Source organism: Cherax quadricarinatus, chromosome 26 (assembly GCF_038502225.1).
Source record: "Cherax quadricarinatus isolate ZL_2023a chromosome 26, ASM3850222v1, whole genome shotgun sequence".
Classification (NCBI taxonomy): domain Eukaryota; kingdom Metazoa; phylum Arthropoda; class Malacostraca; order Decapoda; family Parastacidae; genus Cherax; species Cherax quadricarinatus.
Window position 1 is genome coordinate 2,103,214 of NC_091317.1, and position 72,089 is coordinate 2,175,302.

General features: G+C 43.1%; 2 protein-coding genes across 3 annotated transcripts in view; one reads left to right on the forward strand and one right to left on the reverse strand.

Annotated features, from left to right (window-relative positions):
* Positions 1-13,863: 13,863 nt before the first annotated feature.
* On the reverse strand, positions 13,864-33,949 carry LOC138853221 (U-scoloptoxin(01)-Er1a-like). Of its 2 annotated transcripts, none has more exons than XM_070088734.1 (5): positions 33,897-33,931; positions 25,294-25,375; positions 16,259-16,384; positions 16,091-16,170; positions 13,864-14,734 (listed from the first exon to the last, which is right to left on the reverse strand). In XM_070088734.1, exons 2-5 carry the CDS (start codon positions 25,372-25,374, stop codon positions 14,557-14,559), a joined length of 465 nt encoding a protein of 154 aa, XP_069944835.1. In that variant the 5' UTR covers position 25,375; positions 33,897-33,931; the 3' UTR covers positions 13,864-14,556. The 2 variants fall into 2 exon arrangements, with proteins under 2 accessions (XP_069944835.1, XP_069944834.1); XM_070088733.1 differs by having other exon boundaries at positions 13,865-14,734; positions 25,294-25,491; positions 33,897-33,949.
* A 37,030-nt stretch (positions 33,950-70,979) lies between these two features.
* Positions 70,980-72,089, forward strand: part of LOC128691568 (ATP-dependent RNA helicase DDX42) — a 56,866-nt gene continuing 55,756 nt past the window's right edge. Inside the window, exon 1 of the mRNA XM_070088738.1 lies at positions 70,980-71,121. The gene's annotated coding sequence lies outside the window, so the exon portion shown is untranslated. The remainder of the gene's footprint in view (positions 71,122-72,089) is intronic.

Here is a 72,089-nt window from a genome sequence, read left to right on the forward strand (position 1 = left end):
CAGCTTCTCATTCTATACCCCAAACCTCGGGCAGGCATTCTCAGAAATGCGTGCCTTGGTGGTCTGCTGCTTGTGCTTGTGCAGTACGTTCAAACACGCTGCATGGGGCAGGTACCAGTATAATAGAACCTCTGAGAGACTTCTTGATTTTAAGCAGAAGCGTGCGATCCCTCGCCGTGTCATCCATGATGCTAAACACACTTGCTGGCGAGGTTGTCTCCACCATCACCTCTGCTTCCTCTATGAATGCAGTCTGGAAAAAAGTACGGAAACTGAGTGGTAAATATTCTCCTGACCTGGCTCCTGTTCTGCAGGTTGTCAGTGTTGATATAGCAAACCCTCTAGATGTTGCCATTGAAATTGGCAATCATCTGGTCCATATTTCTCTGGGGCTCCATCTATGCCCTTCGTTTCTTTCCTCAAAGTCTGCCAGAGAGTTAGCACCCTTGGACTTTTCTTCTCTCAGAGAAGAACAGTATAATGTGCCTTTTACACTGCAGGAACTGGAGGCAACATTCTCAGCTTGCCGATCATTGACAGCTGGGCCCAGCGACATTCATATTAGTATGTTACAACATTTACATCAGTCAGCCCTTGCAGTCCTCTTACGCCTTTTCAGTCTTATTTGGTCACAAGGAGTTCTTCCCCAGCTGTGGAAATCTGCCATTGTTCTCCCTTTCCGCAAGCCGGGTACTACGGGACATAATGCCTCCCACTATCGTCCCATCGCTCTTATTAGTGCAGTTTGCAAAGTGATGGAATGTCTGGTAAATCGACGTTTAATGTGGTATTTAGAGACACACGACAGTCTCTCCACTAGTCAATATGGCTTTCATAAGGGCCGATCTACCATAGACCCCTTACTACGCTTGGATACGTATGTTCGTAATGCCTTTGCGAATAACCACTCGGTTATTGCCATATTTTTTGACCTCGAGAAGGCATATGACACAACTTGGAGGTATAATATTTTGGCCCAAGCCCACTCCTTAGGCCTCCGAGGCAATCTACCATCCTTCCTTAAGAACTTTTTAACTGACAGACATTTCTGTGTTCGAGTCAATAATGTGCTCTCCCCTGACTTTGTCCAAGCTGAAGGTGTCCCTCAGGGATGTGTTCTGAGCACAACACTTTTTCTCCTTGCTATAAATGATTTGGCCTCTAGTCTTCCATCCAATATTTGGTCATCACTTTATGTTGATGACTTTGCTATTGCATGTGCAGGCGCTGACTGTCACCTCATTACAGTTTCTCTCCAACATGTGGTCTACCATGTTTCCAATTGGGCCACCACGCATAGGTTTAAATTTTCCAGTACCAAAACTCACCAAATTACTTTCACTAGACGCTCTGTCATCTCCGATCATCCTTTGTACCTCTATGGCTCCTGTATCCCTGAACATGATACAGTCAGGTTATTAAGCCTTCTCTTTGACTGTAGGTTATCCTGGAAACCTCACATTACCTCTCTGAAGGCAACTTGTCACAGCCAGCTGAACCTTCTTGAAACCCTTGCTCATCTTTCATGGGGAGCTGATCGTCGAACTCTCCTTCACCTACATTCAGCTCTCATCTTATCGAAACTCAGTTATGGTGACCAGATCAATTCAGTGGCCTCTCCTGCTGCTCTAGCCTTAATCCCATCCATCACCAAGGATTACGTTTATGCCTTGGTGCTTTCGCTCTTCCCCTGTTGAGAGCCTCTATGCAGAAGCGAATGTTCCATCCTTGTCTGATCACCGTGATGCCCATTGCCTTCGCTACTATGTATGCTCTCACAATCTCCGCGATCCTTCCATTTATAGAATGGTCACCGATATTAGTAAACATTTTTTATTTGTTTGCCGCCCCTGTTTGCTCTGTCCCTTTTCTCTTCACCTACATTCGCTCTTGTCTTTCCTTCAGTTACCACCTTTATATATTCATGTAGCATCTCACTTTTCCCTGCCCCCCTGGGAAGTTCCAGCTGTTCGGGTCTGTTCTTTCTCACTCCCTTGCTCAAAAGCCCAATTGCTTATGGTGGCTTCCCGCTCTCTTTTCCTTGACCACTTCCACTCATTCTCATGCCATCACAGTGTACACAGATGGCTCTAAGTTTTCTGATGGCGTCGGATTCGCAGCAGTGTTTCTGGACAGCGTCGTGCGAGGGCATTTACTATCTTTGGCTAGCATTTTTACTGCTGAATTGTATGCCATTCTTGCAGCACTTATTCGTATTGCATCTATGCCTGTGTCATCATTTGTGGTTGTCTCAGACTCCCTTAGTGCTCTACAGGCTATACGGAAATTTGATACACCTCACCCCCTAGTTCTCCATATCCAACTTTGGCTATGCTGTACCTCTACCAAGCATAAAGATATTGTTTTTTGTTGGATCCCTGGTCATGTTGACGTACAGGGCAGTGAACAGGCAGACACTGCTGTGTGGTCAGCAGTACATGACCTACCAATTTTATATAGAGGTGTTCCATTTCTGGACTATTTTGCTGTAATAGCTACCCACCTTCGCACCCATTGGCAACAATGTTGGTCAACTCTACTCAGTAACACTTCTTTCTATTAAACCGAGCAAAGGTTGCTGGCCGTCTTCTTGTCATCAGTGCCGAGGTTGGGAGACTACTCTCTCCCACCTTCACATTGGCCACACTCGTCTTACTCATGGGTATCTCATGGAGAGGCACCCTGTTCCTCTCTGTGAGCAGTGTCAAGTTCCAGTATTGATTAGCCACATTCTGTTAGACTGCCCTCTCTATCAATGATCACGCAGAATTTACCTCCAACGTCGTCTCCGCTCTACTACTCTCTTTACCTTCCCTTCTTGCTGATGAACCCTCCTTTAATCCTGACTCATTGACTTCTTGACAACGACTGATTTACTCCACAAACTCTGATGATGATACCTTTCATACTCCCCTCAGCCCTTTCTACCTCAGTCTCTTGCTGCCCTCTACCCTTTTGCTATCCACTGCCCTGCTGTTCTCCGTAACCTATTACTCATCCATTTCCCTTTTGCCTCCTGATACCCTTGCTTCCTTCCTGCCCTGCAGCGCTGTATAGCCCTTGTGGTTTAGTGCTTCTTTTTGATTATAATAATAATCAGACAATACTGCTGGAACTCAGTACTGGCATTCTACTTATCCCATTTGACACCTCTGATCTTGCCTTATCTTGACCATGGAACTGTCTTCCCAACAATGACAATTCACGTATTGTATGCGTGCCATTGGACAATGGTTCGAGGCCATCTGCTAAGAGACAATGACAAACAAATGACAATGTTGACATAATACGCAAACCTTGGTCAAACACCAAAATCACACCACTTGGAAACCTCTTCCACTGACAGAAATATTCCAAATACGATATTGAAAAGAATTTTTTCACTGCAAGCAGCGGCCTCCCTGCAGGTTGTGATTGACCCTCTTTCCCATTGGGCCACTTCTCATGGATTTAAATTTCCTAGTGCGAAACCCCTTTCATTACCTTCACTGGACATCCTCTTGTCCCAGATATTCCATTGTATTCGCATGACTCGCATATCACGGAAGGCGATACGATCAAGTTTCTTGGCCTATTCGATCGTCGGTTTGTCATGGAAACCTCACATTTCCTCTTTGAAGGCAGCTTGCCATGGTCGGCTGAACCTCCTTAAAATTCTTGCGCATTGTTCATGGGGAGAAGATCGTCATACTCTACTCCGTTTGCATTCTACCCTAGTCTTGTCAAAGCTGGATCATGATGACCAAGTCTATTCTGCAGCTTCTCCTGCAACTCTTTCTTAGTTTGATCCCCTTCATCATCAGGGTCTACATTTATGCTTCGTTGGTGCCTTTCGTTCATTCCCTGTTGAAAGCCTCTATACACAAATAACCCGCACATAAAAGAGAGAAGCTTACGACGACGTTTCGGTCCGACTTGGACCATTGACAAAGTCACACTAACCAGAGGTGGAGCAGGACGGCTATATATAGGCAGGAAGAGGTGGTGGTAGTAGTAGTAGTAGTAGTACAAGAGTTGTATATAATACCGACAAGATGAAATTAAGACACATGCACAACACCCGGGCATCCCCATCATAGACGTTTCGCCATCCAGCCAGCCACTGGATGGCGAAACGTCCACAACAAAGACAACCAGACGCCGCACATGTGTCTTAATTTCATCAGTAGTTGTAGTAGTAGTTTTCTAAGAATCACCACCTTCCACGCCGTTACCAACTTGCCCTTTCTTCTCTTAAATCCAACACTAACATTGTCATACTATCTTCTGACAAAGGTAATTCGGTAGTTATCCTTGATCGCGAGGATTACCTCCATAAAGCTGATGTCTTGCTCTCTGACTCACGCACCTACACTCCTCTCGTTTCCAACCCTCTTGATCGCATCAAGAGAACTTTCAACAAAAAATTAAGGACTCTCTCCGACCTCTGTCCTCCTGACTTTGACCTTGTTCAACGGTTTCGTGTCATCTGTCCCTCTCTTCCCTATTTCTATGGCCTTCACAAAACTCATAAACCTGATATTCCTCTTCGTCCTATCATATCCTCTAGAGGTTCTGTCTCTTATTCTCTTGCTTCTTGGCTGGCCAAAACCCTCACTCCCTTTCTTGGTACTTTTTCTCCTGCCCACCTCCGTCACTCTCAAGACTTCATTGAACGGGTTTGCTCTCTCTCAACCTGTAAGATGCTTAGTCTTGACGTTGAGTCCCTCTTCACCAATGTCCCTCTTGATGATGTCCTTGATTTCCTTAGAGAGAAGGCCCATGAAGGGTTACTTCATCTCCCTATCCCCACTGATGTCTTTCTTGATCTGATCCGCCTCTGTGTGGACTCTAACTCCTTTTCCTTCCAAGGGAAATATTATTCTCAAACCTTCGGTGTCACTATGGGCTCTCCTCTCTCTCCTGTCCTTGCTAATCTTTACATGGAATACTTCGAGACTGTTCTTCTTCCTACCCTCGATGTACAACCTTCACTCTGGCTCCGCTGTGTGGATGACATCTTTGCTCTGTGGCCTCATGACTCCAGTCTCTTCCAACCTTTTCTTGAAGCTCTTAATAATCTTGCCCCTTCCATTAAGTTTAAAGCTGAATGGGAATCTAATTCCTTGCTTCCTTTCCTTGATGTCCATGTCCACCGCTCAGATACAGGTTTTTCCTTTTCTGTTTACCGTAAACCTATGCACAGTGGCATGTACATTCACTACTTTTCCTATCATGCTTCCCCTGTCAAGAAAAGTGTTCTTATCTCCCTCTTTCTCCGTGCCCTCCGCATCTGTGATCCTCAGTTCCTTCCAGCAGAAATTTCCACTCTTCATAATTCGTTCTCCCATCTTGGCTACCCTTCCCATTTCATAGACTCTGCCCTCTCACGTGCTAAACGCAATTTCTTCTCTCCCAAACTCTCTACTCATGAGAACTCTTCTATCCTCTGCCTTCCCTACATTTCCGGTCTTTCTAATCTCAACAATTCTCTCCGTCCCTTAGACATCAAGCTTACCTTCCGCCAGACTAACACTCTTCGCACTAACAGAGCCACTGAGAGGTCATGTCCCTCTCAGATCCAACACTTCTCACTTGAAAAGCTTGTCCAAGGTGTTTTCTGTACCAAGATGCCATGTGTTGCAGTGTCTGACAAGATGAACATCAAAATGGTATACAATACCGACAGGTTGTTAGGTAAGACACATATGCAACAGTTAGACAACTTTATTCCGAAACGTTTCTCCAGGCCGAGGGACTGACAACCTCAAATTCTACGACTACAAGGGTGATGGACTGATTACTCTTCGCACTAATCTCGTTCATACCTCTCCTCCCTCTACAGATGTTCCTGGTGTCTACTCTATTTCTTGCTCCTCCTGTCCTCTTCAATACTTCGGAGAAACTGGTCGATCTCTTTCTGACAGACTTAGGGAGCACAAAAATAGTGTTAGGCTTGCCGACACTAACAATGCTCTTTTCTGTCACGTCAGAGATCATAGCCATCCTATTGACTGGTCTTCTGCTAAAACTGTCTTCCCTACTTCCAACTCGAACAGTCGCCGTCTAGTTGAATCCTCTCTAATACACAACTTTCCTTGTATGAACCTTAGCCCTGGCTTCTTCTCTGTAGATGCCTTCCTCTCCCACTACATTGTAAAATGCTCCAAACTTCAGAACACCCGTGACTTAACCTGAATCCTCATTTTTTCTTTTTCTTTTTCTTCTTCTTCCTCTTCCCCTTTCCTCTTTCCTTTTCTTCTCTGGGTTGTCTTTCTCTCTCCTGTCTCGTGTTTCTGTTCCTTCTTCATTTATTTCACCACTTCCCTTTCACGCACCTCTGTGCGCTTGCTCTCCCTCTGTGGGCATCTAGCTCTCTTGCAGTGCTCCCCTTCCTTTGTATTTGACTGGCTCGTCCTTTTTATTTCCCACTTCTACCACTACCACTACTACTACCTCTTCTTTTTCTACTACTACTACAACTACTGATGAAATTAAGACACATGTGCGGCGTCTGGTTGTCTTTGTTGTGGACGTTTCGCCATCCAGTGGCTGGCTGGATGGCGAAACGTCTATGATGGGGATGCCCGGGTGTTGTGCATGTGTCTTAATTTCATCTTGTCGGTATTATATACAACTCTTGTACTACTACTACTACTACCACCACCACCTCTTCCTGCCTATATATAGCCGTCCTGCTCCACCTCTGGTTAGTGTGACTTTGTCAATGGTCCAAGTCGGACCGAAACGTCGTCTTAAGTTTCTCTCTTTTATGTGCGGGTTGTGTATCGTTCCAGTCACGGTATTGTGCCTTTTTTGTTATTTATTGAAAGCCTCTATGCTGAGGTGAATGTTCCTTCCTTAGCCAATTGTCGTGATGCTCACTGCCTTCATTACTTCGTCCACTCTCATGACCATCAGGTTCCTTCTACGTACAGGTTGGTCTCAGACGTTAGTAGAAGCCTGCTATTGAATCGGCTCCCCTGCTTCGACCGTTTTCCCTGTCTTCACTCGCTCTGTCTACCTTTTCCCTTCCCCCTTGGGAGGTTCCGATGGTTCGGGTCTGTTCTCCTCTACTGCTGTACACCAAAGCTCTCCTACCTACGGCTGCTTCTGTCTCTTTTCTTGATCACTTCCAGCCATGTGCTCGTACTGTCGCTCTTTATACAGATGGTTCTAAATATTCTGACGGTGTTGAGTTCGTGACAGTGTTCCCTGACGATGTTGTCTGGGGTCATTTGTTAGACTCGACTACTATTTTTACCGCCAAGTTGTATGCCATCCTAATAGTGCTTTTCCGTATTACATGTATGTCTCCTTCGGCGTTTGTGATCATTTCAGATTACCTCAGCGCTTTACAGGCCATTAAGCAATTTGATTCCCTTCATCCACTGGTCCTTCATATTCAACTTTGGTTGCACTGTGTAGCTAGCAAAAACAAAGACGTGGTTTTCTGTTGGGTACCTAGATACGTTAATGTGCGCGGCAATGAACAGGCAAATGCTGCTGTGTGGTCAGCAGTGTGTGATCTTCTGGTTTCCTATCTGGAGTTTACCTGGAGAGAGTTTCGGGGGTCAACGCCCCCGCGGCCCGGTCTGTGACCAGGCCTCCTGGTGGATCAGCGCCTGATCAACCAGGCTGTTGCTGCTGGCTGCACGCAAACCAACGTACGAGCCACAGCCCGGCTGATCAGGAACTGACTTTAGGTGCTTGTCCAGTGCCAGCTTGAAGACTGCCAGGGGTCTGTTGGTAATCCCCCTTATGTGTGCTGGGAGGCAGTTGAACAGTCTCGGGCCCCTGACACTTATTGTATGGTCTCTTAACGTGCTAGTGACACCCCTGCTTTTCATTGGGGGGATGGTGCATCGTCTGCCAAGTCTTTTGCTTTCGTAGTGAGTGATTTTCGTGTGCAAGTTCGGTACTAGTCCCTCTAGGATTTTCCAGGTGTATATAATCATGTATCTCTCCCTCCTGCGTTCCAGGGAATACAGGTTTAGAAACCTCAAGCGCTCCCAGTAATTGAGGTGTTTTATCTCCGTTATGCGCGCCGTGAAAGTTCTCTGTACATTTTCTAGGTCGGCAATTTCACCTGCCTTGAAAGGTGCTGTTAGAGTGCAGCAATATTCCAGCCTAGATAGAACAAGTGACCTGAAGAGTGTCATCATGGGCTTGGCCTCCCTAGTTTTGAAGGTTCTCATTATCCATCCTGTCATTTTTCTAGCAGATGCGATTGATACAATGTTATGGTCCTTGAAGGTGAGATCCTCCGACATAATCACTCCCAGGTCTTTGACGTTGGTGTTTCGCTCTATTTTGTGGCCAGAATTTGTTTTGTACTCTGATGAAGATTTAATTTCCTCATGTTTACCATATCTGAGTAATTGAAATTTCTCATCGTTGAACTTCATATTGTTTTCTGCAGCCCACTGAAAGATTTGGTTGATGTCCGCCTGGAGCCTTGCAGTGTCTGCAATGGAAGACACTGTCATGCAGATTCGGGTGTCATCTGCAAAGGAAGACACGGTGCTGTGGCTGACATCCTTGTCTATGTCGGATATGAGGATGAGGAACAAGATGGGAGCTAGTACTGTGCCTTGTGGAACAGAGCTTTTCACCGTAGCTGCCTCGGACTTTACTCTGTTGACGACTACTCTCTGTGTTCTGTTAGTGAGGAAATTATAGATCCATCGACCGACTTTTCCTGTTATTCCTTTAGCGCGCATTTTGTGCGCTATTACGCCATGGTCACACTTGTCGAAGGCTTTTGCAAAGTCTGTATATATTACATCTGCATTCTTTTTGTCTTCTAGTGCATTTAGGACCTTGTCGTAGTGATCCAGTAGTTGACACAGACAGGAGCGACCTGTTCTAAACCCATGTTGCCCTGGGTTGTGTAACTGATGGGTTTCTAGATGGGTGGTGATCTTGCTTCTTAGGACCCTTTCAAAGATTTTTATGATATGGGATGTTAGTGCTATTGGTCTGTAGTTCTTTGCTGTTGCTTTACTGCCCCCTTTGTGGAGTGGGGCTATGTCTGTTGTTTTTAGTAACTGAGGGACGACCCCCGTGTCCATGCTCCCTCTCCATAGGATGGAAAAGGCTCGTGATAGGGGCTTCTTGCAGTTCTTGATGAACACAGAGTTCCATGAGTCTGGCCCTGGGGCAGAGTGCATGGGCATGTCATTTATCGCCTGTTCGAAGTCATTTGGCGTCAGGATAACATCGGATAGGCTTGTGTTAATCAAATAGAGACATTCTGTTCAGGGATTATTTTACTGTCATCTCTACCCGTCTTTGCGGCCGTTGGCAACAACGGTGGTCGGACATGTACCATAAATTGCACTCTACTAAACCGCTTTTGGGTTGGTGGCCATTTTCTTACCACCATTGCTGTACTCGGGAGACTGCGCTCTCCTGTCTCCGCATCTGCCATGCTCGCCTTACCCATGGGTATCTCATGGAACAACACCCTGTCCCTCTCTGTGAGGTTTGTAGGGTCACTATTTCTGTTCTTCACTTTTTGTCAGCATCTGGTTTACTATACAAACTTTGACGCAGAACCCCTAGCGTTCCTGACAGCCCTTTCCTCCCCTCATCTCTGATCACCTCTCCACTTAGCTGTTTTTAGCCCTGGCACTATTTTCTGTTCTGCAGCGCTGCATGACCCTTGTCGATTTAACGCTTTATTTGATTATAATAATATACATTTTCACGGCCCAAAGAAAACAGCCTTATAAATATAAATGAATGAATAAGTTTTATTTGGATCCCATTATCTCAAACTCCTCCTCTTTTAATACCGTTCTTCTTTGTATTGGACTGATGAAGTCAGTGTGTGGCGAAACGTTTCCTCAGTAAAGATTCCCATATGTTGCATAAGTCTCTCATTGAACATTAAAATGGTATAAAATACCGACAGGTTGTTAGGTAAGACACATATGCAACAGTTAGGTATCTTTATTATGAAACGTTTCGCCTACACAGTAGGCTTCTTCAGTCAAGTACAGAAAAGTTGATAGAAGCAGAAGATACTTGAAGACGATGTAATCAGTCCATCACCCTTAAAGTTTTGAGGTGGTCAGTCCCTCAGTCTGGAGAAGAGCATTGTTCCATAGTATGAAACAATATGGAGATGAAGTGACAGAATGGAGCTTTTTATAGCGCCAAGAGGTGAGACGTAGGCCACTAGGAGAGGTAAGAACTCAGATGTTGAAAGGTCAGGTCCCTCTCAAATCCAGCCGCTCTCACTAGTGGAAGTTGTCGAAGTTGATTGCAGGTCTGTACCAAGATACCCTTGTGTTGCAGTGTCTGACAGATTGAACATTAAAATGGTATAAAATACCGACAGGTTGTTAGGTAAGACACATATGCAACAGTTAGGTATCTTTATTATGAAACGTTTCGCCTACACAGTAGGCTTCTTCAGTCAAGTACAGAAAAGTTGATAGAAGCAGAAGATACTTGAAGACGATGTAATCAGTCCATCACCCTTAAAGTTTTGAGGTGGTCAGTCCCTCAGTCTGGAGAAGAGCATTGTTCCATAGTATGAAACAATATGGAGATGAAGTGACAGAATGGAGCTTTTTATAGCGCCAAGAGGTGAGACGTAGGCCACTAGGAGAGGTAAGAACTCAGATGTTGAAAGGTCAGGTCCCTCTCAAATCCAGCCGCTCTCACTAGTGGAAGTTGTCGAAGTTGATTGCAGGTCTGTACCAAGATACCCTTGTGTTGCAGTGTCTGACAGATTGAACATTAAAATGGTATAAAATACCGACAGGTTGTTAGGTAAGACACATATGCAACAGTTAGGTATCTTTATTATGAAACGTTTCGCCTACACAGTAGGCTTCTTCAGTCAAGTACAGAAAAGTTGCTCTTCTCCAGACTGAGGGACTGACCACCTCAAAACTTTAAGGGTGATGGACTGATTACATCGTCTTCAAGTATCTTCTGCTTCTATCAACTTTTCTGTACTTGACTGAAGAAGCCTACTGTGTAGGCGAAACGTTTCATAATAAAGATACCTAACTGTTGCATATGTGTCTTACCTAACAACCTGTCGGTATTTTATACCATTTTAATGTTCAATCTGTCAGACACTGCAACACAAGGGTATCTTGGTACAGACCTGCAATCAACTTCGACAACTTCCACTAGTGAGAGCGGCTGGATTTGAGAGGGACCTGACCTTTCAACATCTGAGTTCTTACCTCTCCTAGTGGCCTACGTCTCACCTCTTGGCGCTATAAAAAGCTCCATTCTGTCACTTCATCTCCATATTGTTTCATACTATGGAACAATGCTCTTCTCCAGACTGAGGGACTGACCACCTCAAAACTTTAAGGGTGATGGACTGATTACATCGTCTTCAAGTATCTTCTGCTTCTATCAACTTTTCTGTACTTGACTGAAGAAGCCTACTGTGTAGGCGAAACGTTTCATAATAAAAATACCTAACTGTTGCATATGTGTCTTACCTAACAACATAAGTCTCTCATTCTTCTACCCATCTCCCGCAGAAGTGTCCCTTTCTCCAACTATTTTCCTGTATTCTCTCGACAGCTCCGTAACCGCTAACAACAGTGGTACGAGTAACACAACAAATTGTTTTCTAACAAATCAAAATCATAGTTCATGGCCTTCTCACCGCAGTCGTGCATGGGAAGCTACACACTCACCTTTATAAATTAGACACACGACTAACGCACAATACAAATAAATGCCTGGTACTGCTATGTTATTGCCGTGTTATAAATAACAAAAAAAAGGCACAATACCGTGACTGGAACGATACACAAATAACCCGCACATAAAAGAGAGGAGCTTACGACGACGTTTCGGTCCGACTTGGACCATTTACAGTCACACTAGTGTGACTTTGTAAATGGTCCAAGACGGACCGAAACGTCGTCGTAAGCTCCTCTCTTTTATGTGCGGGTTATTTGTGTATTGCCGTGTTATATTACCAGTCTGCCAAATCTTAAAAACTCTCCTATCTTTCTGAAATCATACAGAATTCAGTTTCAACATCTGCAATACTCTGATGCACTCCTCTCGGAAAATCTTGCCTTTTACGCAGGATAATTCTTTGATTTTTGAGAAGGTAAGCTGTATAGCCCTTGTGGCTTAGCGCTTCTTTTTGATTATAATAATAATTCGAGAAGGTAACTCACCCATTACACCAACTTGTACTTAAATTTTGCAATCATATTCACCCTAACCTTAGCACACCCCTACTCAGTGTTTTATGATTCATATAGGTTTAGTGTATATTTTTAAATAATAATAATATCTTCCCTCCTCGCTGACGCTTCCCACCTTCGACACAGACTTCCTCTTTGACGTTTTCACTGCAATTGATTTATTACACAACCTTTGATTTTACTTTCTTTAGCACTCCTTATCGCCCTTGCTAACTCTACCTCTGTTATACTCTCCACCCTCGCTAGTTTCAGATCAAGCATATTGCACAGTTCGCCCACTCTACCTTGCAGTGCTGTATGACCCTTGTGGGTTTAGCGCTTAGTTTTGATTATAATAATAATTTAATAATAATACTAGTCTTAATCTTATGTATGTATTACTAATAAATTGTATTTAAATGCTTAAAGCTTTCACCTCTCTCAAGGGAGGTTTCTTGATACCGGTGATGGGCTCTTTATTTAAGGGCTTGGACCTACCTTCTCCCTTTCCTTATATTAATAATAATAATAATAATAATAATAATAATAATAATATCTTTATTTCTACAAGTACATGTACAAGGTATGCAGTTCTAGCTGACATCAGTGACATACTACTATATAGAAAACCGCTTGTTACACAGAGCATTTCGGGCAGATTAGGTCAGTTTTGTCCCAGGATGCCCCTCAAGGAAGGTTCCTTGATGTTGGTGAGGGGCTCTTGATTTAGGGAATTGGATCTGTGCTCCAGTTCCCCGAATTAAGCCTGAATGCCTTCCACATCCCCCCTCCCAGGCGCTGTATAATCCTCCGGGTTTTGCGCTTCACCCTTGATTATAATAATAATAATCCTTGATGTTGGTGAGGGGCTCTTGATTTAGGGAATTGGATCTGTGCTCCAGTTCCCCGAATTAAACCTGAATGCCTTCCACATCCCCCCCAGGCGCTGTATAATCCTCCGGGTTTAGCGCTTCCCCCTTGATTATAATAATAATCCTTGATGTTGGTGAGGGGCTCTTGATTTAGGGAATTGGATCTGTGCTCCAGTTCCCCGAATTAAGCCTGAATGCCTTCCACATTCCCCCCCCCCAGGCACTGTATAATCCTCCGGGTTTAGCGCTTCCCCCTTGATTATAATAATAATAATGTCCCAGGATGCGATTCACACCAGTCGACTAACACCCTGGTACCCATTATTACTGATGGGTGAACAGGTACAACCGGTATACCTGGAGAGAGTTCCGGGGGTCAACGCTCAAGCGGCCCGGTCTGTGACCAGGCCTCATGGTGGATCAGGGCCTGATCAACCGGTGTAAGGAAACACGCCCAATATTTCCACCCCTTCGCCGGGAATCGAACCCGGACCCTCACCGTGTGAATTTAGTTTAATATTTTTATTATGCACCCCATATCCATCCTGTGGGGGGTAGTCAAAAGATTACAGAGGTACATAATGGGTCCAGGGACTGAGCCCCAAAGTTTTGATGGTCCAACAAGTAACGTAGGTAATGAACTCCAGGTAGATCAGATCACCGTGTGAAGCGAGAGTTTTTGCCAGCAGGTCACGGTTTGTATCAGGCCTGAATTCATCCCATTCTCCAGGAGCTCCATGACCCTTATAGTTTCAGCGCTTCACCGTGGATACCAAAAAATGAAATACGATGATCTCTTTCGACACTTCTAGCAGACATGGTCAGTAAGGTGAAAAATAAACACGGTGTTGTGAATTAACATAATTTATTTCTTTATTAATATAAATTTAACAGTAGCGTAATTGATGTTGATATTGATGGTAGTGTTCAGAGTAGTGTTGGTGTTGGATGATAATGATAATTTAGAAATGTGAAACAGTTTTTTGCATACTGAGATAAACGACAAGCTTCGTTAACTAGGCTGTTACTCGCTATATTAATAACTCGTAAATTTTCTCTCTAGTGTTGCAAAAACTTTAATAATATCATATTCTGGCATTTTAAAGTAAGCGAAAAGTGTGAACAAATAAATATACATTAAAAATTTCTTAGATACAAACCTGAAATATACCAAGTGATAATTCAAAATAATTATACGAGTACAGTATGTGAATTTGTTTCCATTTATGTTTTTAATGTTATAATGAAATCAAATTTTTATAGAATCTTATGCTGTATGACCCTTTGGGTTTAGCGCTTGGTTTTGATTATAATAATCTAGAATCTTGTGTATTAAAATCCTTAGTTTGGTGAAGCTTGTAGTTGGTCATTACCCGCAAGAGTGCAGCAAGTAGTATTTATAATCTGTATATATCTGGTACTATTTTGAATAAAGACTTATCTTGGCTTTAGTAAGTTAAATTCTATTAGCGATAGTTTTGTTTGTCTAAGGAAGGGCGCTATGGAGGTCGTGAGAGAGGCCGCTAAGCTTCACCGCTGCTTTCCTCTTCTTTTTCCTCCTGCTCCTCCTCCAGAGGATCAGGGTTGTCAGACCTGCTGACCCGAGTTCCGATGTCTTCAGGGATCTTGTAAAGGTCCTCGTTGATGTTGTAGTTGTCAGGAGAGCCGGAACAATCTACGTTGAACCACCAGTCGCACACCCTGTCACACAAAAAAGGTTTTTATTTAGTTCATGACCTGCAGCTCACTGGTAGACCTCGAAAGATCAGGTATAGATTCTCGAGTGTGATTAGACGTACTGACAAGTCACCTTACATCTAGTGCTCATGTTAACCTAGCAAGAAATTAGTCCTTGTGTACTTGTGGGTCGCATCCTCGGGAAGGACATCAGTGGAAATAATTCGCAATACTTGGCTTTGTTGGGTTAATAATTCTCCAGGGTTAAATAATACTAAGAATGTCAAAGCCGGGCTCTAGCTCGGGTATAACCGCTATCTAAAATGTAACCCACAAATCAATTAAGAGAACAGGAACAACGGGTATACCCAGACTTGCCCATACATCTCGTCCCACCTTCGAAGTCATCCCGGGTTGTTTCGATTATAAGCCGAACGCTGACATTGAGGTGCGGCTGTTGTCTGCTTGTGTTTACAAAGTTGGTAGAAATAATGAATGAAATAATGTGCTTAATTACTTTTAATTCACACTTTCTTTCACGGAATAGTGAGGCAGATTACAGTATGCATGACTATCATTCTGAATAACCCATACAAATTTAAATCTTTTTTTGTGAATATGATAACGGGATTATACCTATGTCTAAATATGCCTGGAGCAGGTACAATAAGTGTATTTATTGTAGAAATGGTTCCCAACCTCACTTAGGTTAAGCACATTTTTGTGAATATAATAATTGTCATTAACTGCCATAATGCTTTGTCTCTTCCACGAGGGGAGGTGAGGTGAGGTGAGGTGAGGTGAGGTGTTGATTTTAAGCTCATAAAAAATTACAGATCTGATTAACTGGATTTACCCTTGTATTAAACCTTCTTTAAACCTGATTACCTATCAACAATAAGCTAGTGTATGACCCTTACGAGTTTAGTGGTTCTAAACATAGGTCATAGCTCATCACCATTGTAAATTGTTTAGCTGTCATTACTGAGGCTCAGCCCCCTCAGGGAAGGTTCCTTGAGGTTGGTGAGGGGCTCTTGATTTAGGGAATTGGATCTGTGCTCCAGTTCCCCGAATTAAGCCTGAATGCCTTCCCCCCCAGGCGCTGTATAATCCTACGGGTTTAGCGCTTCCCCTTGATTCTAATAATAATGAGGCTCAGCCCCTGGATCCATTATGTGCTTCTGTAGGCACCGTTGTATGACTCTAGTAGGTCTAGCGCTTCTTTTAATTATAATAATAATGTGCTTGTGTAATATTTTGACTCCCACTTAGTGTGGGTATGGAGCATATAATAGACTCATTAATTAACCAAATAACGGTAATAATGATACTGTGTTCAGACTGAGAATGATAAAGGACACAGACTGGTGGAGAAGATACCTGTAGAGCTGGTTGAAGAGTGTCTGGTTGGGGCAGAGGAAGGAGTAGCGTCGCCCCCCCGGTACACACCAGTGCCATACCTGCAGCAGGAGGTGCCAGTCACACATTGTATTACAGTGATGCCAATGAAAGACTGATTCTGACACTCATTTTTCACATCTGACTCACCTGACACTGGGCCTCGGGATCAGCGTAGTATCCTGGGATCTTGTCAGTACAGGTGAAGGTGAGTCCAGGTGGCACCTCAGAGTAGGTGGGGTAGTCTACTCCAGCAGCTCCTACCTGCCGCCGCCCCTGGGGGTGCCATAGTGGGAAGATGAGTTATCATATATAAGGGGAAGAGCTAAACTCTTAGAGGTTATACACCAGCTGGGGTTTGAACCAAGGCACCTTGGTCACCTACTACTGTGGTGATGGTACTGTTTGGTTGGTTGGTTAGGTTTGAAACCTATCTACTACACGAGGGCCATAAAGCTGTATAAACCCACACATCACCGGCAAAATATGTTATAATACCCATACAGCTCTTTGGACCAAGTCATTCTAATTATACTAATTCATCCTAAATTATCCTAATTTATCATAAATGTATGCATATAATAATGCGATAACGGCAGCCATTGTAGAAATATAGAAGAACAGTGGGTACAGAGTAATTAACATGTCTTTCACATACTTGTGAGACGGAAGATCGAGTCGCCATCACTTTTTTACTCTTCTCGTAAATAACTGTAACTGACAAACACCCACTTATCTAACTTAAATATAATGATCATGTTTTATATCCAGTTTAATTCATTACCAACATCTGTCAAATAAACTTCCCGTTTTCTGCGACCATTCCTCAACCGACGGGAAAGTGAAAGTTTATAACCGACCTCGCGTCTTTATGGCGGAAAATAAATTAAAAAAACATCGCTTTTCCTCTCGAAAGTCTCGCATATTACCGCTGTTTATTGACCTTACGTCCATATTGCGCGATTTTCCTTTCGTTCGTCGTATCTGGAAGAGATATATGACAACATGAATGACGTTCTAACGGAACAAGAGCGTTAACTGGCGTCTGGTGTTGAACGCTTGATCGTGATTATGGGAATCACGTTGACCTGAGTTATGGTGATGGTGGGAAGGAGACACCGCGGGGAGGATATGTTGGTGACGGTGGGGAGGATGTGTTGGTGACGGGGAGGGAAGGATGGAGATGGCGGGGAGGGAATGTTGGAGATGGTGGGGAGAGTTGGTGATGGTGGGGAGGGAATGTTGGAGATAGTGTGGGAGAATGTTGGAGATGGTTGGGGAGAATGTTGGAGATGGTGGTGGGGAGAATGTTGGAGATGGTGGGGAGAATGTTGGAGATGGCGGGGAGAATGTTGGAGACAGTGGGGAGTATGTTGGAGATGGTGGGGAGAATGTTGGAGACAGTGGGAGAGAATGTTGGAGATGGTGGGGAGAATGTTGGAGATAGTGGGAAGAATGTTGGAGATGGTGGTGGGGAGAATGTTGGAGATGGTGGGGAGTGAATGTTGGAGATAGTGTGGGAGAATATTGGAGATGGTTGGGAGAATGTTTGTGACAGTGGGAGAGAATGTTGGAGATGGTGGAGGGAGAATGTTGGAGATGGTGGTGGGGAAAATGTTGGAGATGGTGGGGAGGGAATATTCTGAATTGTGGGGAGAAAGAAAACAATAAAAATAAACATTAATAGCACTAATGCTGACATTTTGAAAATAACAATATCTATAAAACTAATGATGATAATAATATTAAGAGGAGGCAGAATAACCCACGCTGATACTGGCACCTGTCTTCATGGATATTTCTTAATTATGAATTACAAAGAACTGACAACTGGGTCTTAGTAATATCTTGTGTCAGCTTGGCGTCAAGGCTGACGTGTCAGCCAGGAGGGTCAAGGGTCAGCTGTCAGCTGAGGTTCAAGGATAAATTATTGTAATGTCCAATTGTTGGAAAGATAAGCACTTGCAGGTAACTTGAAGTCTCTAGCACACACACACACACACACACACACACACACACACACACACACACACACACACACACACACACACACTGTTATTCTATCAGAGTGCAGTGACTGATTGTCTATTTCTCTCCCTCCCTTCCTCTTTTCATCTCTCCCTCCCTCCCCTCATCCCTCCCTTTCTCTCTTCATCACTCCCTTCCTCTCTCCCTTCCTCTCTCCCTCCCTCCCTTCCTCTCTTCATCCCTCCTTCCATTCGTCTCCCCATCCCTCCCTTCGTCTCTCCCTCCTTCCCTTCCTTTCTCTATCTCTCCCTTCTCTCAATTCCCCCCTCTCTCCATCCTTCCCTTCCTCTCTCTATCCCCCCTTCCTCTCTTTATCCCTCTCTTCCTTCTCCCCGTTTACTCAGTCAGGTTTATCCAGTCATTAGCATGCAATGACTGCTCGACCCTTGGTATGCACACACACGTACTTATACGCACGTTCATCAGTCAAATATATTGCCCAAGTACCCAAGTACAGATATGCACATTCATCAGAGGTTATGCTTTTGTTTGCACGTACTTACATATCCAAAATTTCACGAGACTTGAAGGGTATATTCTTGAGCACCTGTATATACGTACAAATATACACGTGCAGCTTTTCTGCACGTGTATTTTTGCACTAACACGTAGTTAATATATATATACATGTATAATATATTATATATATATATATATATATATATATATATATATATATATATATATATATATATATATATATATATATATATATATATATATATACATAAACTAGAGCCAAAGGTTATGCCTTCATATTCATACATACATATATATATATATATATATATATATATATATATATATATATATATATATATATATATATATATATATATATATATATATATATATATATATATATATATATATATATATATACGTCCCAGGATCAAAGCTTGTGTACTAACTCACAACATCACATATACGCAGGTTGGCGGGATCAGAGGTTATGCAGCAGTACACAATATAGCAAGTTGTCTCCGGAAGCTTGCCACTTCCGTCTCGCCACACTTAAGAGACTCCTCCCCGCCAAGAAGTAATGTAAAAGTCTTCCCGCTTTCCTAACTAATAGTGATGTATGCATCCTCGTTGCACTTTCTCTTGCTCCTTGAGCTGTCATTTATCATATCTTCAATTAGTCTGCATCATTTTTCTTTTATTTACTATGGCCAGATTCTGCCTGCCGATGACTGAGTTGGGCTTTTCCGAACTTTAATTACAAAATAACGTAAAGATCAATATAATTTATCTAATGTAACTAAACCCTTTTATTATTTAGTTCTCGTTGAAGAAATCTGAATAATACACATTAAATATTCGCCGCTCATAACACTCAAGTTAACTTATAACTCTGAGCTTAACTGTGATTATCCTTATTGAAGGCTTCTGACTCACATAATAACTATAACAACATGCTCACTGGAGAATAAAAGTATAGATACTCAAAAATCAGAGAAAAACAAACTGATGTACAATTTATATAGATGTTAGAACATGGGTGAATTTCTGCTTTCACGACTGTTGTAGGCGATAGACTTTAAACCAGAGTAACAAAATGAAAATTTCAGCCTGTAAGAGTTCAGGTGCCCAGAGCTGAACAAGATTTGCATATTTTCCACACAAGAGTCTATTATTCTACTCTCCAGGAGACGGGTGTCTTTATATCCATCATCATTATATATGAGGGAATGTATTCATCTAGTATCATCAAGACAATCATGATGGTGAAACAGAGTCTTCATACTTCCACCAACTGTCTCACACTTCCTTTACAACCTCTAACTTTCTCTCAATAAACATCCCTTATTTATTTACCATATTTACACACACACACACACACACACACACACACACACACACACACACACACACACACACACACACACACACACACACAGCGCAGGGATAACAGGGAAGGCACTACAATGGATCAGGGAATACTTGTCAGGAAGACAGCAGCGAGTCATGGTACGTGGCGAGGTGTCAGAGTGGGCACCTGTGACCAGCGGGGTCCCACAGGGGTCAGTCCTAGGACCAGTGCTGTTTCTGGTATTTGTGAACGACATGACGGAAGGAATAAACTCCGAGGTGTCCCTACTTGCAGATGACGTGAAGTTGATGAGAAGAATTCATTCGATCGAAGACCAGGCAGAATTATAAAGGGATCTGGACAGGCTGCAGACCTGGTCCAACAATTGGCTCCTGGAGTTCAATCCCACCAAGTGCAAAGTCATGAAGATTGGGGAAGGGCAAAGAAGACCGCAGACGCAGTACAGTCTAGGGGGCCAGAGACTACAAACCTCACTCAAGGAAAAAGATCTTGTGGTGAGTATAACACCAGGCACATGTGAAGCGCACATCAACCAAATAACTGCTGCAGCATATGGGCGCCTAGCAAACCTCAGAACAGCATTCCGACATCTTAATAAGGAGTCGTTCAGGACCCTGTACACCGTGTACGTTAGGCCCATATTGGAGTATGCGGCACCAGTTTGGAACCCACACCTAGCCAAGCACGTGAAGAAACTGGAGAAAGTGCAAAGGTTTGCAACAAGACTAGTCCCAGAGCTAAGAGGTATGTCCTACGAGGAGAGGTTAAGGGAAATCAACCTGACGACACTGGAGGACAGGAGAGATAGGGGGGGGGGACATGATAACGACATACAAAATACTGAGAGGAATTGACATGGTGGACAAAGACAGGATGTTCCAGAGATTGGACACAGTAACAAGGGGACACAGTTGGAAGTTGAAGAAACAGATGAATCACAGGGATGTTAGGAAGTATTTCTTCAGCCACAGAGTAGTCAGGAAGTGGAATAGTTTGGGAAGCGATGTAGTAGAGGCAGGATCTATACATAGTTTTAAGCAGAGGTATGATAAAGCTCACAGTTCAGGGAGAGTGACCTAGTAGCGACCAGTGAAGAGGCGGAGCCAGGAGCTCGGACTCTACCCCTGCAACCTCAACTAGGTGAGTACAACTAGGTGAGTACACACACACACACACACACACACACACACACACACACACACACACACACACACACACACACACACACACACACACACACACACACACACACACATACACACACACATACACACACACATACACACACACACACACACACACACACACACACACACACACACACACACACACACACACACACACACACACACACACACACATATATATATATATATATATATATATATATATATATATATATATATATATATATATGTATTATTGCAAACGCGAACAAGTGGTATTTAATCAATAACAAACTGCAGTTAGCCGGGGGATTAAACCCATGTTGTTTTAGCACGCTTCGTGGGAGGAGTTTCAGTTTAATATGTTTATTATGTACCCCATACCCATCCTGTGGGTGGTAGTCACCCCATACCCATCCTGTGGGTGGTAGTCACCCCATACCCATCCTGTGGGTGGTAGTCACCCCATACCGATCCTGTGGGTGGTAGTCACCCCATACCCATCCTGTTGGCGGTAGTCACCCCATACCCATCCTGTGGGTGGTAGTCACCCCATACCCATCCTGTGGGTGGTAGTCACCCCATACCCATCCTGTGGGCGGTATTCACCCCTTACCCATCCTGTGGGTGGTAGTCACCCCATACCCATCCTGTGGGCGGTAGTCACCCCATACCCATCCTGTGGGCGGTAGTCATCCCATACCCATCCTGTGGGTGGTAGTCATCCCATACCCATCCTGTGGGTGGTAGTCACCCCATACCCATTCTGTGGGCGGTAGTCACCCCATACCCATCCTGTGGGTGGTAGTCACCCCATACCCATCCTGTGGGTGGTAGTCACCCCATACCCATCCTGTGGGTGGTAGTCACCCCATACCGATCCTGTGGGTGGTAGTCACCCCATACCCATCCTGTTGGCGGTAGTCACCCCATACCCATCCTGTGGGTGGTAGTCACCCCATACCCATCCTGTGGGTGGTAGTCACCCCATACCCATCCTGTGGGCGGTATTCACCCCTTACCCATCCTGTGGGTGGTAGTCACCCCATACCCATCCTGTGGGCGGTAGTCACCCCATACCCATCCTGTGGGCGGTAGTCATCCCATACCCATCCTGTGGGTGGTAGTCATCCCATACCCATCCTGTGGGTGGTAGTCACCCCATACCCATTCTGTGGGCGGTAGTCACCCCATACCCATCCTGTGGGTGGTAGTCCTCCCATACCCATCCTGTGGGTGGTAGTCACCCCATACCCATCCTGTGGGTGGTAGTCACCCCATACCCATCCTGTGGGCGGTAGTCAAAAGATTACAAAGGTACATAATGGGTCCAGGGACCGGGCCCCAAAGTTATGATAGATGAACTAGTTACAAAGGTAATGAACTCCAGGCAGATCTGGTCACAATCATGGCAAGTTACAGAGGTAATGAATCATCTACACTCCTATACATGGTTACAGTCATGAGCAAATTACAAAGCAATGAGCCACTGACACGTCCACACCTGGTCACAATTGTAATAATTATAAATACAAATATTAAGTGTGTCATACACTCACACGAGCGCGAGCGCGCACGGGGCCAGGAGCTTGGAATCGACCCCTGTAACTTCAACTAGGTGAGTACACACACGCACACCTCCTAATTTCCACACTCCGAATTTTCTGCATAATATTTACACCACACATTGCCCTTAGACAGGACATCTCCACTGCCTCCAACCGCCTCCTCGCTGCTGCATTTACAACCCAAGCTTCTCACCCATATAAGAGTGTTGGTACTACTATACTTTCATATATTCCCTTCTTTGCCTCCATAGATAAAGTTTTTTGCCTCCACATGTACCTCAACGCACCACTCGCCTTTTTTCCTTCATCAATTCTATGGTTAACCTCATCCTTCATAAACCCATCCGCTGACACGTCAACTCCCAAATATCTTAAAACCTTCACTTCTTCCATACTCCTCCTCCCCAATTTGATATCCAATTTTTCTTTATCTAAATCATTTGATACCCTTATCACCTTACTCTTTTCTATGTTCGCTTTCAACTTTCTACCTTTACACAATGTATGTATATATATATATATATATATATATATATATATATATATATATATATATATATATATATATATATATATATATATATATATATATGCAAAACAACCACTGTGAAAGAATAGAGAAATTCCAAGCGCTTTCGTGACTACTCACATTATCATAGTTCCTTGATAATGTGAGTAGTCACGAAAGCGCTTGGAATTTCTCTATTCTTTCAGAGTGGTTGTTTTGCATATTCTGAAATCACCTGTTTACTGTGATCTTATTGCATATATATATATATATATATATATATATATATATATATATATATATATATATATATATATATATATATATATATATATATATATATATATATTGGCTGCTGTCGGTTTGTGAATTTAGTAGTAGTAGAAGAAATAAAAGTAATATAATAATAATAATAATAATAATAATAACAATGGTGAGATGAGGTGTGAGACAGTGCAAGACTGTCATCCCCGGTCACATAACTAATGAGACAGGCTCCTCCTCCTCTCTACAAATGGCGTCACTTTTCTAAATGATCTTTTGTGTTGAAGAGGTTAATTCCGGGTGGCGTTATGGCGTGGGATCCTCCGCTTAACACACACTCAAGGTAAATCTAACCCTTTATCATATATCCGGGTCATATATCACACGTCACAGCTTGCCAATTGCATGATTACCTACTTATGATGATCCATTTCTGGTTATTTATTTGTGAGCGACTATTCGTGATTATCTATTTATCATTAACTGTGTTTAATCTATTATACAGAATGCGAAAAATTTCCTTGGCTGTTGCACTTCCTGCCTCTGTAGTTACTTTGGACTCATTAATTGGTGTAATATAACCCCAGCACCTCCTGGGCAAGTTAGTTCATTATTTACATGGAACGCGTTCATTATTTTTTTTTTTTTTTTGGTGAGGCAACAAGAATGGATAGACGGGAAGAAAGGGGAAAGAAAGTCTAAGTGGCCGGTCCACTTTTGGTGAGTTCTACGGGAGTGACAGCTATCGCACAGCGGCGAGTCTTCGTGGGGTCCTTGATTGACGTCCTTGAATGTTAATTTGACAACACCATGTTAATTGTCAGAGTTACAATACATCTTAAACACAGACAACTACAACACGCAAACAACGCAACAATGTATGACTTAATTAAAGATATCGCCACCCTTTCTGCACACCAAACAAAAGTTACATTGGATCGCTGAATTAGCGGAAAGTTACGTCTACCGGTGCCTCTGAATGTTGACAAACGTTGTGGCTGTCACAGATATATATTTCAGTGGATAACATTATTCGGGTAAATTACAAATTTACTTAGAAATGGTTTGTATATCTCTATTGAACGTGTGCAGCATAGTATTATTAACTTCCATTAGTTAGATACATGCAACAACAATAATAAATATGTTAATTTATTTCCACCTGGGTGAGTACACGGATTAGTTGAGTGTTTTAATGGTTCCTCGAGGATTATCTCAGCTGAATTCTCTACCAGCTCGCTGACTGAAAAACAAATTATATTCATAAAAAAATACTGAGTGAATAAACTGAATACACCTCTGTATTTATTTACTGTGAAATGTATACAACTCTGTGTATATACACACTGAAAGATGTGTACGCCTTGCTGTGTATATACAGCTAAGAGACATAAGCCACTCGGGGCCAGGAGCTGTGAATCGACCCCTTCAACCTCAACTAGGTGAGTACAGAGATATACACCTCTCGTTGTATGCACGATGAGTTATTGAGTTATGCAAATTCTCAGATAGGTGAGGTTAAGGTACTTTAAATGATGTAGATTTAGCGAGGTCATGTCACTTGATTAGTTAATACATTTTGGTGAAGGCTGAGTTACGAAGACGGTGCACTGGGACTTTAACAGTGAGAAGAGACTGAAACAATAAAAGTTCTGAAAAATGAAAGGAATGGACCTGAAATAAAAAAAAAGAGAAAAGAACGAAGGGAAAGAAATCGGGAAATATAGAAATTAAAAAAAAAAAAGGCTGAGAATTGAGACGAGATGTAGGAAAGATGAAGGAATTAGAAAGAGGAGTGGAAAGTAATTAGGACTCACCCTAGAGGAGGCGGCGACGATGAGGGTGGTGGAGGCGGCCAGGGCTAGCAGGGACCCTACAGCTGACACACGAAACACCATCCTGGGGAGGCAGGGGCAGCTGAGGTCAGATTGTGGAGCTCGGAGTAGGGCAGCTAAGCTCAGGTTCTAGAGCTCGGGGCAGGACAGCTGAGGTCAGGAACTCGGGCGCAGAGGCAGCTGAGGTCAAAAGAAGCACGTGGAAGAGGTAATTCAGGGCAGGAAGAAGAAGAGGGGGAGGAGGAGGAGGAGGAGGAGGAAGAGAAGGTCGTGTCAGTTCAGGCCAGGAAAAGAACGTGTCACTTCAAGTCAAGAGGATGAGAAGAGAGCTTGACGGTTGAATTCACGTGTAGAGCCAAGATTAGGTGGGTTTAGGAGAAGAGCTGGGGTCAATCCAGGTCAAGAGGAAGCCCAGTATCACGTCATGTCATAAGTTGAGCCTGAGTCACGTCAGGAATAGGAACAGCAATCAACTAAGATTCGGAGGGCCATGGGCAGCTCAAGTCACAAGGATTTAGAAGAACTCAGGTCAACAGCAGGGTTAATGTAATCCCAGATCAGGGCTTTAAGAGTGAAGAATAATGTCTTTGAAGCTAAATAATATATTGCACGGAGAAAAGGCAAAGAATGTGAATAAAAACAACGAGTAAGAGTGAAAGTAGAGGCGCAAAGGATGAAAAGAGAAGACAGGGTGGGAACCAGGCCAGGGTAGAGGAAGAACAGTTTATGAACATAGGGAACGAAGTGATCAGAGGGGGATGAGAGAGAACTGAGATAAAAACTCTTGTGATCAGAAGAGAAGATTGGAGGGAATTAGAGTAACAACTCTTGTGATCAAAGGAGAAATTTTGATCAATTTTTATATTCAGAAGAAAATGAGAGTATTTGGATAACTCGTGTGGTCAGAAATAATAATAGATAATTAATCTGAGAAGGAGATAAGGGAGAATCAGGATGATAACTCTTGCAAAACTTATAATATGTGTCATTCTTGGGAAAATAAAAGAGAGGAGGACAAACTACCTTAGGAATAGAGAAAATGGAAGGTCAGGCTAGAGTGTTAAGGAAGCCTCGTGGATGAACCAAGTGTGCAACAATTTTTCCCGTATGATAAAGGGAGAAATGCTGTTCTGTAGAGAGACGGTGTTCTCTACATCAGTGGATGCGAAATATATTTATAGTTGCAGCACATATTTATATTATGCACAAATACCCGTATATAAGAGAATGAAATTTACGACGACGATTCGGTCCGACTTGGACCATTAACTATATTATTATTATTATTATTATTATTATTATTATTATTATTATTATTATTATTATTATTATTATTATTATTATTTCATAATTCCAAGTAGCACCCGAATGAGCAAATACACATATTCAGCCTAATAACAACGTAACATTTATTCGCAACTCATTCTCTCCTCTGAGATCTAAAACTCTAGGGTCGTATCTACCATTTTTTCAAGTCAGTAGATTGAGGCGCGGGGTGTATATGGAGGAAGGTTGTTTTCCTGGAGTGACTAGTAGACAAAAACGTATGATGTCACCGTGGTTGCTTAACGTGTTTATAAACGACAAGACTGTAAGAGAAGTGAATGCTTGGAATGTTAGGTGTGGTTTTGAAATATAGTGTATCTGATATAAAGTAGTCGTTGTTTGCCGATGACACGGTCCTGTTGGTATGTGCTGAGATGCTGCATCAGGTGGTGAGTTTAAAAAAGTGTGATTAACAAAGAGGCTGAAAGTGAATGTATAGGAGAGCAAAGTAATGGGAAGGATAAACACGGGAAATGAAAAAACTGGAGGAAGTGAATGTTGGTAGATGCTTGGGAGTGGAGGAAATTAATGTTATTAAATTTAGATACTGGGGCGTGAAGGAAGTGAATGTTGACGGATGCTTGAAGGTGGAAGAAGTGAATGTTGGTAGATGCCTGGAAGTGGAGGAAGCGTTTGCTTGTAGTTACTAGGAAGTGGAGGTATTAACAAATGGATCAATGAAGATTGAAGTGAATCAGAGAGTAGGCAGCTCGCGAAATCGTAATAAACAGTTGCAAACAACTCACGGAATGGGTGAAATTCGAACCAATAGGAAGCCAGTCCTAAAAATTAGCAGGCCAGGGTTCTAACTGGTACACCATGCTGGCCTAATAAGAACCGTCCAGCAATGTATATTTCCATACACTTGACAGGTTAGCATGGGACACCATTGTGACTACAGATATACCTAGTTGAATGAATTCTATTTGGTGACTAAAAAGAATATTGCAGGAATGTTAATAATAATAATAATAATAATAATAATAATAATAATAATAATAATAATAATAATAATAATAATAATAATAATAATAATAATAATAATAATAATAATAATTTTTATTTCTACAAGCACATGATACAACTGATACAGACCTAACTGACATCATTCACATACTATATAGAAAGCTCCTTGGTTGTACAGAGCATTTTGGCAATTTAGGTTAATCTTGTCCCCAGCGATGCGACTCACAACAGTAGTCTAACACTCAAGTATCAACTTACTGCTGGTGAACTTGACCAGCAACCATAAGGAAACATGCCCAACGTTTCACTTGTGATGGGCATCGACTCCAGACTCGTCAGTGTTTGAACTGAGGACGCTACCAACCAAACCGTAAGCCTCCACTACAAAAAAAAAAAATGTGATGGCATGATTTTAATAGGCAAACAGCTCGAAGAAGGGTTTATAAGATGGTTTGGTCATGTAGGAATAATGAACCAAGCTAAGTCAAATATTGCAAGTAGAAGTATAAATCTCAGGTGGATGGAAGGAGTTATAGGGAATGTCAGAGAAAGAGTTGTGATGTAAGGGATTAATTACTCTACTTGCGCGTGTGAATGTGTTACATCGGCGTTAGTGGAAGCAAGTGGTCTTTGAGACTAGACGTGCTGTTGGAGTGTGAGCAAGTGAAGAAGAACTTGAAAGAAACCAGTTAGCCAGACTTCAGTATTGGATATAAGAAATATAACGACTGCACTTTACAAGTCGGCTGGGGATGTTATTCACAGAGTTATCACTGGAGTATTATGTTCGTGTACTGATGGGACTGCAGCCGCTGAGTGAGGACGAATGCAATATTTAATCACCCAGCCTTAGAAGGAAACAGCCGATACGCTGAAAATATTTCCATTGAATATTCAAGATTAATATCCTGGTACATTATTATAAACGCTTGCTTAAAAGCTGTTTAGAATAAGAAATTAAAAATAATTATTTATATATGTAATCTATCAACAATTAATCCCATTAACGTAACTTTTAATGCTAATAATTATTAAATTTAAACTTTCTTTAAAAGCTGACTAACATGGACGCTGGGGAAGAGGCACAACAATTTAATATAAATTTCCCATCACACAAATTCCTTATGTTTGTTTGGGTTTGACTCTAATTGTAAATAAAACTGCGGCAGTGAAAACTGTGAGAACCTGGAGAGGGAGACTAGAGGAGAAAGAGAATGTTATACTGGTGGAGTTGTGAACCTGTCAGTTGTGAGGCGAACCTGGTACCACTGTCCTGCCAGCTACCACTGTCCTGCCAGCTACCACTGACCTGCCAGCTATCACTGTCCTGCCAGCTACCACTGACCTGCCAGCTACCACTGTCCTGCCAGCTATCACTGACCTGCCAGCTACCACTGACCTGCCAGCTACCACTGACCTGCCAGCTACCACTGTCCTGCCAGCTACCACTGACCTGCCAGCTATCACTGTCCTGCCAGCTACCACTGACCTGCCAGCTACCACTGTCCTGCCAGCTACCACTGACCTGCCAGCTACCACTGACCTGCCAGCTACCACTGACCTGCCAGCTACCACTGTCCTGCCAGCTACCACTGTCCTGCCAGCTACCACTGACCTGCCAGCTATCACTGACCTGCCAGCTACCACTGACCTGCCAGCTATCACTGACCTGCCAGCTACCACTGTCCTGCCAGCTACCACTGACCTGCCAGCTATCGCTGACCTGCCAGCCACCACTGACCTACCAACTACCACTGACCTGCCAGTCATCACTGACCTGCCAGCCACCACTGACCTGCCAGCCACCACTGACCTGCCAGTTACCATTACCTGCCAGCTACCATTGACCTGCCAAACTAGCATTGACCTACCTGGACCTGGAGCCTACCTGAAGAGTGTTCTGAGGGTCAACGCTCCCACGGCCCGATTCCAGACCAGGCCTCCCGGTGGATGACTTGATTAACCAGGCTTTTGCTGCTAACCACACGCAGGCCATCGTATACAACACAGCCCGGCAAGTCAGGAACGTATCCAGTTCCATCTTGAAGACAACCAGGAGCCTCTTGATAATTCCCCCTTATATATGAATTATGTATGAAGGGGCGGGGGGTGCTGAAAAGTCTTGGTGGTCATTTCACTCCTACTTTACATTGGGAGGAATCGGGTATTTTGCACTTCTTTGCTAAGCCTCTTGCTTTCACTGGGAATGATTTGTGTGTGTAGATTTGGGATCAGCCCCTCAACAATTTTCCACCTGTAGATTATGATGTATCTGTCTCGCCTAGGTTCCAAGGAGTACAGTTCTAGGCACTTCATTCCCAGTAATTTAGGTTAAGGTATGCGTCAGTGAAGTCCTCTATATATTTTTCAGATTTGCCTGCTTTAAAATGGGCTGTAAGAGTTCAACAGTATTCCAGTCTAGAGAGAACAAGTACTCAGAACTGTCATTAACTTGGCATCTCTCGTTTTGAAGGTTCTGGTTATCTACCTCATCATTTCCCTCACGGCTGTGATAATTACATTATTGTGAGTCTTGAAAGTGAGATCTTCAGACATCATTACTCGTAAGTCCTTCACGTTAGTTTTTCACTCAACTGAATGGTTTGAATACTTTATACTCCAGTTTTAATTTTCTATTTTTTTCCGTAGCGAAGTAACTGACATTTGTCTTTATCGAACATCACATTGTTTTCTGTAGCTTATAAAAGACTATGTTTATATTAGTTTGGAAGTTCGTTGTAGGATGTCACTCACATGCACATTCTAGTATCAACAAAGGACGATCCAGTGCTATGATTTGTTTTTACTTTTATTGGATATTACGGTGAGAGAACTGGGGAGAAAACTGTTTTCTTTGGGGAACAGTGGCCCGTGGCCTGGTGGCAAAAGCTTTCACTTCACACAGTCATTTTCCGGGTTCGATTCCCGGCAAGGGAGAAAACATTGGGCGTGTTTCCTTACACCTGTTGTCTATGTTCACCCACTAGTAAAATGGGTACCTGGGTTGTTAGTAGACTGGTGTGGGTCGCATCCTGGGACAAAATTGGCCTAATTTGCCCGAAATGCTCTGCATAACAAGCGACTTTCTATATAGTAGTATGTCAGTGATGTCAGCTAGGACTGTATACCTTGTACATGTACTTGTAGTAAAAAAGATATTATATGTATTATTATAGCAGCCTCTGATTTTACTTTTTGCTTTCTGTTTGCTAAAAAATTAAAAATCCCACTGCCTTTCTTCTAGATATTCTTTATGCACGTATTTTGTGATATTACACTATGATCGTACTTACCGAAGGCTTTTGTAAAGTATGTGTACACTATATCTGCATTCTGGTTATCTTACAGTGTTGTAGATGAATGGTTCAGAGAACCGACACGTTCATAAATTAGACACATTTGCAACTCTTGGGTATCTTTATTGAGGAAACGTTTCGCCACACAGTGGCTTCATCAGTCCATACAAAGGAGAATCTTGAAGAACAGGAGGAGAATGAGGTAATCAGTCCCTCAACCTTGAGTCGATGTGGTCAGTCCATCAATCTTGAATAGAATACGGCATATATGCGGAGAAGGAGCTTATATACCGTAGGCAGGAGAGGTGCAGCAGTCGTAGATGGTGTCACATTTGAACAATGTGGAAGCAGGTCGTGCCCAAGGGTTAGGCAAGCGAAGAATTCCTAAGTATTAAGGCTTCAGTACTTAGCTCATGTCTTTGTTGTCATCAATGTAAGTCTCATCTTTAAGCAAGAGGCCAGTTCTGCAAGCTATTACTGACTTGACCGTTACTACTGACCTGCCAGCTACCAGTGACTTGACCGTTACTACTGACCTGCCAGCTACCAGTGACTTGACCGTTACTACTGACCTGCCAGCTACCAGTGACTTGACCGTTACTACTGACCTGCCAGCTACCAGTGACTTGACCGTTACTACTGACCTGCCAGCTACCAGTGACTTGACCGTTACTACTGACCTGCCAGCTACCAGTGACTTGACCGTTACTACTGACCTGCCAGCTACCAGTGACTTGACCGTTACTACTGACCTGCCAGCTACCAGTGACTTGACCGTTACTACTGACCTGCCAGCTACCAGTGACTTGACCGTTACTACTGACCTGCCAGCTACCAGTGACTTGACCGTTACTACTGACCTGCCAGCTACCAGTGACTTGACCGTTACTACTGACCTGCCAGCTACCAGTGACTTGACCGTTACTACTGACCTGCCAGCTACCAGTGACTTGACCGTTACTACTGACCTGCCAGCTACCAGTGACTTGACCGTTACTACTGACCTGCCAGCTACCAGTGACTTGACCGTTACTACTGACCTGCCAGCTACCAGTGACTTGACAGTTACTACTGACCTGCCAGCTACCAGTGACTTGACAGTTAGTACTGACCTGGCAGCTACCAGTGACTTGACAGTTACTACTGACCTGCCAGCTACCAGTGGCTTGACAGTTAATACTGACCTGCCAGCTACCAGTGACTTGACAGTTACTACTGACCTGCCAGCTACCAGTGACTTGACAGTTACTACTGACCTGCCAGCTACTACTGACCTGTCAGCCACTACTGACCTGTCAGCAACCATTGATCAACGAGTTTAATATTTTTATTAATGGCAGGGATAGAGAGAGAAATACACAAATAACCCGCACATAGAAGAGATGAGCTTACCACGACGTTTCGGTCCGACTTGAACCATTTACAAAGTCACGGCACTGTGCCTTCTTTTGTTATTTATAGAGAGAGAAATGGTGGTGGATGGTCGGGGAGTAGTGGAGGGGTAGGGGCAAGTAGTGGAGGGGTGGGGGCAAATAGTGGAGGGGTGGGGGCAAGTAGTGGAGGGGTAGGGGCGAGTAGTGGAGGGGTGGGGGCAAGTAGTGGAGGGATAGGGGCAAGTAGTGGAGGGGTAGGGGCGAGTAGTGGATGGGTAGGGACAAGTAGTGGAGGGGCAGGGGGAAGTAGTGGAGGGGTGGGGCAAGTAGTGGAGGGGCAGGGGCAAGTAGTGGAGGGGCAGGGGCAAGTAGTGGAGGGGTAGGGACAAGTAGTGGAAGGGTGGGGGCAAGTAGTGGAGGGGCAGGGGCAAGTAGTGGAGGGGCGGGGGCAAGTAATGGAGGGGTAGGGGCAAGTAGTGGAGGAGTAGGGGCAAGTAATGGAGGGGAAAGGGCAAGTAGTGGAGGGGTGGGGGCAAGTAGTGGAGGGGTGGGAGCAAGTAGTGGAGGGGTGGGGGCAAGTAGTGGAGGGGTAGGGGCAAGTAGTGGAGGGGCAGGGGAAAGTAGTGGAGGGGTTGGGGCAAGTAGTGGAGGGGCAGGGGCAAGTAGTGGAGGGGTAGGGGCAAGTAGTGGAGGGGCAGGGGAAAGTAGTGGAGGGTGGGGGCAAGTAGTGGAGGGGTGGGAGCAAGTAGTGGCGGGTTGGGGGCAAGTAGTGGAGGGGTAGGGGCAAGTAGTGGAGGGGCAGGGGCAAGTAGTGGAGGGGCAGGGGCAAGTAGTGGAGGGGGAGGGGAAAGTAGTGGAGGGGCAGGGGAAAGTAGTGGAGGGGTAGGGGCAAGTAGTGGAGGGGTGGGGGCAAGTAGTGGAGGGGCAGGGGCAAGTAGTGGAGGGGAAGGGCCAAGTAGTGGAGGGGAAGGGGCAAGTAGTGGAGGGGTAGGGGCGAGTAGTGGAGGGGCTGGGGAAAGTAGTGGAGGGGCAGGGGCAAGTAGTGGAGGGGCAGGGGCAAGTAGTGGAGGGGTAGGGGCAAGTAGTGGAGGGGCAGGGGCAAGTAGTGGAGGGGCAGGGGCAAGTAGTGGAGGGGCAGGGGCAAGTAGTGGAGGGGCAGGGGCAAGTAGTGGAGGGGCAGGAGCAAGTAGTGGAGGGGCAGGGGCAAGTAGTGGAGGGGCAGGGGCAAGTAGTGGAGGGGCATGGGCAAGTAGTGGAGGGGCAGGGGCAAGTAGTGGAGGGGCAGGGGCAAGTAGTGGAGGGGCAGGGGCAAGTCGTGGAGGGGCAGGGGCAAGTAGTGGAGGGGCAGGGGTGTGTTGGACGTGGTGGTGGGGCAGGAGCAAGGTTGGTTACCTGAAGGATATGTTCGGGGGTCAACGCTCTTGGTGCTCTGTCCCAGACCAGGCCTCCTGGTGGATGAAGGCCTGACCAACCTGTCTGTTACTGCTGGCTGCACGCCTGTCTACTACACGAAAGCCATTATGGCTGCATGTCACCTGCTCACCAGTCAAAAATACTTGACTGTATATGCAATAGACATTCACCTCTCGGTGTATATATTATTTGTAACTATAAAACAGCTTACCTTCGGAGGTACAAGAGGTATGGACCAGCGGGAAGAACTACACTGTGTCTTCCATTGTTGGCTTATATATATCCGCCCAACCTCCCTCCATCCCTCCCTCCCTCCCTCCCGTCCATCCCACTCCCTCACTTCCCACTCCATCTTTCCCTTCCCACTCTCTCCTCTCTAACTCTCACTCGTTGGTTAGAGCACCGGGCTCACACCCCAAGAAGACGTGGGGTCGGACCTCACTAGGCACAGGTACACATATATACAATTATCATAAATAATGTAAATTACCAAGGATAATTCCCAGCAAAAAAGTCAATGAGTTTATTTCCAATGGCAGGATGTACGTTGTTACCTGTAGATGTAAGGATAAGTCTTACCTAGTAGCAAGCAGATACCTGGGTATTGGTCGACTGTTGTATGTAGCATCCTTTTACTGTTTGTATTTTTACAAGTACATGTACAAGGTATACCGTCCTAGCTGACATCAGTGATATACTACTATATAGACAGCCGCTTGTTATGCTGATCATTTCGGGCAAATTAGGTCAGTTTTCTCCCCAGGATGCGACCCACACCAGTCGACTAATACTCAGGTACCCATTTTACTGATAGGTGAACACTGGACAGCAGGTGTCTTAGGAAACACGTCCTAATGTTTTCACCTGTACAGGAGATCGACCCCGGACCTCAGTGTGTGAGCTAATTACCTTTAAACTTCTCATTTTCCACCATTCATCTCTGTACCGAACTGAGGAAGCAACTTACTGGCGCAACCTAACCACAGTCAACACTCCTAAATATTGCAGAAGTTTCGTACATCATCATCAGCAGCCCACTATACACTCTCAGGTCATTAACAAGCCGCTATACACTCTCAGGTCATTAACAAGCCACTATACACTCTCAGGTCATTAACAAGCCACTATACACTCTCAGGTCATGAACAAGCTGCTATACACTCTAAGGTCATTAACAAGCCACTATACACTCTCAGGTCATCAACAAGCCGCTATACACTCTCAGGTCATTAACAAGCCACTATACACTCTCAGGTCATTAACAAGCCACTATACACTCTCAGGTCATTAACAAGCTGCTATACACTCTCAGGTCATTAACAAGCCGCTATACACTCTCAGGTCATTAACAAGCCACTATACACTCTCAGGTGATTAACAAGCCGCTATACACTCTCAGGTCATTAACAAGCCGCTATACACTCTCAGGTCATTAACAAGCCGCTATACACTCTCAGGTCATTAACAAGCCGCTATACACTCTCAGGTCATTAACAAGCCGCTATACACTCTCAGGTCATTAACAAGCCGCTATACACTCTCAGGTCATTAACAAGCCACTATACACCTCAGGACATTAACAAGCCACTATACACTCTCAGGTCATTAACAAGCCGCTATACACTCTCAGGTCATTAACAAGCCGCTATACACTCTCAGGTCATTAACAAGCCACTATACACTCTCAGGTCATTAACAAGCCACTATACACTCTCAGGTCATTAACAAGCCGCTATACACTCTCAGGTCATTAACAAGCCGCTATACACTCTCAGGTCATTAACAAGCCGCTATACACTCTCAGGTCATTAACAAGCCGCTATACACTCTCAGGTCATTAACAAGCCGCTATACACTCTCAGGTCATTAACAAGCCGCTATACACTCTCAGGTCATTAACAAGCCGCTATACACTCTCAGGTCATTAACAAGCCGCTATACACTCAGGTCATTAACAAGCCGCTATACACTCAGGTCATTAACAAGCCGCTATACACTCAGGTCATTAACAAGCCGCTATGCACTCAGGTCATTAACAAGCCGCTATACACTCAGGTCATTAACAAGCCGCTATACACTCAGGTCATTAACAAGCCGCTATACACTCAGGTCATTAACAAGCCTCTATACACTCTCAGGTCATTAACAAGCCGCTATACACTCTCAGGTCATTAACAAGCCACTATACACCTCAGGTCATTAACAAGCCACTATACACTCTCAGGTCATTAACAAGCCGCTATACACTCTCAGGTCATTAACAAGCCGCTATACACTCTCAGGTCATTAACAAGCCACTATACACTCTCAGGTCATTAACAAGCCACTATACACTCTCAGGTCATTAACAAGCCGCTATACACTCTCAGGTCATTAACAAGCCGCTATACACTCTCAGGTCATTAACAAGCCGCTATACACTCTCAGGTCATTAACAAGCCGCTATGCACTCTCAGGTCATTAACAAGCCGCTATACACTCTCAGGTCATTAACAAGCCGCTATACACTCTCAGGTCATTAACAAGCCGCTATACACTCTCAGGTCATTAACAAGCCGCTATACACTCAGGTCATTAACAAGCCGCTATACACTCAGGTCATTAACAAGCCGCTATACACTCAGGTCATTAACAAGCCGCTATACACTCAGGTCATTAACAAGCCGCTATACACTCAGGTCATTAACAAGCCGCTATACACTCAGGTCATTAACAAGCCGCTATACACTCAGGTCATTAACAAGCCTCTATACACTCTCAGGTCATTAACAAGCTGCTATACACTCTCAGGTCATTAACAAGCTGCTATACACTCTCAGGTCATTAACAAGCCTCTATACACTCTCAGGTCATTAACAAGCTGCTATACACTCTCAGGTCATTAACAAGCCTCTATACACTCTCAGGTCATTAACAAGCTGCTATACACTCTCAGGTCATTAACAAGCTGCTATACACTCTCAGGTCATTAACAAGCTGCTATACACTCTCAGGTCATTAACAAGCTGCTATACACTCTCAGGTCATTAACAAGCCGCTATACACTCTCAGGTCATTAACAAGCCACTATACACTCTCAGGTCATTAACAAGCCGCTATACACTCTCAGGTCATTAACAAGCCGCTATACACTCTCAGGTCATTAACAAGCCGCTATACACTCTCAGGTCATTAACAAGCCGCTATACACTCTCAGGTCATTAACAAGCCGCTATACACTCTCAGGTCATTAACAAGCCGCTATACACTCTCAGGTCATTAAGAAGCCGCTATACACTCTCAGGTCATTAACAAGCCGCTATACACTCAGGTCATTAACAAGCCGCTATACACTCAGGTCATTAACAAGCCGCTATACACTCAGGTCATTAACAAGCCGCTATACACTCAGGTCATTAACAAGCCGCTATACACTCAGGTCATTAACAAGCCGCTATACACTCAGGTCATTAACAAGCCTCTATACACTCTCAGGTCATTAACAAGCTGCTATACACTCTCAGGTCATTAACAAGCTGCTATACACTCTCAGGTCATTAACAAGCCTCTATACACTCTCAGGTCATTAACAAGCTGCTATACACTCTCAGGTCATTAACAAGCCTCTATACACTCTCAGGTCATTAACAAGCTGCTATACACTCTCAGGTCATTAACAAGCCTCTATACACTCTCAGGTCATTAACAAGCTGCTATACACTCTCAGGTCATTAACAAGCCTCTATACACTCTCAGGTCATTAACAAGCTGCTATACACTCTCAGGTCATTAAAAGCCTCTATACACTCTCAGGCCATTAACAAGCTGCTATACACTCTCAGGTCATTAACAAGCCGCTATACACTCTCAGGTCATTAACAAGCTGCTATACACTCTCAGGTCATTAACAAGCCGCTATACACTCTCAGGTCATCAACAGGCCGCTATACACTCTCAGGTCATTAACAAGCCGCTATACACTCTCAGGTCATTAACAAGCCGCTATACACTCTCAGGTCATTAACAAGCTGCTATACACTCTCAGGTCGTTAACAAGCCGCTATACACTCTCAGGTCATTAACAAGCCGCTATACACTCTCAGGTCATTAACAAGCCGCTATACACTCTCAGGTCATTAACAAGCTGCTATACACTCTCAGGTCATTAACAAGCCGCTATACACTCTCAGGTCATTAACAAGCCACTATACACTCTCAGGTCATTAACAAGCCGCTATACACTCTCAGGTCATTAACAAGCTGCTATACACTCTCAGGTCATTAACAAGCCGCTATACACTCTCAGGTCATCAACAGGCCGCTATACACTCTCAGGTCATTAACAAGCCGCTATACACTCTCAGGTCATTAACAAGCCGCTATACACTCTCAGGTCATTAACAAGCTGCTATACACTCTCAGGTCATTAACAAGCCGCTATACACTCTCAGGTCATTAACAAGCCGCTATACACTCTCAGGTCATTAACAAGCCGCTATACACTCTCAGGTCATTAACAAGCCGCTATACACTCAGGTCATTAACAAGCCGCTATACACTCAGGTCATTAACAAGCCGCTATACACTCAGGTCATTAACAAGCCGCTATACACTCAGGTCATTAACAAGCCGCTATACACTCAGGTCATTAACAAGCCGCTATACACTCAGGTCATTAACAAGCCGCTATACACTCAGGTCATTAACAAGCCTCTATACACTCTCAGGTCATTAACAAGCTGCTATACACTCTCAGGTCATTAACAAGCTGCTATACACTCTCAGGTCATTAACAAGCCTCTATACACTCTCAGGTCATTAACAAGCTGCTATACACTCTCAGGTCATTAACAAGCCTCTATACACTCTCAGGTCATTAACAAGCTGCTATACACTCTCAGGTCATTAACAAGCTGCTATACACTCTCAGGTCATTAACAAGCTGCTATACACTCTCAGGTCATTAACAAGCTGCTATACACTCTCAGGTCATTAACAAGCCGCTATACACTCTCAGGTCATTAACAAGCCACTATACACTCTCAGGTCATTAACAAGCCGCTATACACTCTCAGGTCATTAACAAGCCGCTATACACTCTCAGGTCATTAACAAGCCGCTATACACTCTCAGGTCATTAACAAGCCGCTATACACTCTCAGGTCATTAACAAGCCGCTATACACTCTCAGGTCATTAACAAGCCGCTATACACTCTCAGGTCATTAACAAGCCGCTATACACTCAGGTCATTAACAAGCCGCTATACACTCAGGTCATTAACAAGCCGCTATACACTCAGGTCATTAACAAGCCGCTATACACTCAGGTCATTAACAAGCCGCTATACACTCAGGTCATTAACAAGCCGCTATACACTCAGGTCATTAACAAGCCTCTATACACTCTCAGGTCATTAACAAGCTGCTATACACTCTCAGGTCATTAACAAGCTGCTATACACTCTCAGGTCATTAACAAGCCTCTATACACTCTCAGGTCATTAACAAGCTGCTATACACTCTCAGGTCATTAACAAGCCTCTATACACTCTCAGGTCATTAACAAGCTGCTATACACTCTCAGGTCATTAACAAGCCTCTATACACTCTCAGGTCATTAACAAGCTGCTATACACTCTCAGGTCATTAACAAGCCTCTATACACTCTCAGGTCATTAACAAGCTGCTATACACTCTCAGGTCATTAACAAGCCTCTATACACTCTCAGGTCATTAACAAGCTGCTATACACTCTCAGGTCATTAACAAGCCGCTATACACTCTCAGGTCATTAACAAGCTGCTATACACTCTCAGGTCATTAACAAGCCGCTATACACTCTCAGGTCATCAACAGGCCGCTATACACTCTCAGGTCATTAACAAGCCGCTATACACTCTCAGGTCATTAACAAGCCGCTATACACTCTCAGGTCATTAACAAGCTGCTATACACTCTCAGGTCGTTAACAAGCCGCTATACACTCTCAGGTCATTAACAAGCCGCTATACACTCTCAGGTCATTAACAAGCCGCTATACACTCTCAGGTCATTAACAAGCTGCTATACACTCTCAGGTCATTAACAAGCCGCTATACACTCTCAGGTCATTAACAAGCCACTATACACTCTCAGGTCATTAACAAGCCGCTATACACTCTCAGGTCATTAACAAGCTGCTATACACTCTCAGGTCATTAACAAGCCGCTATACACTCTCAGGTCATCAACAGGCCGCTATACACTCTCAGGTCATTAACAAGCCGCTATACACTCTCAGGTCATTAACAAGCCGCTATACACTCTCAGGTCATTAACAAGCTGCTATACACTCTCAGGTCATTAACAAGCCGCTATACACTCTCAGGTCATTAACAAGCCGCTATACACTCTCAGGTCATTAACAAGCCGCTATACACTCTCAGGTCATTAACAAGCTGCTATACACTCTCAGGTCATTAACAAGCCGCTATACACTCTCAGGTCATTAACAAGCCACTATACACTCTCAGGTCATTAACAAGCCGCTATACACTCTCAGGTCATTAACAAGCCGCTATACACTCTCAGGTCATTAACAAGCCGCTATACACTCTCAGGTCATTAACAAGCCGCTATACACTCTCAGGTCATTAACAAGCTGCTATACACTCTCAGGTCATTAACAAGCCTCTATACACTCTCAGGTCATTAACAAGCCGCTATACACTCTCAGGTCATTAACAAGCCACTATACACTCTCAGGTCATTAACAAGCCGCTATACACTCTCAGGTCATTAACAAGCCGCTATACACTCTCAGGTCATTAACAAGCCACTATACACTCTCAGGTCATTAACAAGCCGCTATACACTCTCAGGTCATTAACAAGCCACTATACACTCTCAGGTCATTAACAAGCCGCTATACACTCTCAGGTCATTAACAAGCCGCTATACACTCAGGTCATCAACAAGCCACTATACACTCTCAGGTCATTAACAAGCCGCTATACACTCTCAGGTCATTAACAAGCCACTATACACTCTCAGGTCATTAACAAGCCGCTATACACTCTCAGGTCATTAACAAGCCGCTATACACTCTCAGGTCATCAACAAGCCGCTATACACTCTCAAGTCATTAACAAGCCGCTATACACTCTCAGGTCATCAACAAGCCGCTATACACTCTCAGGTCATTAACAAGCCGCTATACACTCTCAGGTCATCAACAAGCCGCTATACACTCTCAGGTCATTAACAAGCCGCTATACACTCTCAGGTCATTAACAAGCCGCTATACACTCTCAGGTCATTAACAAGCCACTATACACTCTCAGGTCATTAACAAGCCGCTATACACTCTCAGGTCATTAACAAGCCACTATACACTCTCAGGTCATTAACAAGCCGCTATACACTCTCAGGTCATTAACAAGCCACTATACACTCTCAGGTCATTAACAAGCCGCTATACACTCTCAGGTCATTAACAAGCCGCTATACACTCTCAGGTCATCAACAAGCCGCTATACACTCTCAAGTCATTAACAAGCCGCTATACACTCTCAGGTCATCAACAAGCCGCTATACACTCTCAGGTCATTAACAAGCCGCTATACACTCTCAGGTCATCAACAAGCCGCTATACACTCTCAGGTCATTAACAAGCTGCTATACACTCTCAGGTCATTAACAAGCTGCTATACACTCTCAGGTCATTAACAAGCCACTATACACTCTCAGGTCATTAACAAGCTGCTATACACTCTCAGGTCATTAACAAGCTGCTATACACTCTCAGGTCATTAACAAGCTGCTATACACTCTCAGGTCATTAACAAGCCACTATACACTCTCAGGTCATTAACAAGCTGCTATACACTCTCAGGTCATTAAAAAGCCACTATACAATCTCAGGTCATTAACAAGCCGCTATACACTCTCAGGTCATTAACAAGCCACTATACACTCTCAGGTCATTAACAAGCTGCTATACACTCTCAGGTCATTAACAAGCCACTATACACTCTCAGGTCATTAACAAGCTGCTATACACTCTCAGGTCATTAACAAGCTGCTATACACTCTCAGGTCATTAACAAGCTGCTATACACTCTCAGGTCATTAACAAGCCACTATACACTCTCAGGTCATTAACAAGCCGCTATACACTCTCAGGTCATTAACAAGCCGCTATACACTCTCAGGTCATTAACAAGCCACTATACACTCTCAGGTCATTAACAAGCTGCTATACACTCTCAGGTCATTAACAAGCCGCTGTACACTCTCAGGTCATTAACAAGCTGCTATACACTCTCAGGTCATTAACAAGCCACTATAGACTCTCAGGTCATTAACAAGCTGCTATACATTCTCAGGTCATTAACAAGCTGCTATACACTCTCAGGTCATTAACAAGCCACTATACACTCTCAGGTCATTAACAAGCTGCTATACACTCTCAGGTCATTAACAAGCCGCTATACACTCTCAGGTCATTAACAAGCCGCTATACACTCTCAGGTCATTAACAAGCCGCTATACACTCTCAGGTCATCAACAAGCCGCTATACACTCTCAGGTCATTAACAAGCCGCTATACACTCTCAGGTCATTAACAAGGCGCTATACACTCTCAGGTCATTAACAAGCTGCTATACACTCTCAGGTCATTAACAAGCCGCTATACACTCTCAGATCATCAACAGGCCACTATACACTCTCAGGTCATCAACAAGCCACTGTACACTCTCAGGTCATCAACAGGCCGCTATACACTCTCAGGTCATCAACAAGCCGCTATACACTCTCAGGTCATCAACAAGCCGCTATACACTCTCAGGTCATTAACAAGCTGCTATGCACTCTCAGGTCATCAATAAGCCGCTATACACTCTCAGGTCATTAACAGGCCGCTATACACTCTCAGGTCATCAACAGGCCACTATATACTCTCAGGTCATCAACAGGCCGCTATACACTCTCAGGTCATCAACAAGCCACTATACACTCTCAGGTCATCAACAGGCCGCTATACACTCTCAGGTCATCAACAGGCCGCTACACACTGTTAAGTCATCAATAGGCCGCTATACACTGTCACGTCATCAACAGGCCGCTATACACTGTCACGTCATGAACTTGCCTCTATACACTGTCACGTCATCAACAGGCCCCTATACACTGCTACGTCATCAACAGGCCGCTATGCACTGTTACGTCATCAACAGGCCGCTATACACTGTTACGTCATCAACAGGCCGCTATACACTCTCACGTCATGAACAGGCTGCTATACACTGTCACTTCATCAACAGGGCGCTATACACTGCAACGTCATCAACAGGCCGCTATACAATGTCACGTCATCAATAGGCCGTTATACACTGTTACGTCATCAACAGACTGCTATACAATGTCACGTCATCAACAGGCCGCTATACACTGTTGCGTCATCAACAGGCCGCTATACACTGTTACATCATCAACAGGCCGCTATACACTGTTACATCAACAGGCCGCTATACACTGTTACATCATCAATAGGCCGCTATACACTGTTACGTCATGAACAGGCCGCTATACACTGTTACGTCATCAACAGGCCGCTATATACTGTTACGTCATCAACAGGTCGCTATACACTGTTACATCATCAACAGGCTGCTATACACTGTTGCATCATCAACAGGCCGCTATACACTGTTACATCATCAACAGGCCGCTATACACTGTTACGTCATCAACAGGTCGCTATACACTGTTACATCATCAACAGTCCGCTATACACTGTTACGTCATCAACAGGCTGCTATGCACTGTTACATCATCAACAGGCCGCTATACACTGTTACATCATCAACAGATCTATACACTGTTACGTCATCAACAGGCCGCTATACACCGTCACGTCATCAACAGGCCGCTATACACCGTCACGTCATCAACAGGCCTCTATACACTGTTACATCATCAACAGGCCGCTATACACTGTTACATCATCAACAGTCCGCTATACACTGTTACATCATCAACAGATCTATACACTGTTACATCATCAACAGTCCGCTATACACTGTTACATCATCAACAGGCCGCTATACACTGTTACATCATCAACAGTCCGCTATGCACTGTTACATCATCAACAGTCCGCTATACACTGTTACATCATCAACAGATCTATACACTGTTACATCATCAACAGTCCGCTATACACTGTTACATCATCAACAGGCCGCTATACACCGTCACGTCATCAACTGGACAGCAGCGTAGTAAATGTTTCAAACAACAGGAGCAAATGAAAGATCCTGGAGGCGGCCAACATTTATCTTACTGAGACCACTGAACAGACCAATGAAATGTATATGCTGGCTGCACCCACTAATTACATCTCTCATGATTCTAATATTATTATTGTTACCCATCCCTGCCCCTCACCTTACCTCCCTGACCTCACCTCTTACCTCCACCCTTGAACCTCTCTCTTTAACCCACCTTTGAGCTCTCTTGTGATCTCTCTAGAGTTTGACCTCCGGGTGTTTATATGCCTTGATAAAGTCTAAGCCTTGATCAAACGTTGCAACACCAATGAAGGTTTCCCCAGCAATATATATATATATATATATATATATATATATATATATATATATATATAGAGAGAGAGAGAGAGAGAGAGAGAGAGAGAGAGAGAGAGAGAGAGAGAGAGAGAGAGAGAGAGAGAGAGAGAGAGAGAGAGAGAGAGAGAGAGAGAGAGAGAGAGAGAGAGAGAGAGAGAGAGAGAGAGAGAGTGGAACCTCTAATATCGAGCTTAATCCGTTCCAGGAGCTAGTTCTAAATTCGAAAAGTCTGAAAATCGAAGCAATATTTCCTATAAGAAATAATGGAAATACAATTAATCCGTTCCAGAAACCCAAAAATATTCACAAAAAATACATTTTATAGAGATTAATTACAGTTTTACATACACACAACAAATACTATAGTGTTCAATTATGTATATAAATATAAAATAACATTATTACTTGCCTTTATTGAAGATTGGTGATGGCATCTGGAAGATAGGGAGGAAGGGAGAGGGAGTTGGGGTTAGTGTTTGGAAGGAGAATTCCCCTCCATGAGGACTTCAGGTAAAGCCCTCTCTGGGGTTACTTCCCTCTCTGTCTTTTAATGCCACTAGGACCAGCTTGAGAGACACTGGACCCCTATCTCACAAAATAACTGTCCACAGTCCTCTGTTTCTGGCGCCTCTTTAACATTTCCCTAAAATGGGACATGGTTCTGTCACTGAACTGGTTCCAGGAGTTTTCTGTACCAGATTGGCATGCAACTTCCTTGCCTTTTCGCAAATATTTGTCTCTGAAACACTATCACATGCCATCTCTTTATCCTTGATCCACACCAGCAACAACTTCTCAACCTCTTCAACTATTTGTGGTCTTTTCTTGGTTAGCATATTAACACCTTTCACAACATCAGCTTCCTTGATTTGTTCTTTCTTTGCCAGGATAGAACCAATGGTCGACTTGTTTTTCCCATACATCCTGGCAAGCTCAGCAAGTCTCACATCACTCTCATACTTCTGTATTATTTCCTTCTTCACATCTATGGTGTTTCTCACTTTCTTTACCAGAGGTGTACCACTAGCAAGTTTCTTTGGGGCCATGGTAGCTTATTTCACAGTCCCACAAACAATAAACACAATGAAATAATCGTAAAATGTTTGAATGAGAGTGCAGGTTAGTGTTCACTCAAACATCAACAAAGCCAGACTGGCTCACGGCTTCTGCGCGAGGACACGGGCAGAACGGGCTGGCGGACAGGTCCGGTACTCGGCGGTGCAAAAAATAGGGGCGCATTCGATAATAGGGACAAAGTTGGTTCGTAAAAAGGGTTCTATTTTTGAAACGTTTGATAAGTGATACATTCGAAATTTTAGGCTCCACTGTATATATATATATATATATATATATATATATATATATATATATATATATATATATATATATATATATATATATATATATATATATATATATATATATATATACTAGGAGAGGGTACCGGGAGTCAACGCCCCCGCTGCCCGGTCTGAGAACAGGCCTCGTGGTGGATCAGGGTTTGATCAACCAGGCTGTTACTGCTGGCCGCACGCAAACTGACGTACAAACCACAGCCTGGCTGGTTAGGTACTGACTTTAGGTGCCTGTCCAGTGCCTTCTTGAAAACAGCCAGGGGTTTATTGGTAATCCCTCTTATGTATGGCAGGAGGCAGTTGAACAGTCTTGGGCCCCTGACACTTATTGTGTTGTCTTTCAGTGTACTCGTGGCACCACTGCTTTTCATTGGAGGAATGTTGAATCTCCTGCCGAGTCTTTTGTTTTCACAGAGAGTGATTTTTCTGTGCAGGTTTGGTACTAATCTCTCTAGAATTTTCCAAGCGTATATTATCATGTATCTTTCTTGCCTGCATTCCAGGGAATACAAATCAAGGTACTTCAACCGTTCTCAGTAATTTAGGTGCTTTATCATGCTTATGTGTGCCGTGAAAGTTCTTTGTACACTCTCCAGGTCAGGAATTTCGCCTTCCTTGAAGGGGGCGGTTAGTGTACAGCAGTATTCCAACCTAGAGAGAACAAGTGATTTGAAGAGACTCATCATGGGGTTGGCGTTCCTAGTTTTGAAGGTTCTCATTATCCATCTTATCAATTTTCTAGCAGATGATGTAGATACATTGCTATGGTCTTTGAAGGTGAGATCCTCTGATATTATCCTTCCCAGGTCCTTCACATTAGTTTTTCGCTCTATTGTATGGTTTGAATTTGTTGTATACCCTGATAAAATTTGAATTTCCTCACGTTTTCCATACCTGAGTAATTGAAATTTTTTTTCATTGAACTCATATTGTTTTCTGCGGCCCATTTAAAGATTTGGTTGATGCCCGCTTGGAGACTTGCGGTGTTTTCGATGGAGGGCACTGTCATGGCAATTTGGGTGTCATCCCCAAAGGAAGACACGGAGCTATGGCTTACATCTCTGTCTATGTCAGATATGAGGATGAGGAACAGAATGGGAGCGAGTACTGTGCCTTGTGGAACAGAGCTTTTCACGGTAGCTGCCTCAGACTTTACTCTGTTTACTATTACTCTTTGTGTTCTATTTGTTAGGAAGTTATAGATCCATACACAAATAACCCGTACATAAAAGAGAGAAGCTTACGACGACGTTTCGGTCCGATTTGGACCATTGACAAAGTCACACTAACCAGAAGTGGAGCAGGACGGCTATATATAGGCAGGAAGAGGTGGTAGTAGTAGTAGTAGTAGTAGTAGTAGTAGTAGTAGTAGTAGTAGTAGTAGTAGTAGTAGTACAAGAATGGTATATAATACCGGCAAGATGAAATTGAGACATGCGCAACACCCGGGCATCACTATCGTAGACGTTTCGCCATCCAGCCAGCCACTGGATGGCGAAACGTCCACAACAAAGACAACCAGACGCCGCACATGTGTCTTAATTTCATCAGTAGTTGTAGTAGTAGTAGTAGAAGAGGTAGTAGTAGTGGTAGTGGTAGAAGTGTGACTTTGTCAATGGTCCAAGTCGGACCGAAACGTCGTCGTAAGCTTCTCTCTTTTATGTGCGGGTTATTTGTGTATCGTTCCAGTCACGGTATTGTGCCTTTTTTGTTATTTATAGATCCATCTACCAACTTTTCCTGTTATTCCTTTATCACGCATTTTGTGTGCTATTACACCATGGTCACACTTGTTGAAGGTTTTTGCAAAGTCTTTGTATACTACATCTGCATTTTGCTTATCCTCTAAAACATCCAGGACCTTGTCAAAACTAGGGATGCCAAGCCCATGATGACACTCTTCAGGTCACTTGTTCTATCTAGGCTGGAATATTGCTGCACACTAACAGCACCTTTCAAGGCAGGTGAAATTGCTGACCTAGAAAATGTACAGAGAACCTTCACGGCGCGCATAACGGAGATAAAACACCTCAATTACTGGGAGCGCTTGAAGTTCCTGAACCTGTATTCCCTGGAACGCAGGCGGGAGAGATACATGATTATATACACCTGGAAAATCCTAGAGGGACTAGTACCGAACTTGCACACGAAAATCACTCACTACGAAAGCAAAAGACTCGGCAGACGATGCAACATCCCCCCAATGAAAAGCAGGGGTGTCACTAGCACGTTAAGAGACAACACAATAAGAGTCAGGGGCCCAAGACTGTTCAACTGCCTCCCAGCATACATAAGGGGGATTGCCAATAAACCCCTGGCTGTCCTCAAGCAGGCACTGGACAAGCACCTAAAGTCGGTTCCTGACCAGCCGGGCTGTGGCTCGTACGTTGGTTTGCGTGCAGCCAGCAGTAACAGCCTGGTTGATCAGGCTCTGATCCACCAGGAGGCCTGGTCACAGACCGGGCCGCGGGTGCGTTGACCCCCGGAACTCTCTCCAGGTAAACTCCAGTGGTCCAGTAGCCGGGACAGGCAGAAGAGACCTGCTCTAAACCTGTGTTGCCCTGGGTTGTGTAGCTGATGGGTATCTAGATGGTTGGCGATCTTGCTTCTTAGAATTCCTTGAAATATTTTTATGATATGGAATGTTAGTGATATCGATCTGTAGTTCTTTGCAATTGCTTTACTGCTACCTTTGTAGAGTTGGGCTATGTCTGTTGTTTTACTGGGCTCGAGTGAGAGTATACGTATGTAGTGTCATCTGCAAATAGTGTGGGTCTGAGTAGTTGCGATGCATTTGGTAGGTCATTTATGTATATGAGAAAGAGAAGAGGGTCAAGGACACTTCCCTGTGGGACACCAACTGTACTTGGCTGTGTGGAAGAGTTTGCTCCATTTGTGTACACATAATGGCTTTTGTTGCTGAGGAATAACTTTAGGTAGTTGAGGGAGTGCCCTCTTATACCCCTGGCAGTCTTCAAGCTGGCACTGGACAAGCACCTAAAGTCGGCTCCTGACCAGCCGGGCTGTGGCTCGTACGTTGGTTTGCGTGCAGCCAGCAGCAACAGCCTGGTTGATCAGGCTCTGATCCACCAGGAGGCCTGGTCACAGACCGGGCCGCGGGGGCGTTGACCCCCGGAACTCTCTCCAGGTAAACTCCAGGTAGTGCCACGCGACAATTTTATGTGGAGCAAGTCATGGTCAACTGTATGGAAAGCTTTACGTAAGTCAATGAAGATCCCCAGTGGGACTTCTTTTTTCTCTATTGCTGTATAAATATGTTCTAGCATGTGGATAATAGCATCATTAGTATTTTTTGTTAGGCCTGAACCCAAATTGACAGGGGTTGAGTATGTTGTGGGAGATGAGGTAGGAATAGATACGCTTATGGATTCATTTTTCAAAGATTTTAGAGAGAGGGTGTAAGTTGAATATCGGCCTATAGTTATTCAAGTCTGTGTGGTCTCCTCCTTTATGGATCGGGGTGACCCCTCGCTCTTTGAGAACTGTAGGGAAGGTAGAGGATTCAATGGATTTGTTAAAGAGTGTTGCAGTGATTGGTGATAGCACCTGTGACACTTTTTTGTATATAATGGGTGGTAAGGTATTTAAATCTCCTGTTTACCTGGAGTTTACCTGGAGAGAGTTCCGGGGGTCAACGCCCCCGCGGCCCGGTCTGTGACCAGGCCTCCTGGTGGATCAGAGCCTGATCAACCAGGCTGTTACTGCTGGCTGCACGCACGCTGTCTTGTCATCTATTTCTTATCTGAAGAAATATTTTCAGTTATTTCAAAGAAGACAATTTGATTAATAAAACTGGCTCATTGAAACTTACACAGCCTAACAGCAAGACACGACTTCCACTGAGGAAAAGCTCATCAGGATTAAAAGTTTCAAGTCGATCAGAAGAGTCATTGTCCAGTTATTGGACAGAATCCAATGAAATTTGCATCTACACAGCATAAAGGATTTGTTTTCATGCAATCCTTAAGATGGATCAGCATTAGAGATTGATGACCTTCACAATCGTTGTATATTAAATCAAGGGAAAGCTCTAGACCAGTAGGGGGTCACACAGCACCTGTGGAATGTAATATATCCAGATTCGATTCAAGCCAGAAGATACATCCAGTTCCTTGAATCAAGAGCACAAATAATGCAATAACGTAAAATTGTTTTAGGTACCGTAATGTGATTAACTCGCATATTTATAGGTTGTGGATTCAAATATACGCACACACAGGTGTTACATTAGTCAGACGCATCAATCTCCACTCGTTGACACAGATGTTTTATTGATAACCGCTTACCATGGCAGACAAGCTCGCGCGGGCGTCTATACTTCATAAAAAATATTTTCTGGCACCAAAATGTTTTTTAAAACGACATGTTGTTGGTAATGTTGATCTCTAAAAACATTACGTATTGTATTTAGTACGACTCTAAAACAAGGATGGTACAAACAACACTGAATTCTGGGAAAGATAGAGGATACTACAGATATTTTCACTTGTTGGTCATGATATGAGAGGTTGTAATTAGAACATCAAGGTAAGGACCATTACATTCTATTTTCCATTGTATTCCAGTTTGTCGGAAGGTTAAAAATTATTTAATTTGCCGAGGAAGGTCTCAAAAATGTTAGCATTTTGGAGAAATGGAAAGTCATCGTCTGTGTATCTTAACCATAATTGATGAGGAAGTAAAGTTTATGGTGATTATTTAATCTCAAAATGTTAGACTTGTGACGTTACACTTGTGACACTAGACTTATTACGATACACTTGCGACGTTACACTTGTGACACTAGACTTATTACGATACACTTGTGACGTTACACCTGTGACACTAGACTTATTACGTTACACTTGTGACACTAGACTTATTGCGTTACACTTGCTACGTTAGAGTTGTGACGTTAGACTTGCTACATAAAACTTGTGGCATGCAAAGAGTACGTAACCTTTATTCGGCGCATGTACACACCATCATTGACAGGCTATCTCCCCCAACCAGCGAACCAGGGGCTAAGGGTTAACGATGGGGCCCCGTCGTTCAATCAGTGCCCAGGTTCCAACCAATGAGAAGATTGTTTTGGCAATCGCAGAGGTGTTGTGGGTACCACACACCTGTCTGCCCTTGTCATTCCCATTCTAGAGCTGGTTGAAGCACGGTCTGCTCTCTAGTGGCTTCTATTCTGCCTTGCTTACCGTGGAGTGCACTAATACCTATTGTTGTACATAGTGTATATCGAGTACATAATTCTGTTCTTACATGGTTAAGGATAATATAAGTCAAAAGTTTTTCTGCTGTGTTTATTTTGCTCCCCTTACACCCAGGATAACAGGCCTTTGGGACTCCTGGGTTGTAATAAAACTTTCGACGTTAGACTTAAAAGTTACAGTATTTGGAAGAAGTGTTTAGGAGGGTGCGTAAAAGAATGAAGTTTTATTGAACATCCGACTTGAACAAGGTGATGAGAGTAAGATGATGTCAGTGACGTGAAAGATTGGACGTCAGAATGGAAGGAAAAATGGGGGAAGTGAATATATTTAGGCATTTGAAAGAGGATGTGAGGGCAAATGAGTGTAAGAAAAATTAGGAGAATCAGCGAATAGAAGATGAGAAGACGATAGCTGTTGGATGTAAATAGAATAATGTATTAGACTACTGTGGTTAAATATTATTGCCTGCGTGTGAGACGTGGCGTGTTTGTATGTTGTGGTGAGGAGGCTGGAAGCAGTAGAGATGTGCTCCGAGATTACTGTGCGGCATAAATATTATACAAAGATCAAGAAGTGGATAAATTAGCTTGGTGGTATTATAATAGAAGTCTTGATAAGAGGAGATGTTGCTGAGATGGCTTAGCAGGATGCATACGTCTTCATGACGTGTATAAAACTAGAATAGATGGAAGGTGTAGAGGTCATCATATAAAAGGTCACGAGGAGGTTATGAACGACTTTTTTGAGAGGTAAAGATTTGAGCATCCTGCAAGCATGTGTACTGAGTGGAGACATGGGGTTGCTGGGATATGATGTGCTGTTGGAGTGCGAGCAAGGTAACATCTATGAATGGATTCAATGAAAGTGGTTAGCAGAACTTGTGTTCAGGAGGTGGGTAGTACACTGTGGTAAGCTTGCTTCGGTTTGGTGGATCATTTGCAGTGTAATGTCTATACACTTCTGAAAAGACGGCTATTGACTGATTGATGGTGAATGTTTCCTTCTTTAGGCCAACCTACCTCGCTGGGAAACAGTCGATTTGTTACCTAACTCTCAAAAGTGACTTTACTTTCAAGTATAATGGTAATATACGGAGTAACTTGGAAGAGAATTATTTTGTTGAAAGTTTGTAGTTGACTCAAAGTCTGAAGCTACAGTTTTCCTCTTTACGTAATTATATTTCGAATGCAAATTGCAGAATTTATTTTGTGAATGCAGTCAGGTGCGAGACGGAGCACAACACTGTCTTTATCACCTGTTCAAACACCTCTTGTGTTCATACAACACGTTATTAAAAAATTTACGTTTTTCTCACTTATTTTGTTTCCAGACCCTTCTTGCAGGGAATAAAGTACACAACTTTCCACAACATAATTCTTGGATTTAGTTTGGACCACTTTCTTGGTGTTATTATAACAATAAGCCACGTCTATGCCCACTCTTTGACCCAAATCATTTATTTGTTGTAGTTTTCCATAACAAACTAGCACGAAGCATTTACTAAGATTTTAATATAGATCTCTACACTACATGTGAAGATCTTTTGGCAACAAAATAATCTATTAAAAATGGTTTGCTGTTAGTAATGTTGATCTCTGGAAATAATGATTATTATTCTATTTACAAAACTTGGATGACACACACATACTAAGCTCTGGGCATAAACACATGATACTACAGATGTTCTTAATTGTTGGTCATAACATGAGAAGTTGTGATTACAACATCAAGGTAAGGTCAATTGTTTTATATTTTCCATTGTATTCGAATTTGTTGGAAGGTTAAAAATTAATTAATTTCCCCAAGAGGTGTGAAAATTATTATTATTATTATTATTAGAGTAAATTACCTGTAGGAGGTTTACAGGGTATTACCTGAATTATTACTTGCGAGTAATTTGGGTGAGGTAAGAGGGACTTAAATCACAGTAGGTCGCTGAAAACTCCTTCGATGCCCACTTCCTTACTACTCTTACAAAAAAAAACAGCTACTCTGGTAATTTATAGTTGTGTGGACTGTATATGATTAGGCTTGCTGGGTATACAAAAGAGACTGGTATTAACACTTACCATTTAATTAGTGGAATACACTTAATGCTGATGGAACACACCCTAACCTTACCCCTGGCAGCTAGAATGTACGATGGTCAACACAAGAACTACTGTTCATTATGGGTAGGCGTCACTTTGCTGAGCGGTGCTCCTAGGAAATTGTTGTCCTCTGTTTTTCCGTGCTGGTTGCCAAATTGTAAGGGCTTTCTACACTATGTATCCCAATTCTTCAGCAGGGGACATTAATATGAGTTCCTATTTCAAATTTGGCCTCCAAGAATGCCCAATCACATTGCACATCTCAGTCCAGTGTTCACACATTAAATTCAATATGGCGTCTCTTCCCCTGAGTCACTTCGCAGCTCTTCTATACCCCCCTCACTCGAAATTTCTTGAAAGGGTCAAATCAGCATCATTTTTTAATTCACAATTGTAACACTATTCATTAATACATGCTGAAATTAGGAAAATCCAAAATTTTCCACAAGAGATTTGAAAACGCTGTCATTTTAGACAAATGGAGAAGTTATCTTTATACATAACCACATTTGTTCAGGAATTAAAATCTGTGTTGATAATTCGTTTTCATAGTATTCTATAAAGAAAATTGACCAGAATTCAGCAAGTGGATTTCCCAGTGCACTACCGTAGGTCTGCCTGTAAAAACAGTATTGTTAACAAGAAATGCATCGACCATAACACAATTACAATACCTTAATTATTTTGACTCACGAAATCGTAATGACACGATTGAAAACAAACCATACCACGGGTGGGATTTGAACCCGCTGTCAGAGAGTCTCGCGAGAGTAACGCGACGGTCTGGAGTTTTGAGACTCTCTGACCGCGGGTTCAAATCCCGCCCGTGGTATGACTTAATTATTTTCCTAGTTTACCTGGAGTTTACCTGGAGAGAGTTCCGGAGGTCAACGCCCCCGCGGCCCGGTCTGTGACCAGGCCTCCTGGTGGATCAGAGCCTGATCAACCAGGCTGTTACTGTTGGCTGCACGCAAACCAACGTACGAGCCACAGCCCGGCTGGTCAGGAACCGACTTTAGGTGCTTGTCCAGTGCCAGCTTGAAGACTGCCAGGGGTCTGTTGGTAATCCCCCTTATGTATGCTGGGAGGCAGTTGAACAGTGTCGGGCCCCTGACACTTATTGTATGGTCTCTTAACGTGCTAGTGACACCCCTGCTTTTCATTGGGGGATGTTGCATCGTCTGCCAAGTCTTTTGCTTTCGTAGTGAGTGATTTTCGTGTGCAAGTTCGGTACTAGTCCCTCTAGGATTTTCCAGGTGTATATAATCATGTATCTCTCCCGCCTGCGTTCCAGGGAATACAGTTTTAGGAACCTCAAGTGCTCCCAGTAATTGAGGTGTTTCATCTCCGTTATGCGCACCGTGAAGGTTCTCTGTACATTTTCTAGGCCAGCAATTTCACCTGCCTTGAAAGGTGATGTTAGTGTGCAGCAATATTCCAGCCTAGATAAAACAAGTGACCTGAAGAGTGTCATCATGGGCTTGGCATCCCTAGTTTTGAAGGTTCTCATTATCCATCCTGTCATTTTTCTAGCAGATGCGATTGATACAATGTTATGGTCCTTGAAGGTGAGATCCTCCGACATGATCACTCCCAGGTCTTTGACGTTGGTGTTTCGCTCTATTTTGTGGCCAGAATTTGTTTTGTACTCTGATGAAGATTTAATTTCCTCGTGTTTGCCATATCTGAGTAATTGAAATTTCTCATCGTTAAACTTCATATTGTTTTCTGCAGCCCACTGAAAGATTTGGTTGATGTCCGCCTGAAGCCTTGCAGTGTCTGCAAAGGAAGACACTGTCATGCAGATTCGGGTGTCATCTGCAAAGGAAGACACGGTGCTGTGGCTGACATCCTTGTCTATGTCAGATATGAGGATGAGGAACAAGATGGGAGCAAGTACTGTGCCTTGTGGAACAGAGCTTTTCACCGTAGCTGCCTCGGACTTTACTCTCTTGACTACTACTCTCTGTGTTCTGTTAGTGAGGAAATTATAGATCCATCGACCGACTTTCCCCGTTATTCCTTTAGCACGCATTTTGTGCGCTATTACGCCATGGTCACACCTGTCGAAGGCTTTTGCAAAGTCTGTATATATTACATCTGCATTCTTTTTGTCTTCTAGTGCATCTAGGACCTTGTCGTAGTGATCCAATAGTTGAGACAGACAGGAGCGACCTGTTCTAAACCCATGTTGCCCTGGGTTGTGTAATTGATGGGTTTCTAGATGGGTGGTGATATTGCTTCTTAGGACCCTTTCAAAGATTTTTATGATATGGGATGTTAGTGCTATCGGTCTGTAGTTCTTTGCTGTTGCTTTACTGCCCCATTTGTGGAATGGGGCTATATCTGTTGTTTTTAGTAACTGTGGGACGACCCCCGTGTCCATGCTCCCTCTCCATAGGATGGTAGAAGCTCGTGATAGGGACTTCTTGCAGTTCTTGATGAACACGGAGTTCCATGAGTCTGGCCCTGGGGCAGAGTGCATGGGCATGTCATTTATCGCCTGTTCGAAGTCATTTGGAGTCAGGATAACATCAGATAGGCTTGTGTTAACCAAATTCTGTGGCTCTCTCATAAAAAATTCATTTTGATCTTCGACTCTCAGTCTGGTTAGCGGCTTGCTAAAAACTGAGTCATATTGGGACTTGAGTAGCTCACTCATTTCCTTGCTGTCATCTGTGTAGGACCCATCTTGTTTAAGTAGTACTGGGTAATCTAGAATAGTTTCAGCAAAACTAGTTTGAAAAAAAAATTAAGTTTCTTTTACCTTAACTCTTATAAAGAATTACCGTTACAACTGACAAATTTCTATCATGTCAAGTTTTATGTTATGCAGTTGTCGGAAGTACGAGTTAGAAACATGAGTTATTACCTGTTAATACTCTCGTCTTGTTGAACATTAGCTTCCTTCAAAGGCTTTCGTTTTTAACTTCTGCGATTACTTTCAAATTTTCAGCCATGGTTAACTATAACTAGGAAAAGGTTAGTGGAACAACTGATTTGGGCAGATGCCCTCTGCCCAGATCAATTGGGCCATTCCTGATTTTGGTTTCCATGTGATTAACGTAGTAGGCATTTTTTTTGTCGCCTTCAAAAATTAAGGTTTACCATGCTGAATTTTGTTGCTTAGTAAATGTATGCATGGTAGTGCATTCTGGTGATCTTTTATGCATGGAGACATGCACTGAGTGCTGAACTGTGATCCGTTTGTGAGGTACAGATTAATTATTGAGTCCCTATGTGTAATATAGAGTAATAAATATGTGATCAGTTTTGTGTTTGTGCCTTAAGATTGTGTTTTTGGGATAGTGTTGTGTTTGTTCCATAGTATTGTGTTTGTAGCATAGTGTTGTGTTTGTTCCATAGTATTGTGTTTGTAGCATAGTGTTGTGTTTGTAACATAGTGTTGTGTTTGTAACATAGTGTTGTGTTTGTAACAGTGTTGTGTTTGTAACATAGTGTTGTGTTTGTTCCATAGTATTGTGTTTGTAACATAGTGTTGTGTTTGTAACATAGTGTTGTGTTTGTTCCATAGTATTGTGTTTGTAACATAGTGTTGTGTTTGTAACATAGTGTTGTGTTTGTAACATAGTGTTGTGTTTGTTCCATAGTATTGTGTTTGTAACATAGTGTTGTGTTTGTAACATAGTGTTGTGTTTGAAACATAGTATTGTGTTTGTAGCATAGTGTTGTGTTTGTAACATAGTATTGTGTTTGTAACATAGTATTGTGTTTGTAACATAGTGTTGTGTTTGTAACATAGTATTGTGTTTGTAACATAGTATTGTGTTTGTAACATAGTGTTGTGTTTGTAACATAGTGTTGTGTTTGTAACATAGTATTGTGTTTGTAACATAGTGTTGTGTTTGTAACATAGTGTTGTGTTTGTAACATAGTGTTGTGTTTGTAACATAGTATTGTGTTTGTAACATAGTGTTGTGTTTGTAACATAGTGTTGTGTTTGTAACATAGTGTTGTGTTTGTAACATAGTGTTGTGTTTGTAACATAGTGTTGTGTTTGTAACATAGTATTGTGTTTGTAACATAGTGTTGTGTTTGTAACATAGTATTGTGTTTGTAACATAGTGTTGTGTTTGTAACATAGTGTTGTGTTTGTAACATAGTGTTGTGTTTGTAACATAGTGTTGTGTTTGTAACATAGTGTTGTGTTTGTAACATAGTGTTGTGTTTGTAACATAGTGTTGTGTTTGTAGTTTAACATTGTTTAAAACTTCAGTCTCAGGCTGGCAAACTATACCACCACAGTCTACAGATAACATTCAAACTTCCCTATGGCTCAGGATAGCCACAAAATGCCAAGGCACCTAAAAAAAAAAAAAAAAAAAAAAAAAAAAACTGAAGAAATTAAAATTTGGGTAATCACACACACACACACACACACACACACACACACACACACACACACAGTATGAAAATAACATAGCATCGAAAATCAAGACTGACCCGAAATTGTTGTATAGCCACATCAGGAGGAAGACAACAGTCAAAGACCAGGTGATCAGATTGAGGACAGAAGGAGGAGAACTCACAAGAAATGATCAGGAGGTATGTGAGGAGCTAAACAGGAGATTTAAGGAAGTTTTTACAGTAGAGACAGGAAGGGCACTAGGAAGACAGCAAAGAAGGGAACATCAAGAGGGAATATACCAACAAGTGTTGGATGACATACGAACAACCAAGGAGGAGGTGCAGAAGCAGAAGCTGCTAAGTGACCTTGATACCTCAAAGGCGATGGGACCGGACAACATCTCCCCGTGGGTCCTTAGAGAAGGAGCAGAGATGCTGTGCATGCCCCTAACCACAATCTTCAACACATCCCTTGAAACTGGGCAACTACCTGAGAAATGGAAGACAGCAAATGTAGTCCCCATATTTAAGAAAGGAAACAGAAATGAGGCACTAAACTACAGACCTGTGTCTCTGACATGTATTGTGTGCAAAGTCATGGAGAAGATTATCAGGAGGAGAGTGGTGGAACACCTGGAACGGAACAAGATTATAAATGAAAACCAGCATGGGTCCATGGAAGACAAATCCTGTGTCACAAACCTTCTGGAGTTTTATGACAAGGTAACAGAAGTAAGACACGAGAGAGAGGGGTGGGTTGATTGCATTTTCCTAGACTGCAGGAAGGCCTTTGACACAGTTCCCCACAAGAGATTAGTGCAGAAGCTGGAGGATCAGGCGCATATAACAGGGAGGGCACTGCAATGGATCAGGGAATACCTGACAGGGAGGCAACAACGAGCCATGGTACGTGAAGAGGTATCACAGTGGGCGCCTGTGACGAGCGGGGTCCCACAGGGGTCAGTTCTAGGACCAGGGCTATTTTTGATACATGCGAACGACATGATGGAAGGAATAGACTCTGAAGTGTCCCTATTCGCAGATGATGTGAAGCTGATGAGAAGAATTAAATCGGATGAGGATGAGGCAGGACTGCAAAGAGACCTGGACAGGCTGGACATGTGGTCCAGAAACTGGCTTCTCGAATTCAACCCTGCCAAATGCAAAGTCATGAAGACTGGGGAGGGGCAAAGAAGACCGCAGACAGAGAATAGGCTAGGTGGGCAAAGACTACAGACCTCGCTCAGGGAGAAAGACCTTGGGGTGACCATAACACCGAGCACGTCACCGGAGGCACACATCAACCAAATAACTGCTGCAGCATACGGGCGCCTGGCAAACCAGAGAATAGCGTTCCGATACCTTAATAAGGAATCGTTCAAGACACTGTACACTATGTATGTTAGGCCCATACTGGAGTATGCAGCACCAGTCTGGAACCCACACCTGGTCAAGCACGTCAAGAAGTTAGAGAAAGTACAAAGGTTTGCAACAAGGCTAGCCCCAGAGCTCAGGGGAATGTCGTACGAGGAAAAGTTGAGGGAAATCGGACTGACGACACTGGAGGACAGAAGGGTCAGGGGAGACATGATAACAACATACAAGATACTGCGGGGAATAGACAAGGTGGACAGAGATAGGATGTTCCAGAGAGGGTACACAGAAACAAGGGGTCACAACTGGAAGCTGAAGACTCAGACGAGTCACAGGGACGTTAGGAAGTATTTCTTCAGTCATAGAGTCGTCAGGAAGTGGAATAGCCTAGCAAGTGAAGTAGTGGAGGCAGGAACCATACATAGTTTTAAGAAGAGGTATAACAAAGCTCAGGAAGCAGAGAGGGAGAGGACCTAGTAGCGATTAGTGAAGAGGCGGGGCCAGGAGCTAAGTCTCGACCCCTGCAACCACAATTAGGTGAATTAGGTGAGTACACACACACACACACACACACACACACACTATGTATGATAATTGCACTTACGTCTACCTGTGCCTAAATAAACTTACTGGAGTCCGCATGTCACTTGTTTACCACCAGCCATAAATACTTTATTTTTTAAAATATAGACTAAACTCTCAGTGTACATACTTTGGGAGACACATACACTGGGAGAGACATACACTGGGAGACACATACACTGGGAGAGACATACACTGGGAGAGACATACACTGGGAGAGACATACACTGGGAGACACATACACTGGGAGACACATACACTGGGAGACACATACACTGGGAGAGACATACACTGGGAGACACATACACTGGGAGACACATACACTGGGAGACACATACACTGGGAGACACATACTCTGGGAGACACATACACTGGGAGACACATACACTGGGAAACACATACACTGGGAGACACATACACTGGGAGACACATACACTGGGAAACACATACACTGGGAGACACATACACTGGGAGACACATACACTGGGAGACACATACACTGGGAGACACATACACTGGGAAACACACACACTGGGAGACACATACACTGGGAGACACATACACTGGGAAACACATACACTGGGAGACACATACACTGGGAGACACATACACTGGGAGACACATACACTGGGAGAGACATACACTGGGAGACACATACACTGGGAGACACATACACTGGGAGACACATACACTGGGAGAGACATACACTGGGAGACACATACACTGGGAGACACATACACTGGGAGAGACATACACTGGGAGACACATACACTGGGAGACACATACACTGGGAGACACATACACTGGGAGACACATACTCTGGGAGACACATACACTGGGAGACACATACTCTGGGAGACACATACACTGGGAGACACATACACTGGGAAACACATACACTGGGAGACACATACACTGGGAGACAAATACACTGGGAGACACATACACTGGGAGACACATACACTGGGAAACACATACTCTGGGAGACACATACACTGGGAGACACATACACTGGGAAACACATACACTGGGAGACACATACACTGGGAGACAAATACACTGGGAGACACATACACTGGGAGACACATACACTGGGAAACACATACACTGGGAAACACATACACTGGGAGACACATACACTGGGAGACACATACACTGGGAGACACATACACTGGGAGACACATACACTGGGAGAGACATACACTGGGAGACACATACACTGGGAGACACATACACTGGGAGACACATACACTGGGAGACACATACATTGGGAGACACATACACTGGGAGACACATACACTGGGAAACACATACACTGGGAGACACATACACTGGGAAACACATACACTGGGAGACACATACACTGGGAGACACATACACTGGGAAACACATACACTGGGAGACACATACACCGCTCGGTGTATGTGTCCTTATAATCTATTATACACTTTATGTGTATAATACATTAAGGGGAAATAATTCGTTATATTCACTAAACTTTCCCTGACAATGTGTGTTATGGATATAAGTAAAAGAAAAATATTTTATGTTACATTCATCATAATTTCTCATACATTTTTTTTTTTAAATGCATGGATACTTCACCTGGGACGAGACTGACATCTAATATACCAGAAGAATGTACATAAACAGTTATCAAAGTCTTCGTTTCCTGACCTTGCAAGTGTGGCGCCTCGTTCAAGGTTCCTTCAACAATGTGACTCCCACATCTTCCCTGTGTTATGGCTAAATAGTTAAGGTCACGTCTCGTGATTTGTCTTCGCTAATGATCTTTGACCTTCTTTCAGAAACACGTTATTAACCGCAGCCATGAAAGAGACGAATAAAAAAACTGACAGTGGTATGCGAGGAGTAAAGTAGAGTCTTCAAAAAAGATGTTATCAAGCAAACTAGACTGATGTTAGGATGTTTATAATGTTAGGATGTTTATAATGTTAGGATGTTTATAATGTTAGGATGTTTATATTAGGATGTTTATAATGTTAGGATATTTATAATGTTAGGATGTTTATGTTAGGATGTTTATGTTAGGATGTTTATAATGTTAGGATGTTTATGTTAGGATGTTTATAATGTTAGGATGTTTATAATGTTAGGATGTTTATGTTAGGATGTTTATAATGTTAGGATGTTTATAATGTTAGGATGTTTATGTTAGGATGTTTATAATGTTAGGATGTTTATGTTAGGATGTTTATAATGTTAGGATGTTTATAATGTTAGGATGTTTATGTTAGGATGTTTATAATGTTAGGATGTTTATGTTAGGATGTTTATAATGTTAGGATGTTTATAATGTTAGGATGTTTATGTTAGGATGTTTATAATGTTAGGATGTTTATAATGTTAGGATGTTTATGTTAGGATGTTTATAATGTTAGGATGTTTATGTTAGGATGTTTATAATGTTAGGATGTTTATAATGTTAGGATGTTTATAATGTATAATACCCTTCAACGACCTACCGGAAAGTTATGGAATCATATGTCAGTCTCATGAAATCTTAATAACACGATTGCAAACAAACCACAGAACGGGTGGAGTTTGAACCCATGGCGAGCGAGTAGTGAAACTCCAGGCCAGTCAGTCTTTGCATTTCACGGCAAACTGATGATGGAAATACTATCAGGATGATAGGATTAGCAAGCAGGATGCCCCTTGGCCTGGTGGACAGAGTTCTCACTTCACACAGCGAGGGTCCGGTTTCGATTCGCGGCGATGGTAGAAACACTGGGCGTGTTTTCTTACACCGGTTGTTGATGTTCTCCATCAGTAAAATGGTTACCTGGGTGTTAGTCGACTGGTGTGGGTCGCATCCTGGGACAAAACTGACCTAATTTGCCAGAAATGCTCTGCATAACCAGCGACTTTCTATATAGTAGTATGTCATTGATGTCAGCTAGGACGGTTTATCTTGTACATGTTTTTTTTTCAACAAGGCCGTCTCCCACCGAGGCAGGGTGACCCAAAAAAGAAAGAAAATCCCCAAAAAGAAAATACTTTCATCATTCACTACTTTCACTTCACTCACACATAATCACTGTTTTTGCAGACTTGCTCAGAGCACAACAGTTTAGAAGCATATACGTATAAAGATACACAACATATCCCTCCAAACTGCTAATATCCGGAAACCCCTCTTTTAGAGTGCAGGCATTGTACTTCCCATTTCCAGGACTCAAGTCCGGCTATATAAAAATAACCGGTTTCCCTGAATACCTTCACTAAATATTACCCTGCTCACACTCCAACAGATCGTCAGGTCCCAAATACCATTCGTCTCCATTCACTCCTATCGAACACGCTCATGCACGCTTGCTGGAAGTCCAAACCCCTCGCCCACAAAACCTCCCTTATCCCTTCCTTCCAACCTTTTCGAGGACGACCCCTATCCCGCCTTCCTTCTCCTACAGATTTAAATGCTCTCCATGTCATTCTACTTTGATCCATTCTCTCTAAATGACCAAACCACCTCAACAACCCCTCTTCAGCCCTCTGACTAATACTTTTATTAACTCCACACCTTCTCCTAATTTCCACACTCCGAATTTTCTGCATAATATTTACACCGCACATTGCCCTTAGACAGGACATCTCCACTGCCTCCAACCGCCTCCTCGCTGCTACATTCACAACCCAAGCTTCACACCCACTACTATACTTTCATACATTCCCTTCTTTGCCTCCACATATACCTCAATGCACCACTCATCTTTTTTCCCTCATCAATTCTATGATTAACCTCATCCTTCATAAATCCATCTGCTGACACGTCAACTCCCAAGTATCTGAAAACATTCACTTCTTCCATACTCCTCCTCCCCAATTTGATATCCAATTTTTCTTTATCTAAATCATTTGATACCCTCATCACCTTACTCTTTTCTATGCTCACTTTCAACTTTCTACCTTTACACACACTCCCAAACTCATCCACTAACCTTTGCAATTTTTCTTTAGAATCTCCCATAAGCACAGTATCATCAGCAAAAAGTAACTGTGTCAATTCCCATTTTGAATTTGATTCCCCATAATTTAATCCCACCCCTCTCCTGAACACCTTAACATTTACTTCTTTTACAACCCCATCTATAAATATATTAAACAACCATGGTGACATGGTGGCCCGGTGGCCTGGTGGTTAAAGCTCCCGCTTCACACACGGAGGGCCCGGGTTCGATTCCCGGCGGGTGGAAACATTTCGACACGTTTCCTTACACCTGTTGTCCTGTTCACCTAGCAGCAAATAGGTACCTGGGTGTTAGTCGACTGGTGTGGGTCGCATCCTGGGGGACGAGATTAAGGACCCCAATGGAAATAAGTTAGACAGTCCTCGATGACGCACTGACTTTCTTGGGTTATCCTGGGTGGCTAACCCTCCGGGGTTAAAAATCCGAACGAAATCTTATCTTATCTTATCTTATCTTATGACATTACACATCCCTGTCTAAGACCTACTTTTACCGGGAAGTAGTCTCCCTCTCTTCTACACACCCTAACCTGAGCCTCACTATCCTCATACAAACTCTTTACAGCATTTAGTAACTTACCACCTATTCCATATACTTGCAACATCTGCCACATTGCTCCTCTATCCACTCTATCATATGCTTTTTCTAAATCTATAAATGCAATAAAAACTTCCCTACCTTTATCTAAATACTGTTCACATATATGCTTCAATGTAAACAGGTCGCTCCTGTCTGTCTCAACTACTGGATCACTACGACAAGGTCCTAAATGCACTAGAAGACAAAAAGAATGCAGATGTAATATATACAGACTTTGCAAAAGCCTTCGACAAGTGTGACCATGGCGTAATAGCGCACAAAATGCGCGCTAAAGGAATAACAGGAAAAGTCGGTCGATGGATCTATAATTTCCTCACTAACAGAACACAGAGAGTAGTCGTCAACAGAGTAAAGTCCGAGGCAGCTACGGTGAAAAGCTCTGTCCCACAAGGCACAGTACTAGCTCCCATCTTGTTCCTCATCCTCATATCCGACATAGACAAGGATGTCAGCCACAGCACCGTGTCTTCCTTTGCAGATGACACCCGAATCTGCATGACAGTGTCTTCCATTGCAGACACTGAAAGGCTCCAGGCGGACATCAACCAAATCTTTCAGTGGGCTGCAGAAAACAATATGAAGTTCAACGATGAGAAATTTCAATTACTCAGATATGGTAAACATGAGGAAATTAAATCTTCATCAGAGTACAAAACAAATTCTGGCCACAAAATAGAGCGAAACACCAACGTCAAAGACCTAGGAGTGATTATGTCGGAGGATCTCACCTTCAAGGACCATAACATTGTATCAATCGCATCTGCTAGAAAAATGACAGGATGGATAATGAGAACCTTCAAAACTAGGGAGGCCAAGCCCATGATGACACTCTTCAGGTCACTTGTTCTATCTAGGCTGGAATATTGCTGCACTCTAACAGCACCTTTCAAGGCAGGTGAAATTGCCGACCTAGAAAATGTACAGAGAACTTTCACGGCGCGCATAACGGAGATAAAACACCTCAATTACTGGGAGCGCTTGAGGTTTCTAAACCTGTATTCCCTGGAACGCAGGAGGGAGAGATACATGATTATATACACCTGGAAAATCCTAGAGGGACTAGTACCAAACTTGCACACGAAAATCACTCACTACGAAAGCAAAAGACTTGGCAGACGATGCACCATCCCCCCAATGAAAAGCAGGGGTGTCACTAGCACGTTAAGAGACCATACAATAAGTGTCAGGGGCCCGAGACTGTTCAACTGCCTCCCAGCACACATAAGGGGGATTACCAACAGACCCCTGGCAGTCTTCAAGCTGGCACTGGACAAGCAACTAAAGTCAGTTCCTGATCAGCCGGGCTGTGGCTCGTACGTTGGTTTGCGTGCAGCCAGCAGCAACAGCCTGGTTGATCAGGCGCTGATCCACCAGGAGGCCTGGTCACAGACCGGGCCGCGGGGGCGTTGACCCCCGAAACTCTCTCCAGGTAAACTCCAGGTAAACACTTGATCTACACATCCCCTACCCACTCTGAAACCTCCTTGCTCATCCACAATCCTACATTCTGTCTTACCTCTAATTCTTTCAATTATAACCCTACCGTACACTTTTCCTGGTATACTCAGTAAACTTATTCCTCTATAATTTTTACAATCTCTTTTGTCTCCCTTCCCTTTATATAAGGGGACTATACACACTCTCCGCCAATCCCTAGGTACCTTCCCCTCTTCCATACATTTATTAAACAAAAGTACCAACCACTCCAACGCTATATTCCCCCCTGCTTTTAACATTTCTGTCATGATCCCATCAGTTCCAGCTCCTTTACCCCCTTTCATTCTACGTAATGCCTCACGTACCTCCACCACACTTACATTCTGCTCTTCTTCACTCCTAAAAGATGCTTTGTAAAAACCTCTCATAAGCTAACTTTTTCTCTTTTATCACACCCTTTACTTCATCATTCCACCAATCACTCCTCTTTCCTCCTGCCCCCACCCTCCTATAACCACAAACTTCTGCCCCACATTCTAATACTACATTTTTAAAACTCATCCAACCCTCTTCAACCCCCCCCCCCACTACTCATCTTTGCACTAGCCCATCTTTCTGCCAATAGTCGCTTATATCTCACCTGAACTTCCTCCTCTCTTTGTTTATACACTTTCACTTCCCTCCTACTTGTTGTTGCCACCTTCCTCTTGTCCCATCTATCTCTTACTCTAACTGTAGCTACAACTAAATAATGATCCGATATATCAGTTGCCCCTCTATAAACATGTACATCCTGAAGCCTACGCATCAACCTTTTATCCACCAATACGTAATCTAACAAACTACTTTCATTACGTGCTACATCATACCTGGTATACTTATTTATCCTCTTTTTTCATAAAATATGCATTCCTTATTACCAAATCTCTTTCTACACATAGCTCAATTAAAGGCTCCCCATTTACATTTACCCCTGGTACCCCAAATTTACCTACTACTCCCTCCACAACATTTTTACCCACTTTAGCATTGAAATCCCCAACCACCATTACTCTCACACTTGGTTCAAAACTCCCCACGCATTCACTCAACATTTCCCAAAATCTCTCTCTCTCCTCTACACTTCTCTCTTCTCCAGGTGCATATACGCTTACTATAACCCACTTTTCACATCCAACCTTTATTTTACTCCACATAATCCTTGAATTAATACATTTATAGTCCCTCTTTTCCTGCCATATCTTATCCTTCAACATTATTGCTACTCCTTCTTTAGCTCTAACTGTATTTGAAACCCCTGACCTAATCCCATTTATTCCTCTCCACTGAAACTCTCCCACCCCCTTCAGCTTTGTTTCACTTAAAGCCAGGACATCCAGCTTCTCATTCATAACATCCACAATCATCTCTTTCTTATCATTTGCACAGCATCCACGCACATTCAGACTTCCCACTTTGACAATTTTCTTCTTATTCTTTTTAGGAATTATTACAGGAAAAGGGGTTACTAGCCCATTGTTCCCGGCATTTTAGTTGACTTTTACAACACGCATGGCTTACGGAGGAAAGATTCTTATTCCACTTCCCCATGGATATAAAAGGAAAAGTAAAAAGACCAAGAACTATTAAGATAAAATCAAAGAAAACTCAGATGAGTGTGTATAAATAAACGTGTACATGTATGTGTAGTGTGACCTAAGTGTAAGTAGAAGTAGCAAGACGAACCTGTAATCTTGCATATTTATGAGACAGACAAAAGACACCAGCAATCCTACCATCATGTAAAACAATTACAGGCTTTTGTTTTACACTCAATTGGCAGGACGGTAGTACCTCCCTGGGTGGTTGCTGTCTACCACCCTACTACTTGTAGTAAATAAAAATATTGTATTATATTATTATCAGACAAACTACAAAAGTAGTCCAAGAAGCGGCGACTGGAACTCAATATGTGATCATAAAAACTGGAAGATAATTGACCAGATAGAGAGTATACTTGACGAGGGACACAAACTCAGCTTCACTGCTGCTTCAAACCTCGAGAAAGGAAAAGAAGCTAAGGGTGAACATCACATACAACGTTTTATTTAAGGTACACATAAAGCACATCACAGATGTAGATGTATTATATTAAAGTGAAGGTTGAACTAGAGAGAGAGAGAGAGAGAGAGAGAGAGAGAGAGAGAGAGAGAGAGAGAGAGAGAGAGAGAGACAGACAGACAGACAGACAGACAGACAGATAGAGACAGAGACAGAGAGACAGAGAGAATGAATATTTGAAAGGTTTATCAGCTTTTTTTGTGGCTCGTGCTGTGTGCATATCTGGAGTGAGGCTGGGACTGGGATGGAGGGGTCTGTGTTAACTAATAATTCAGTTCCCACATAGAGCAAGTTATTTTTTTGTTATTTAGCACGGCTATACTTACACCCTGGGAAGATTTTCAGGTTACAGACTAATGGCAAACCTTTGTGCCTTCTCGAGGTCTTAGAGGTGTTTGACAAGGTGAGGGCTGCACACTGGTGCCACAGGTGTTTGTCTCAGTTGACTAGTGCTCCGAGTTTACCTTAGTCCCTGGAGAATGAGACATTTGTGTAACATTCGAGAATATTTACTGAGGAAACGTTTCACCAGCCTGCTGGTGAAACGTATAGGACTAAAAATAGTCCAATACAGAGAATGACAGAGGAAGTTGAGGAGTATGTGGAAATCAGTCGCTCAGCCTGGAGTCGATGTGCTCGGTCCATCAATCTTGAGAAATGTACATATCTCAAGACTGATGCACTGAGCATATCAACTCCAGGCTCAGGGACTGATTACCTCACAGGGGCATAGCCAGGTTCTAAAGTTAGGAGAAGCGAGCACATAAAAAAAAGGCGTCATGTCACGTATCGAATGATTTTAAATTAATTATACACTTGTTATTTTGTTTATAAATTAAAACTCATGAAAGATACAGTTTTAAAAGAAATACGTAATTGTTATTTTGTATTTAAAATCAAAATACAGTAAGCTCATATTATTATTATTATTATAATCAAGGGGAAGCGCTAAACCCGTAGAATTATACAGCGCCTGGGGGGGGGAATGTGGAAGGCATTCAGGCTTAATTCGGGGAACTGGAGCACAGATCCAATTCCCTAAATCAAGATCCCCTCACCAACATCAAGGAACCTTCCCTGAGGGGAGTAAGCTCATAAATCTCAAAGCATAATAAAAACGTGTGCTAATTAATTACTTTAATTTTAAACGTAAAATGAAAACAAAACAAAGCACTGTGACAAGATGTATGAAGCAACTAAACATAAGATGGGACCAAGTCAACCAGGTCCTAAATGATATAAACTGGGAAGACATCCTCGGGAGGAAAAGATGTAAACTAGAAAGAGAGAGGCGTTCCCTATACAGGCGAAGGTAAAGAATAAGAGCGGCTAAAAGAGGCCAGTATATCTGTAATACGAAGGGAGGCAATGGTCAGAGAAGTAGCAAATATCGAACTTAAGCTAATGGAATCTTACAGGAGTCAAGAAATGCGGGAAGAACTAAAAGCCATAAATGAAATTGAAAGAAACCCAAAATATTTCTTTTCTTATGCCAAATCAAAGTCGAAAACAACATCCAGTATTGGGCCCCTACTCAGACGAGATGGGTCCTACATAGATGACAGCAAGGAAATGAGTGAGCTACTCAAGTCCCAATATGACTAGGTTTTTAGCAAGCCGCTAACAGACTGAGAGTCGAAGACCTAAATGATTTTTTTATGAGCAAGACAGAATTTCGTAGACTCAAACCTATCTGATATTATCTTGATGCCAAATGACTTCGAAAAGGCGATAAATGACATGCCCATGCACTCTGCTCCAAGCCCAGACTCATGGAACTCCGTGTTCATCAAGAACTGCAAGAATTCCCTATCATGTGCTTTTAACATCCTATGGAGAGGGAGCATGGACACAGGGGTCGTCCCACAGCTGCTAAAAACAACAGACAATTTCTCCTGCCTTGAAGGGGGCAGTTAGTGTACAGCGGTATTCCAGCCTAGAGAGAACAAGCGATTTGAAGAGAATCATCATGTGCTTGGCGTCCCTAGTTTTGAAGGTTCTCATTATCCATCCCATCATTTTTCTAACAGATGAGGTAGATACATTGTTGGGGTCTTTGAAGGCCAAGTGCGAGGCATCTGAAAGAAGAAAATAACAATTAGAAGATAAACAGACAATTTATTCATTAATTTATCATTATAATACAAAGCATGACAGCTAAGCAGAATATTTATATCATTCAGTAAGAAAATAGAATTAATATAATATGCCTCACATACATATCAATAGCTTGCTCAGTGAATATTCATTATAAGTTTAAAAAGTGTTTGGCTAAGAAAATCGCCTAATTTTCACCTCAAAATATAAACTTGAATAGCACAACCACCTTCTATGACTGCTGGAACAATAATGAAGGTCAGTCAGACTGTGAGTGTGGTAAGAAATACACTGCCACAAGCCTGTTGGAACCTGTTGTGACAGGTACGTCTATACTGAAAAGTAGAGCTAACAATTTTATCCATGATATTCATTATCAGTGACCTAAAATTAGTTGGAAATTGTTACTCTAGTCTCGGAAACATTTTAGTTGTTGACCAGTGTAATAATAATAATAATAAGGAGTCCAGAAAGTTCTTCCAGGGCTATGCGAAAAAAAATGAGATTCGACTTTTATCGCACAAGTGAACTAAAGAGTTAAAAAATTGTTGAAAAGGCACCACTTTTGAAAAATGTGTTTAGGGGGAGTGGTCGCCTCCCCTGGTGTCTCCCTCGCTACGCTACTGGTTCATGTTCCTCTGTTATTCTCTGTATTGGAGTGAAGAAGTTACTGGTTGACGAAACGTTTTATCAGTAAAGATTCTCAAATATTGCTCAAGTGTCTCATTCTTCAACTTGTCGGTTGTCAAAACCATTTTCATTACACCTTAGTTCCTATTTTAGGGATTAAAATATTCTTGACAAGTGGTGAGGAGGTGACGTGTATCTTTCATTACCGTTTGTGTAGTCGATCATTAAGCCTGAAGCACAATCAACCTACCGCTGGGGCCAAGTATTCAATGGCTGTCCAAAGATATACCGTCTTTAAGAATGTAAAATATACTGTCTTTGAGTTCCTTAATGCTACTCTGATGTTTACTAATCTTGAATGTGTCGCTGAAGTTATGAGATGTATGTGTGTACTCCCACATCCCTTTCTTTCACTGATGTCTGCTGCATGTCTCCTTTCATGTTGTACTCTGTGTCCGGTCTTCCCTCACCTTCTCCAGTCTGCATGACCTTACATTTACGTGTGTGTGTGTGTGTGTGTGTGTGTGTGTGTGTGTGTGTGTGTGTGTGTGTGTGTGTGTGTGTGTGTGTGTGTGTGTGTGTGTGTGTGTGTGTGTGTGTGCGTGTGTGTGTGTATATTCACCTGGCGGCATGACTCGCTGACGTGAATGATATTTCACGAACATTCAGTGCTGAAATTTATTAGACGCCGGTATTCTGGTAAACTAGTGTGACAACCGTGGGAGAGTCGTGAAAGTGCTGGCAGCAGTGCTGGCGTAATCTTACCATGTGAGACACTAGTTGTGTTCACCTTGATAACCTGGTGATGACGGTAATGTCTGGAGCTGGGTAAACCCAGGCCAGTTTTGCTGATCACTTCATCCCCTTCCCTCCTATCCACCCTCAAGGCAAAGGGGCTACTGATTTCGTTTTGTGCAGTTAGGTAATCTTGAGAAGAGGCATGAAGTGGATCACAGTCCAGCTGCTGACCCCGACTCTAAGCCATCATTCGATGATCAGGTTTGGTTTATCGCTCGTGTTAAAATAATTTTAGTATTTATGTATATATAAGAAAATAATAATTCTTGCCATTGTAGTCTCAAGTTAGGTTTAGCTGCCCGAAATAGTCTGTACAACTATGAGTTTTCTGCATGCACAGCCAAATGTCACCCTTCTCTGTACAGACATTGTATCATGCTGAAATACATCTTTTGTCTTTTTTGGGTGCTGTCGTACCTAAGCTTGAATCAGTGTATGGAGTCTGCTTCCGCTACCTCTTTTTTTTTTTTTACTCACATTTCCCACTGCCCTTATACTGAGTGTTCATTGAAGTGTCTAAGTCTCACGTGGGTGTTGAACTTCCATCAGTCTCTTGCGGCTCCTTCCTAAGTCAAACAGTCTGTTCTCGCCTACAGTATTGATATTCTTATGTATCTTGTATGTTATGATCATATCTACCCTGGCCTTCCACTCCTCCATGGACATAAGGTACAGCGCCCCGGTCCGAGACCAGGCCTCGTGGTGGATCAGGGTCTGATCAACCAGGCTGTTACTGCTGGCCGCACGCAAACTGACGTACGAACCACAGCCCGGCTGGTCAGGTACTGACTTTAGGTACCTGTCCAGTGCCTTCTTGAAGACAGTCGGGGGTCTATTGGTAATCCCCCTTATGTATGCTGGGAAGCCGTTAAACAGTCTTGGGCCCCTGACGCTTATTGTGTTGTCTCTCAGTGTACTCGTTGCACCCCTGCTTTTCATGGGGGGAATGTTGCATCTTCTGTCGAGTCTTTTACTTTCATAGGGAATGATTTTCGTGTGCAAGTTTGGTACTAATCCCTCTAGGATTTTCCAAGTGTATATTATCATGTATCTTTCTCGCCTGCGTTCCAATAATTTAGGTGCTTTATTGCACTTATGTGTGCCGTGAAAGTTCTTTGTACACTCACCAGGTTAGCAATTCAGTTTGTCTTGAAGGGGGCAGTTACAGT

Bases quoted from the DNA above. Each gene is read 5' to 3' on its own strand.
- LOC138853221 (XM_070088734.1), bottom strand. From the start codon at position 25,374: ATGGTGTTTCGTGTGTCAGCTGTAGGGTCCCTGCTAGCCCTGGCCGCC. The intron at 16,385-25,293 runs GTGAGTCCTAAT...TGGCACCCCCAG, and splicing joins TCGTCGCCGCCTCCTCTAGG to GGGCGGCGGCAGGTAGGAGC. The intron at 14,735-16,090 runs GTATCTTCTCCA...TTTGTGTGACAG, and splicing joins CTCTTCAACCAGCTCTACAG to GGTGTGCGACTGGTGGTTCA.